This window comes from Engystomops pustulosus, chromosome 6 (genome assembly GCF_040894005.1).
Source record: "Engystomops pustulosus chromosome 6, aEngPut4.maternal, whole genome shotgun sequence".
NCBI lineage: Eukaryota > Metazoa > Chordata > Amphibia > Anura > Leptodactylidae > Engystomops > Engystomops pustulosus.
Window position 1 is genome coordinate 6,455,206 of NC_092416.1, and position 72,089 is coordinate 6,527,294.

The following is a 72,089-nucleotide window of genomic DNA, read 5'->3' on the forward strand; positions in this document are numbered from 1 at the left end:
GGGAGGTGGTATGAGACCCGTGGTGGCAGCCAAGGTAGTACGGCAGGAAACAGTCCAAACCTGAGATGACAGCAGGAAACACGGAGGAATACTGTTAACGCTGGCACACAGAGGAACACTGGTGATGATGGCACAGACAGTGGATTCCGCTGGACAGGAACCCTGGAAGACACAGCAGGTAACAGCAATGGTAGCAACACAGAGGAACACAGGAAACACAGGGAAGTCAGGAGGGCTTTCTCTTAGCAGGAAAGATGCTGAAGATCCGGCGGGGAGTGAAGGGAGGTGCCGGATATAAGGGCGAGCCGGATTAGCATGAGCCAATCAGGAGGACGCCCTATCAGTGGGAGCGCGCGGCCTAGCAGGAGTACAGCCAGGAGCGTGGAGAGGTGAGTCCAGGCCGGGGAGCGGGACAGTGGCAGCGGGGACCGCGACACATAGAGGGGCACGGGTGTGCCCGCGATCCACAGCAAGGATCGCGGGTGCATCTGTGACAAGCAAATACATGGGCTATACATGCAGATCAAGGATTCTCATTGTGGGTCATTGTATGCATAAGGTTTGTAAAATGTAGCTGCTCTATTCCATAAACAACACTCCGGTATTCACCCACTACAGGAACAGGACATTTTAAGCCTACGAGACACAAATCCATGCTGATGAGCATTCAGATAACAAAGTTGATTGATAAGTGCGAATATTTCTAATGTCCTGGCTGAGGATATGGATTTCTTATTTAAGGGGACCTGTCGACACATTTTTCACAAATACATCAAGAACCAGATTCCCATGGAACCTTATTAACTAACTGACACTATTATTTTAGCTATAAAGTGTTTCTCTCAGATCCCCAAATAATCAACTTTATAATTTTGCCTAATATCCAGCGATATCTATAGCTAGTCAGACAGGGCGTGGCCTCCTCCCCATGCCTTCTCACCATTCAGCCAGTAATGTCATGTGACCAGAGTGCTATAATTTATGGTCCTTTAGCCTCCTAAGCAAACTGTACCCCATGTATGTATCTAACCACATGAAATCACAGTAGCTGCCATGTAGGATGGAGAGAAGTAGAGGGCCATGGAGGCATGCTAAAAAAAGGGTGTCAGTTAGTTCATAGGGCTTTATGGGAACCTTCCACTAGCTATATTTGTGATAAATGTGGTAACAGGTTCCCTTTAAGTCTCTGCTTAGCTAATTTTAGGTGGTTTTCTTGGCATGTGAAGTCTGCTTAATGAAGTGTCCCCTCATAGTTGCCTCATGGGCACACCAAGGAGTAGGGTCACATACTTCTCCTTTATCATTCCTATGAAAGTAACTTTATAGGCCATTCGATGTCTGTGGGACATAACGAGGATAGGTAAGTACATAATTAACAAGGTGGCAGACTGAATTGGTGGTGGTAGAAAATTGCTCTCATGGTGTCAGTAAAACAGGACCATGGGATAAACCCTATGGAGATATTCAGGGTGGAAGGGATTTGTCAGTCAAAAAATAATTGATCCTGGTGTTCATAATATGTGATGTTAGTAAGAACTATAGGTGTAGAAGGTCCGATGGTGAATGCGTCATACAACATATAATTAAGGCCTGATGATATTTGTAACGGAAGTCCTTGGTCCTTATGTGAATATGTGGTTTCAACACTCGTCGCCCACTATGGTACGACCTCCTTTCTTGATTTTATTTGTTTTTACTAGGGTTTTCTTGATAAACATAAATTCTTTGGACCATAAATTGTGGAAATTGTTTGCTGTGTGTTATTTGTTAGACAAATATGAATGATATAAAGACCACCCTCATCTATAACCCAATTATAATCCCATTGGCAGGGGCTTGGAAAATATGAGGAAAGTGCTTAATTTTAAGTTGTGAATAGTCATCAGAGTTTAAGCAAGTCTCTCGGAGACAAAGGAGGGCAGCACAGCACTTCATTCATGACATGGATCACAGTAGACCTGCATAGGGTTACAAGAAGATTTAGAAGCTGTTGCTCCTTCTTCACTCGCTATAGTTGGATGGTATTTTCAGAGTCACATCTTCGTGCCATCCCTAATGATAAGTTTTTCAGGAAAGCCCCACCCCCATTGTATCCTGTGGGCTCTGGGGACTGTTGTTCAGCGATGAAAGGCTCTCCTGTGCATCAGGGTAACTGCCAACACGTCAAAAGCATAACAGGCAGTTACTTAGGTTTAGGCAAATGATGCACACTGTCAACAGGATCTAGATCTCTTAAGGAGGACACTGGATGTGTTCCAAAGAAGAGATCTCCGCTGGGTCTCTTCTTTGGTTCCTGTGGAGGAAAAGACCAGAAGTTGTCTGCAGCTTCTGCTTGGAAGATGTAGATGAGCACACTCAGAAGCCAGGCCGAGGAGAGTTAAGGAGGGATTACTTGAGCTAGTTGAGAGGCTAAGGAGCCAGTGTTGGCTGGAACAGAAATTTAGGCACCAGTTTGGTGGGTCTCACTAGGACTCCATAGGCCTCAGCAGACTAGAGTGGTTCTCCAGCACTGGAAGAAAACAAGCCAGATTAATGGGTCTCCAGAAGGACTGCAGGACGTGCAGGAGCTGTTGGCAGGTGTGAGGGAATAGAATCCATTTTCTTTTGTGTACCATATGTTTTACTATACAAAGATCCCTATGAATAGCACCATCCCCCCAAGGACACTGATCATCTTTCAGGGGCCATTGGAATGTGGGTATGGTCAGTAGGTTCCTTTGTCCCAAGAACCTATAAAAACTGTCTGCAACCTAAATAAATTGGAATTCTCTCAAACATGTGAAGGTCTGAGTGATTAACCGAGCAGCTTGTACTATACAATAATTTGGAACCACACATCACATCGAGAGATATGGGGATATTTCCCTGACACAGGTAACAAGAGGCTGGTATCTAGGGTATCTTTACATTTAGAGTTTCAGTCTGGCAGGAAGTAGCTTGGCCCCAGGTGTAGAAATTTGGGTCCTGCAATCCCAAAGAGAAGAAGGAAACAGTCTGGACAGATGCAGGGTGGCAGCTGGGGTCCAAGACAACAAGGATGAGCTAACTAGGCATGTGAGTCCTAGCAAAGATGACTTGTTGCTGGGAAGCTGGGACCTTGTACATTGTGCTTTCCAGGAAATATGATCATCATTGTGTCTATCAGCCAATGGTATCATTGCTGACAAGATGCTCCTCCTCCCCACCGGCAATCTGGAAATCCTAACATTTTCCAATATGAATGGATCCCACTTAGCTGGGTTTTTCCAGTCTCCAAATAGGTTCTGTATTCTATGTAAACAACTAAGTCGGAATATCCAGCGTCCCTTTAACTGATTTTAGAGACTGCCATTATTTTAAAATGCCATTTTTTCAATAGGGCAATACACTCACCGGCCACTTTATTAGGTACACCTGTCCAACTGCTCGTTAACACTTAATTTCTAATCAGCCAATCACATGGCGGCAACTCAGTGCATTTAGGCATGTAGACATGGTCAAGACAATCTCCTGCAGTTCAAACCGAGCATCAGTATGGGGAAGAAAGGTGATTTGAGTGCCTTTGAACGTGGCATGGTTGTTGGTGCCAGAAGGGCTGGTCTGAGTATTTCAGAAACTGCTGATCTACTGGGATTTCCACGCACAACCATCTCTAGAGTTTACAGAGAATGGTCCAAAAAAGAAAAAACATCCAGTGAGCGGCAGTTATGTGGGTGGAAATGCCTTGTTGATGCCAGAGGTCAGAGGAGAATGGGCAGACTGGTTCGAGCTGATAGAAAGGCAACATTGACTCAAATCGCCACCCGTTACAACCAAGGTAGGCAGAAGAGCATATCTAAATGCACAGTACGTCGAATTTTGAGGCAGATGGGCTACAGCAGCAGAAGACCACACCGGGTGCCACTCCTTTCAGCTAAGAACAGGAAACTGAGGCTACAATTTGCACAAGCTCATCGAAATTGGACAGTAGAAGATTGGAAAAACGTTGCCTGGTCTGATGAGTCTCAATTTCTGCTGCGACATTCGGATGGTAGGGTCAGAATTTGGCATCAACAAAATGAAAGCATGGATCCATCCTGCCTTGGTGGTGGCAGGCTGGTGGTGGTGGTGTCATGGTGTTGGGAATATTTTCTTGGCAGTCTTTGGGCCCCTTGGTACCAATTGAGCATCGTTGCAACGCCACAGCCTACCTGAGTATTGTTGCTGGCCATGTCCATCCCTTTATGACCACAATGTACCCTGTAACATCTGAGGGCTACTTTCAGCAGGATAATGCGCCATGTCATAAAGCTGGAATCATCTCAGACTGGTTTCTTGAACATGACAATGAGTTCACTGTACTCAAATGGCCTCCACAGTCACCAGATCTCAATCCAATAGAGCATCTTTGGGATGTGGTGGAACGGGAGATTCGCATCATGGATGTGCAGCCGACAAATCTGCGGCAACTGTGTGATGCCATCATGTCAATATGGACCAAAATCTCTGAGGAATGCTTGTTGAATCTATGCCACGAAGAATTGAGGCAGTTCTGAAGACAAAAGGGGTTCCAACCTGTTACTAGCATGGTGTACCTAATAAAGTGGCCGGTGAGTGTATATCTTTCTATATGCCAGTTTGCTATAGTGTATACACTCACCGGCCAAGAACACTCATGTTTAAGAAACCAGTCTGAAATGATTCCAGCTTTATGACATGGCGCATTATCCTGCTGAAAGTAGCCATCAGATGTTACAGGGTACATTGTGGTCATAAAGGGATGGACATGGTCAGCAACAATACTCAGGTAGGCTGTGGCATTGCAACCATGCTCAATTGGTACCAAGGGGCCCAAAGACTGCCAAGAAAATATTCCCCACACCATGACACCACCACCACCAGCCTGAACCGTTGATACAAGGCAGGATGGATCCTTGCTTTCATTTTGTTGACGCCAAATTCTGACCCTACCATCCGAATGTCGCAGCAGAAATCGAGACTCATCAGACCAGGCAACATTTTTCCAATCTTCTACTGTCCAATTTGCAAATTGTAGCCTCAGTTTCCTGTTCTTAGCTGAAAGGAGTGGCACCCGGTGTGGTCTTCTGCTGCTGTAGCCCATCTGCCTCAAAGTTCGACGTACTGTGCGTTCAGAGATGCTCTTCTGCCTACCTTGGTTGTAACGGGTGGCGATTTGAGTCACTGTTGCCTTTCTATCAGCTCGAACCAGTCTGCCCATTATCCTCTGACCTCTGGCATCAACAAGGCATTTCCGCCCACAGAACTGCCGCTCACTGGATGTTTTTTCTTTTTCGGACCATTCTCTGTAAACCCTAGAGATGGTTGTGCGTGAAAATCCCAGTAGATCAGCAGTTTCTGAAATACTCAGACCAGCCCTTCTGGCACCAACAACCATGCCACGTTCAAAGGCCACAAATCACCTTTCTTCCCCATACTGATGCTCGGGAGAACTGCAGGAGATTGTCTGGACCATGTCTACATGCCTAAATGCACTGCCGCCATGTGATTGGCTGATTAGAAATTAAGTGTTAACGAGCAGTTGGACAGGTGTACCTAATAAAGTGGCCGGTGAGTGTATATGTACATATTCATATAATTTTTTTGTTTCAGTTTAGGATGAATTACCTTGTTTTTAGAAAATCCCAGAAAATGTAAAACATTTTTCTCCTTTTTCTAGGCATCTTTTCTTTTCTCTGCTTTCACATTTTTTAGAGTGTTTGGTTGATGGCAGCTGGGGCACTGAGGTCCCTTAGGATTTCCGTGTTTTGGCACTAAAGAATAAAAGATAAACAAATGTCTGAGGTGTACATTGTGTACAAGTGGCAGAAATGTAATGAATATGACTTTCTACACCACCGCTTCCTCTCCTCTTCTCTGTTAGGTCAATGTTAAGGAGATCGCACTGGTTTGGGACGCCATCTTGACTTAAGAAATCCAAGAATAAGGGACTGTCCGCCATTTTAAGTATTAGCCAAGGGTCACGCCAGGGGTCAAGCATTGTCCAGTTCAAACTTCATTTTATGTAACTTGTTTGCTCGCCTGTCAGCTAATTCCCATTGACATTTAATGAGAAGCCAGTCTGTCCTTCATCTTTAGTTCAATATTTTGATTTTTGGTGCCAGTTTATCTCTTTCTTCTCAGGAAATTAGTATAAACAACATCTGTGTACAAGGTCCCTGAGAACTGAGCACAATTAATTAAGTTTTTGTAGAATGTATGAGAGAGCGGTTGTAGTACATTAAAACTAAGCCTATAGCATCCAAGCACCTTATCTCCTTGTCACGCCCACCAATGCTGATTTTTCAGTCTTTTTATTATGCATTTGAGATATTAAACGGGAGAAGATCTTTACATACACTAAGAGACTGACGTGTCTTGGTTTTATGTTCAAGTTTCTGGTAACAGGACAAACATGAAAGGGTTAATTCGAAAGTCACTGTTGTGAGGGAATAGAATCCATTTTCTATTGTGTTCACATACCATGTGTTTTACCATACTTAATACCATCCCCCCGAGTACACAGATCATCTTTCAGTTACATCCTGTAAAGGCTATTGGAATGCGAGCATGCTCAGTAGGGTCCTTTGTCCCAAGAGCCTATAAAAACTGCCTGCAACCTAAATAAATTGGAATTCTCTCAAACATGTGAAGGTCTGAGTGATTCACCGAGCAGCTCGTACTATACAATGATTTGGACCCACACATCACATCAAGAGATGGGGATATTTCCCTAACATGAAGTAAGGACTGTTTGAAGTCCTAGATAAAAATCTCTAACAGTCATGGGGACCCGAACCCACAAAGCTCAGTACAATCTTAGGTGAATCAAATTATAAACACTAGCCGCAGTGCCAGCCACGATCACCAGATTTACTGGCAAGGGGTTGAGCCAAACCCGGACCCTACTTTACGGTTCAGATTGCTCAACTCTAAAACTAACTATTATCCTAACGAAGAACAACAAAACCTTAAACTTCTTCTCATTGGGGTATGAAATCCACTATATAATATACTAACGAGAATAACCAACTTTTAAATATCCCATTAGGGAATCTAACCCAAGGCTCCCCTGTTTGATTTATTTACTATTAGGCTACTTTTACATGAACGTATGCCTGTTGTACTGTAGCCAGGCGGGCATACGTCCAGCACAATGAGAAGGAGGAGGGGTGACCTCTCTCTCCTCCATATATATGCATGGTGTACATACGTCCCACATATGGTCGTGTGAATTTGGCCTTAGACTCATGTGGAGAAACTAAATTTGAAGCAAGGGCCCATCTAAGGTCCTGCTGTCCCACATGACATAAAGTAGTTTCTGTACTAACAGACAAACCAGACTATGACTAGAAATTTTCACTTATCATTTTCAGGAATCCACAAGGGATTTTGTTTTTGTCTTGAATACCCAGGCTCTATATGTCACTAGTATGTATCACACATCAGGGAACATTTACTAAGGGTCCGAACACCGCATTTTCGTCGGGTTTCCCGATTTTTTTTCCGTTTTGCCCTGAATTGCACAGGGGTTTTTGCCGCACGAGATCGGATTGTGGCGCATCGGCCCCGGCTTGCATGAGACACAAATCGGGGGACGTGGACGTCGGACAACCCAACTGATTCGGACAAACCACAGAATTTAAGAACCAAATTGTGTCACAAGATCAGCACTTACATGCACCGGGAATAAGAAGGTAAACTCCGGCGGACCTCAGCCGGGGAAGCGACACATGCAGGAAACTGGACGCACGATCTTAGTGAATCGGGGCAGACCTGAATCCTCGTCGGACATTCTTGATCGTCGGCGTCAACGGGACGGGTAAATAAATGTTCCCCATTGTCTTCTTATTCTCCGTACTTGCTGTCATAGAATTTGTTGTTACAGAGGTCTTTATCACAGCACTGGAAGTTGAATGTAAGAGTAAGATTATCATTGACCTTTCCATAAGCTTTTATACCACCAGCCAATCCTCCAGTTCAACATCGAGCAAAAGATACTGGGGCACATTTACTAAGGGCCCAAATACCGCATTTTCGTTGGGTTTCCTGTTTTGCCCTGAATTGCGCAGGGGTTTTTGGCGCACGCGATCGGATTGTGGTGAATCGACGCCAGCTTGCATGTGACACAAATCGGGGGCCGTGAACGTCGGACAACCCAACTGATTCGAACAAACCACAGAATTTAAGAACCAAATTGTGTCACAAGATCAGCATTCACATGCACCGGGAAGAAGAAGGTGAACTCCAACTGACCTCAGCGGGGGAAGCGACACATGCAGGAAATTGGACGCACGATCTTAGTGAATCGCGGCAGCTCCGAATCCTCGTTGAACATCCTGGATCGGCGAAGTGAATGGGACGGGTAAGTAAATGTGCCCCACTATCTGTATCTGCACCAGATTTGATGGATTTTAAATAAACAAACTATAACTAGAGATGAGTGAATATTTCAAATTTTTGTTTCAAAAGGTTAGTCAACTTTTTCCAGCAAATTACATTTGATCTGAATATGTTAATTGTAAATCATGCTTTAAAAGCACAATTTGTAAGTCCTGAGGGGTTGTCTGTGCATTTCTATCACTCTATATGCAAAATCCAGGTCCTAGTCCTTTATGGTAGTATCAGTAGTCATTCATTCTTCTGTGGCCAATATACATGCAGCATCCATAAATCAATAGTCACAAAACCTCCAATAACCAATAGTCACACAGCTTCCAGAAGCCAATAATCACACTGCCCACAGAAGCCAATAGTCACACAGCTTCCAGAAGCCAATAATCACACTGCCCACAGAAGCCAATAGTCCTGTTGCCCCTATAAGCATTCATACTGACACAGTGAAAAGCTCTTGTTTGTTTTATTATCTGTCTTATTTTTACATATACCGTCAATAAATATGTCAATGTTTTAGGGGCGGTGACTACTGAATGACGTGCGGCAGTCACCGCCGGTCTGGTGAGCAGGGCTTTCCTCATGAATATACCGGATTGCTTTGAAAGCATAGGGCGGCACGGTGGCTGAGTGAGTAGCACTTCTGCCATGCAGCGCTGGGGTCCTGGGTTCAAATCCCACCCAAGTCAACATCTGCAAAGAGTTTGCATGTTCTCTCCGTGTTTGTGTGGGTTTCCTCCGGGTACTCCGGTTTCCTCCCACACTTCAAAAAACATACTGGTAGGTTGTTTAGATTGTGAGCCCCATGGGGACAGGGACCAATTTGACATGCTGTGCACAGCGCTGCGTAATCTGTGTGCGCTATATAAATAAAGAATTATTATTATTATTATTATAAAGCGGTCCGCCGTTTACATTGTACTCCGCCGCAGCATTTGATGGAAATGGGCCTATAGATTCAAGGACACACCCACTGCATTGGATTATGGATTATGGTTAGCAATAAATTCTATTCCCTAATATTTGACACAGAGGAGCTATTCGGGTTTGGGTTTCTTCAGGTTTTGCAATCCCAGATGGAAAGATTTAGAACTGCTGTTTATATTCTTGATATTTGTGGACCAACTTATATTTTTCCTTTTCTCCTCTTTCCTACCCCTCTTTTTCCCCTTCTTTACATCTTTGTTTTCTGTTTGACTGTATTAGGGGACAGACCAAAGAATTGTAGTTTCTGTCCCGCTTTTTTGTTGTTTGTAAGAATATATTCTATGTGATTCTTAAATGCATTATTGCTATGTTTGCCTTATGTGCCATTTCTATGCACAATGGGGGTCATTTACTAAGGGCCCGATTCGCGTTTTCCCGACGTGTTACCTGAATATTTCCGATTTGCGCCGATTTCCCCTGAATTGCCCCGGGATTTTGGCCGGCATGCACGCGGCGGAAATGGGGGGGGGCGGGGGGGGAGTGGGCGTGGCCGAACGAAAACCCGACGGATTCGGAAAAACCGCCGCATTTAAAACAAAAAATCCGTCGCGGAGCTTGCACTTACCTTCACTCAGCCAGCCTCGGTGAACTCCAGTGCGATCCGATGCTTTTCAGCGCAGCAGCACCACCTGGTGGACGGCGGAGGAACTACCTTAATAAATCCCGTCCGGACCCGAATCCAGCGCAGAGAACGCGCCGCTGGAACGCGAATGGACCGGGTAAGTAAATCTGCCCCAATATGTCTGTCTTTTTTACATTTGAAAAATAAAACAAAAAAATTTGATGTAATGATAAAAATATTAAATTATTTCGTACTGATGGTACCTATTAAAAATCATAATGTACAGAACTAAGAGCAAAATTCTAAATCTAGTTACATTTCCCCCACAATTTTAGAAAGTGCAAAAAAAAAAAATACAGAAGGACCAAATTTGATACTTCTTCAGAAATTGTAATACATCCGTCTCACTTTGCACAGTTTTCTGTTTCCTGCTTACAGGTAACTATGTTCCATCTACATCAGCAGTAGCATTGGAGAGCAGCTACTGAAATTAAAACACATCTACAGTTTTATGCAACACAAAATTGACAGCACAGGAGACAGGAAAGAAAGTGTGAAAGTCTCTTGATAAATAAAATAGAAGTTGGCACCGCCATGGGTACCACCATATCCCAGAAACTGATACCCTTGGATATTTACAAGAAATGGTCCACATCTTACAATTAAAAGCACTGATGGTTATCTTTAGTCTGGACATTTGTATGTGTTTTTAGTTTTGTCTTGGTTTGTTTTAGACATGTTTTATTTATTAGAGGATGATATATCTGGCACCTCAGTCTGTGAGTTATTTTGTTAAAAAGTCAAAATTCTTCTCCAACTCCTTTAATACTTTTGCCTATTCCTGCTTGGGACAGGGTTATTTTGTTTAACTTCATAGCACAATCTTGTCACTTCTAAAGATTTATTAGGAGCAAAACTGAAAAACTGTGGGGGATTTCATGAAATGGGGAGTCCATGGACATGGACAAACGCTGGCTTTCCACCTTTTGGTTATATTTCCTGTCTGTTATATTGGGGGTCATTTACTAAGGGCCTGATTGGCATTTTCCCGACGTGTTACCCGAATATTTCCGATCTGTGCCGATTTTCCCTGTATTGCTCCGGGATTTTGGCGCACACAATCGGATTGTGGCGCATCGGTGACGTAAATCGGGGGGTGTGGCCGAGCGAAAACCCGACGGATTCAGAAAAACCGCCGCATTTAAAACAATAAAAGTGTCGCTTGGGACGCGCTTACCTTCACTTGGTCCGGCTCGGTGAACTTGATTGCATTCAGATGCTTTTCAGCGCAGCAGCGCCACCTGAAGGACGGTGGAGGAACTACCTTAGTGAATCCCAGCCGGACCCGAATCCACCGCAGAGAAGGCGCCGCTGGATCGCGAATGGACCGGGTAAGTAAATCTGCCCCATTTTGTTATATTTCCTGTCTGTTATATTGTGTTATATTTCCAGAGTGAAATAAATGTTAAATCAATATGAAATCTGATGATTGATTCAAACAGGATATTCCGATTATTTGCCTTTAAATACACCTGAGTTGCTTTCACAGGATGGTTTTGGTTTATCATTAGTGATGACCGGAACCGTTGAAATTTGGATTTGGCTGCACTACAATTTTAAAAACCTGTTTAGGTTGAACATTGCCATTTGTGTGTTGCCATTTTGGGAAGGTTTGTCACTTCTGATCATATCATGGGGAGCAGCAATTCTCCCCAAAATGTCATTGCTGACTGGGTAGTGCTGGCGGGTGTGATTTAAATCCTCCTAGCAATTCTGGCAGCAGTATTTAAAGAATTAAAGGGAACCTGTCACCAGGAGACCCATTTTTAGCACTCCCCCAGTCCCCACAGAGCATAGGACATACACTGCCAAAGTGTTTTTGTATAAAAAATAGGTTTTACAGGAAAAAAGATCTGTTATATTGTACCTTTCATTAGCATCTGCTGTGTGACTAGGCAGCTGCCTTTTGGGAGGGTCTGGTAAGGAGCAGTTTCCCCCCCACCCTTGGGAAACATGTGACCTTTTCAAATATATGAATAACTCCCCTCACTCAGGATTGGCTGTGGAGGAGCAGGGGGCGTCGCTAAACCCAGTGATGGGTGTTTTCATCTATTTGAAAAGGACACATGGAGAAGCTGTTCCCCAAGGGTGGGGGGGGGAACTGCTCCTTTCCAGACCCTCCCATTTGGCAACTGCCTAGTCACACAGCAGATGCTAATGAAAGGTACAATATAACATATCTTTTTTTCTGCAAAAACAATTTTTAATACAAAATCACTTTGGCAGTGTATGTACTATGCTCTGTGGGGACTGGGGGAGTGCTAAAAATGGGTCTCCTGGTGACAGGTTCCCTTTAACACCCACGGTTGGTGCCAGCACTATCACTGACGTTAAGAGCAGGGGGGAGGGGGTGATTTTGAGTAAAACCCCACCCTAACTCGAGACTTTTAATGAAATTTTGGGTAGGGTCAGGGGGATTTGGACCCACAAAATTCGGTACAAACCCAAAATTTGCGGTATGGGTCCATTCCACAGTTATTATCCATCTGCATTGTGAATCACTGTCCACTAAAACTTACATTAATAACCACTATAGTACCAGTGCCATCAACATCCTTGTCTTGCCCGTACAGTCGCATGGCCCCCACCTACAGAGGATGTGCTGTGACTTCTCTAAACTCTCTACTCTCCTTCTTCTCTGCTGCTCTGGAAGATTTCTTTCTTTAGATGTGTTATGCTCTTTCTCTTTTTTGGGATGAAATACAGTTTGTACCTTGTGTTGAACTAACATGTATAATATGAGTCAAAATATATTTTCATGGTTCTACTGTACACGGGGCGGGGGGGGTGGGTGTAGAACTGGTATGATCCCTAAGAACAGGCCCAGATCCAAAGGAACCGATGGATATCATATAGAGGGATGTCATGATAAAATCCAGAAGTCTTCTTCATTCCGTTCTCCATGATGATAGAAATTTTAATTTTACTTTGTGTTTTGGGTCAAAGACAACAAGTGAATGGTTGATTTCAGTGAAATCCACTGCTGAATTTTTCTTTACAAATTCAGGGAAGGCAATTTTCGGAGTGATCTGATGAGAACAATGCACAAACCAAGCCAAGAAAAAGTAAATTGTATATAGATATAGAATGCACAAAACGGGCGTGAATGGAAAAAATTCAATTACTCGGAAAAACAATAGACAAAGATACATAGAGGGAAATAAACAGTTACCGGACTATAAGGCGCACATAAAAGCCTAGGATGTCCTTAGAAATCCAAAGTGCGCCTTATAGTCCGGTGCGCCCTATGTATGGAGGAGGGCAGCGGACCCTACTTACATAGGTCCCCGCTACCGGAGACCGGAGACAGCAGATCTCCAGGGGGAACTGCAGACCACGCGGCACGAACAACTTCTGCCGCGTCGGTCTCCAGTTCCCGCTGGAGATCTGCTGTCTCCGGTAGCGGGGATCTATGTAAGTAGGGTCCGCTGCCCTCCTCCACCAGAACGGACCCCCTTCCCCGGAGACCGCTCACCTCTTGCCGCTCTCACCTCCGCTCCGTTTTCTGCCACGCCCCCGGACCTCCACCACGCCCCCGGACCTCCGCCACGCCCCCGGCCACCCTGCGCCTTATAGCCCGATGCGCCTCATATATGGAATTTTTCCATATATAAGGCGTTTTCTACTAATGCGCCTTATAGTCCGGTGCGCTTAATGGCCCGGAACATACGGTACTTGGTCCAGGAATAGAGGATCTCCAAAGCCTCACACAAAACACATCTATTAACTGTGTCCAATGATAGACCAGATACAAAGTTTTCTTCTTTTAAACAAATATTTTCTTTACTTCAATCTCCAGAGGAATACATTATTTACAATCCGTTGCAGTAATCTTCATGACTTTATGCACAATTGGAATAATGGCTTGTCACTATACAAAAATGTTTTCATTCGCCAAAACAGCGTAATTAGGTAAATATAGTGTAGACACTCACTTGAAGTTTAGACCTCGGGCAGAGACCCATACTCACAAGACAGCTGGTAGTATGAGCCATATGATGTGACGTTTCGGGGGGGAACGCTCCCTTCCTCAGACATATTCAATTACTCCTAATAGAGTCAAAAACCACAACATGAAAAGTTTTCGGCATTGTTCCCTCATTTGTCTCCTGAATCCAAATGTGGAAGTTACGACCAAAAAGTCGTAAACTTTGGGGGAAATCTACGGCTGTTCCGGACCCGACTTTTGGAAACATTTTGAGACTTTTGTTTTAAAATTTTGCAAATTCACTAAGGAGCAAACGCCACATGTATCAATAAGGAAAAACTGAGACGGATACATCTGACCAGCAGAAAAGTTCCAAAAAACAGACAAACAAAGCAGGACTTATAATACATGCGCCCCATAGACTGTGAGGACCTTTCTATCACACTGTGATCACACTGTATAACCACTTCACTGTGGTCTGAGCTACTTGTAGTTTTATGATTAACCCCCTCATTACTGTAGTCCATGTGAAACTGTACGCTGTGTGCACCATGTTGACCATGGAGATGCAATAGTGGATTTCTAGGTCTCTCTGGGAAGCATCACTAGCAGCTTCCACATTAACAACTTGTGATGGATGCAGATAACAAAGTACCAGGAGCCTCTGCCACCCCAAAGACCAATGAGCACCCACCACTAGACAGAGCACCCGTGACTATGACAGGAGCACCGATTACTCTACTCAAGAACTTTTCAAATCTTCAAGTGCCCAGAGAAGTGTGTATAGGCCAAAAAATATTTACAAATCTTTATTAATTCTTGACACCTCACATAACAAACAATTTAAAAACACCTAAAACGTACATATGTACATATATCTTAGACCCATGTATTAAGATCACAATAGATCCCTATACAACACATCACCCAAATGGACTGTAGAAATGTTGTCCAAAAAGTCCCTATCAGAAAGATAATTGGATGGGAGTGAGAGTAAATACATCCAAAGAAGGTTAGAAAAATACATATATAATTTCCCTTCCAAACAATAAGCATATGGTGCTAAAGGAACAATCGGCACACTCAGTGAAAGATGATTTGATCAAAGGCACATATTTACCCATTCAGGCAAGATTGAAATGAGCAGAGCATGCATGGAGGGTGATGTGGGCAAAATACCCCACGCGTTTCGTCGCAAACTGCGACTTCCTCAGGGGTCCCTATTGTTTTGTCGGACTTCCGTCCGCCATATATACATATGTGGTCCCCCCAGGGTGGATATCTGACCAATAGCGTACCTTAAATAGATGCCGCACCTGTGTGGTGTTAGCAACGGAGCGCACATTATCATACGTGGCATCAGGGGCGTTGCTAGGGTGGTAAAAGATCCGGGGCACGGGCCCCAATGCATGTGTATTGCACTTTCAGTAATGCCCCCTCCTGTACATAACCCCCTCATGTGGTTGTGCCAATAACAAGGTTACTTCTGGTATATACAACTCACACAGCCCCCCAGTAAGTAATGTGCCTCATACAGCCCCCCAGTAAGTAATGTGCCTCACACAGCCCCCCAGTAAGTAATGTGCCTCACACAGCCCCCCAGTAAGTAATGTACCTCACACAGCCCCCCAGTAAGTAATGTGCCTCATACAGCCCCCCAGTAAGTAATGTGCCCACACACACAGCCCCCCCAGTAAGTAATGTGCCTCACACAGCCCCCCAGTAAGTAATGTGCCTCACACCCAGCCCCCCAGTAAGTAATGTGCCCCACACACAGCCCCACAGTAAGTAATGTCCTCACACACAGCCCCCCAGTAAGTAATGTCCTCACACACAGCCCCCCAGTAAGTAATGTGCCTCACACAGCCCCCCAGTAAGTAATGTGCCTCACACCCAGCCCCCCAGTAAGTAATGTGCCCCACACACAGCCCCCCAGTAAGTAATGTCCTCACACAGCCCCCCAGTAAGTAATGTGCTTCACACAGCCCCCCAGTAAGTAATGTGCCTCACACAGCCCCCCAGTAAGTAATGTGCCTCACACAGCCCCCCAGTAAGTAATGTGCTTCACACAGCCCCCCAGTAAGTAATGTGCCTCACACAGCCCCCCCAGTAAGTAATGTGCCTCACACAGCCCCCCAGTAAATAATGTGCCTCACACAGCCCCCCAGTAAATAATGTGCCTCACACAGCCCCCCCAGTAAATAATGTGCCTCACACAGCCCCCCCAGTAAGTAATGTGCCTCACACAGCCCCCCCAGTAAGTAATGTGCCTCACACACAGCCCCCCAGTAAGTAATGTGCCTCATACAGCCCCCCAGTAAGTAATGTGCCTCATACAGCCCCCCAGTAAGTAATGTGCCTCATACAGCCCCCCAGTAAGTAATGTGCCTCACACAGCCCCCAGTAAATAATGTGCCTCACACCCAGCCCCCCAGTAAGTAATGTGCCTCATACAGCCCCCCAGTAAGTAATGTGCCTCATACAGCCCCCCAGTAAGTAATGTGCCTCACACAGCCCCCCAGTAAGTAATGTGCCTCACACCCAGCCCCCCAGTAAGTAATGTGCCTCATACAGCCCCCCAGTAAGTAATGTGCCTCACACAGCCCCCCAGTAAGTAATGTGCCTCACACCCAGCCCCCCAGTAAGTAATGTGCCTCACACAGCCCCCCAGTAAGTAATGTGCCTCACACAGCCCCCCAGTAAGTAATGTGCCTCACACAGTCCCCCAGTAAGTAATGTGCCTCACACAGTCCCCCAGTAAGTAATGTGCCTCACACAGCCCCCCAGTAAGTAATGTGCCTCACACAGCCCCCCAGTAAGTAATGTGCCTCACACAGCCCCCCAGTAAGTAATGTGCCTCACACAGCCCCCCAGTAAGTAATGTGCCTCACACAGCCCCCCCAGTAAGTAATGTGCCTCACACAGCCCCCCAGGAAATAATGTGCCTCACACAGCCCCCCAGGAAATAATGTGCCTCACACAGCCCCCCAGGAAATAATGTGCCTCACACAGCCCCCCAGGAAATAATGTGCCTCACACAGCCCCCCAGGAAATAATGTACCTCACACAGTCCCCCCAGGAAATAATGTGCCTCACACACTCCCCAGGAAATAATGTACCTCACACAGTCCCCCCAGGAAATAATGTGCCTCACACAGCCCCCCAGGAAATAATGTGCCTCACACAGTCCCCCAGGAAATAATATGCCTCACACAGCCCCCCAGGAAATAATGTGCCTCACACAGCCCCCCCAGGAAATAATGTGCCTCACTCACACAGCCCCCAGTAAATAATGTGCCTCACACAGCCCCCCAGGAAATAATGTGCCTCACACAGCCCCCCAGGAAATAATGTGCCTCACACACAGCCTCCCAGTAAGTAATGTGCCTCACACAGCCCCCCAGGAAATAATGTGCCTCACACAGCCCCCCAGTAAATAATGTGCCTCACACACAGCCCCCCAGTAAATAATGTGCCTCACACACAGCCCCCCAGTAAATAATGTGCCTCACACACAGTCCCCCCAGTAAGTAATGTCCTCACACAGCCTCCCAGTAAGTAATGTGCCTCACACACAGCCTCCCAGTAAGTAATGTGCCTCACACACAGCCTCCCAGTAAGTAATGTGCCTCACACAGCCCCCCAGGAAATAATGTGCCTCACACAGCCCCCCAGGAAATAATGTGCCTCACACAGCCCCCCAGGAAATAATGTGCCTCACACAGCCCCCCAGTAAATCATGTGCCTCACACAGGCCCCCCAGGAAATAATGTACCTCACACAGCCCCCCAGGAAGTAATGTGCCTCACACACTCCCCAGTAAGTAATGTGCCTCACACACAGCCCCCCAGTAAATAATGTGCCTCACACACAGCCCCCCAGTAAATAATGTGCCTCACACACTCCCCAGTAAATAATGTGCCTCACACAGCCCCCCAGTAAATAATGTGCCTCACACACAGCCCCCCAGTAAATAATGTGCCTCACACAGTCCCCCCAGTAAATAATGTGCCTCACACACAGCCCCCCAGTAAATAATGTGCCTCACACACAGCCCCCCAGTAAATAATGTGCCTCACACAGTCCCCCCAGTAAGTAATGTGCCTCACACACTCCCCAGTAAGTAATGTGCCTCACACACTCCCCAGTAAATAATGTGCCTCACACAGTCCCCCAGTAAATAATGTGCCTCACACAGCCCCCCAGTAAATAATGTGCCTCACACACAGCCCCCCAGTAAATAATGTGCCTCACACAGTCCCCCCAGTAAGTAATGTGCCTCACACAGCCCCCAGTAAATAATGTGCCTCACACAGTCCCCCAGTAAATAATGTGCCTCACACACAGCCCCCCAGTAAATAATGTGCCTCACACAGCCCCCCAGTATGTAATGTGCCTCACACAGCCCCCCAGTAAATAATGTGCCTCACACAGCCCCCCAGTAAGTAATGTGCCTCACACACTCCCCAGTAAATAATGTGCCTCACACACTCCCCAGTAAATAATGTGCCTCACACAGCCCCCCAGTAAGTAATGTGCCTCACACACTCCCCAGGAAATAATGTGCCTCACACACTCCCCAGGAAATAATGTGCCTCACACACAGCCCCCCAGGAAATAATGTGCCTCACACACAGCCCCCCAGTAAATAATGTGCCTCACACAGGCCCCCCAGTAAATAATGTGCCTCACACACAGCCCCCCAGTAAATAATGTGCCTCACACAGCCCCCCAGTAAGTAATGTCCTCACACAGCCCCCCAGTAAATAATGTGCCTCACACACAGCCCCCCAGGAAATAATGTGCCTCACACAGCCCCCCAGTAAATAATGTGCCTCACACACAGCCCCCCAGTAAGTAATGTGCCTCACACAGCCCCCCCCAGTAAATAATGTGCCTCACACAGTCCCCCAGGAAATAATGTGCCTCACACAGCCCCCCAGTAAATAATGTGCCTCATACAGCCCCCCAGTAAATAATGTGCCTCACACAGCCCCCCAGTAAGTAATGTGCCTCACACACAGCCCCCCAGTAAGTAATGTGCCTCACACAGCCCCCCCCAGTAAATAATGTGCCTCACACAGCCCCCCAGTAAATAATGTGCCTCACACACAGCCCCCCAGTAAGTAATGTGCCTCACACAGCCCCCCCCAGTAAATAATGTGCCTCACACAGTCCCCCAGGAAATAATGTGCCTCACACAGCCCCCCAGTAAATAATGTGCCTCACACAGCCCCCCAGTAAGTAATGTGCCTCACACAGCCCCCCAGTAAATAATGTGCCTCACACAGCCCCCCAGTAAGTAATGTGCCTCACACACTCCCCAGGAAATAATGTGCCTCACACACTCCCCAGGAAATAATGTGCCTCACACACAGCCCCCCAGTAAATAATGTGCCTCACACACAGCCCCCCAGTAAATAATGTGCCTCACACAGCCCCCCAGTAAGTAATGTCCTCACACAGCCCCCCAGTAAATAATGTGCCTCACACACAGCCCCCCAGGAAATAATGTGCCTCACACAGCCCCCCAGTAAATAATGTGCCTCACACACAGCCCCCCAGTAAGTAATGTGCCTCACACAGCCCCCCCAGTAAATAATGTGCCTCACACAGTCCCCCAGGAAATAATGTGCCTCACACAGCCCCCCAGTAAATAATGTGCCTCACACAGCCCCCCAGTAAGTAATGTGCCTCACACAGCCCCCCAGTAAATAATGTGCCTCACACAGCCCCCCAGTACGTAATGTGCCTCACACAGCCCCCCAGTAAATAATGTGCCTCACACAGGCCCCCAGGAAATAATGTGCCTCACACAGCCCCCCAGTACGTAATGTGCCCACACAGCCCCCCAGTAAATAATGTGCCTCACACAGTCCCCCAGGAAATAATGTGCCTCACACAGTCCCCCAGGAAATAATGTGCCTCACACACAGCCCCCCAGTAAATAATGTGCCTCACACAGGCCCCCCAGTAAATAATGTGCCTCACACACAGCCCCCCAGGAAATAATGTGCCTCACACAGCCCCCCAGGAAATAATGTGCCTCACACAGCCCCCCAGGAAATAATGTGCCTCACACAGCCCCCCAGTAAATAATGTCCTCACACAGTCCCCCAGGAAATAATGTGCCTCACACACAGCCCCCCAGTAAATAATGTGCCTCACACACAGCCCCCCAGTAAGTAATGTGCCTCACACAGGCCCCCCAGGAAATAATGTGCCTCACACACAGCCCCCCAGGAAATAATGTGCCTCACACAGCCCCCCAGTAAATAATGTGCCTCACACAGTCCCCCCAGTAAATAATGTGCCTCACACAGTCCCCCCAGTAAATAATGTGCCTCACACACTCCCCAGTAAATAATGTGCCTCACACAGCCCCCCAGTAAATAATGTGCCTCACACAGTCCCCCCAGTAAATAATGTGCCTCACACAGTCCCCCCAGTAAATAATGTGCCTCACACACTCCCCAGTAAATAATGTGCCTCACACAGTCCCCCCAGTAAATAATGTGCCTCACACAGTCCCCCCAGTAAATAATGTGCCTCACACACTCCCCAGTAAATAATGTGCCTCACACACAGCCCCCCAGTAAATAATGTGCCTCACACACTCCCCAGTAAATAATGTGCCTCACACAGTCCCCCAGGAAATAATGTGCCTCACACACAGCCCCCCAGTAAATAATGTGCCCACACACTCCCCAGTAAATAATGTGCCCCACACAGACCCCCAGGAAATAATGTGCCTCACACAGCCCCCCAGTAAGTAATGTGCCCACACAGCCCCCCAGGAAATAATGTGCCTCACACAGCCCCCCAGTAAGTAATGTGCCCACACAGCCCCCCAGGAAATAATGTGCCTCACACAGCCCCCCAGTAAATAATGTGCCTCACACACAGCCCCCCAGTAAATAATGTGCCTCACACACAGCCCCCCCAGTAAATAATGTGCCTCACACACTCCCCCCAGTAAGTAATGTGCCTCACACACTCCCCAGTAAGTAATGTGCCTCACACAGTCCCCCCAGTAAGTAATGTGCCTCACACACTCCCCAGTAAGTAATGTGCCTCACACACTCCCCAGTAAGTAATGTGCCTCACACAGCCCCCCAGTAAATAATGTGCCTCACACACAGCCCCCCCAGTAAATAATGTGCCTCACACACAGCCCCCCCAGTAAATAATGTGCCTCACACACAGCCCCCCAGTAAATAATGTGCCCACACACTCCCCAGTAAATAATGTGCCTCACACAGTCCCCCAGGAAATAATGTGCCTCACACACAGCCCCCCAGGAAATAATGTGCCTCACACAGGCCCCCCAGGAAATAATGTGCCTCACACACAGCCCCCCCAGTAAATAATGTGCCTCACACACAGCCCCCCAGTAAATAATGTGCCCACACACTCCCCAGTAAATAATGTGCCTCACACAGTCCCCCAGGAAATAATGTGCCTCACACACAGCCCCCCAGGAAATAATGTGCCTCACACAGGCCCCCCAGGAAATAATGTGCCTCACACACTCCCCAGTAAGTAATGTGCCTCACACAGTCTCCCCAGTAAATAATGTGCCTCACACACTCCCCAGTAAATAATGTGCCTCACACACAGCCCCCCAGGAAATAATGTGCCTCACACACAGCCCCCCAGTAAATAATGTGCCTCACACACAGTCCCCCCAGTAAGTAATGTGCCCACACACTCCCCAGTAAATAATGTGCCTCACACAGGCCCCCCAGGAAATAATGTGCCTCACACACTCCCCAGTAAATAATGTGCCTCACACACTCCCCAGTAAATAATGTGCCTCACACACAGCCCCCCAGGAAATAATGTGCCTCACACACAGCCCCCCAGTAAATAATGTGCCTCACACACAGTCCCCCCAGTAAGTAATGTGCCCACACACTCCCCAGTAAATAATGTGCCTCACACAGCCCCCCAGGAAATAATGTGCCTCACACACAGCCCCCCAGTAAATAATGTGCCTCACACAGTCCCCCCAGTAAATAATGTGCCTCACACAGTCCCCCCAGTAAATAATGTGCCTCACACACTCCCCAGTAAATAATGTGCCTCACACACAGCCCCCCAGTAAATAATGTGCCTCACACACTCCCCAGTAAATAATGTGCCTCACACAGTCCCCCAGGAAATAATGTGCCTCACACACAGCCCCCCAGTAAATAATGTGCCCACACACTCCCCAGTAAATAATGTGCCCCACACAGACCCCCAGGAAATAATGTGCCTCACACAGCCCCCCAGTAAGTAATGTGCCCACACAGCCCCCCAGGAAATAATGTGCCTCACACAGCCCCCCAGTAAGTAATGTGCCCACACAGCCCCCCAGGAAATAATGTGCCTCACACAGCCCCCCAGTAAATAATGTGCCTCACACACAGCCCCCCAGTAAATAATGTGCCTCACACACAGCCCCCCCAGTAAATAATGTGCCTCACACACTCCCCCCAGTAAGTAATGTGCCTCACACACTCCCCAGTAAGTAATGTGCCTCACACAGTCCCCCCAGTAAGTAATGTGCCTCACACACTCCCCAGTAAGTAATGTGCCTCACACACTCCCCAGTAAGTAATGTGCCTCACACACAGCCCCCCCAGTAAATAATGTGCCTCACACACAGCCCCCCCAGTAAATAATGTGCCTCACACACAGCCCCCCAGTAAATAATGTGCCCACACACTCCCCAGTAAATAATGTGCCTCACACAGTCCCCCAGGAAATAATGTGCCTCACACACAGCCCCCCAGGAAATAATGTGCCTCACACAGGCCCCCCAGGAAATAATGTGCCTCACACACAGCCCCCCCAGTAAATAATGTGCCTCACACACAGCCCCCCAGTAAATAATGTGCCCACACACTCCCCAGTAAATAATGTGCCTCACACAGTCCCCCAGGAAATAATGTGCCTCACACACAGCCCCCCAGGAAATAATGTGCCTCACACAGGCCCCCCAGGAAATAATGTGCCTCACACACTCCCCAGTAAGTAATGTGCCTCACACAGTCTCCCCAGTAAATAATGTGCCTCACACACTCCCCAGTAAATAATGTGCCTCACACACAGCCCCCCAGGAAATAATGTGCCTCACACACAGCCCCCCAGTAAATAATGTGCCTCACACACAGTCCCCCCAGTAAGTAATGTGCCCACACACTCCCCAGTAAATAATGTGCCTCACACAGGCCCCCCAGGAAATAATGTGCCTCACACACTCCCCAGTAAATAATGTGCCTCACACACTCCCCAGTAAATAATGTGCCTCACACACAGCCCCCCAGGAAATAATGTGCCTCACACACAGCCCCCCAGTAAATAATGTGCCTCACACACAGTCCCCCCAGTAAGTAATGTGCCCACACACTCCCCAGTAAATAATGTGCCTCACACAGCCCCCCAGGAAATAATGTGCCTCACACACTCCCCAGTAAGTAATGTGCCTCACACAGTCTCCCCAGTAAATAATGTGCCTCACACACTCCCCAGTAAATAATGTGCCTCACACAGCCCCCCAGTAAGTAATGTGCCTCACACACAGCCCCCCAGTAAATAATGTGCCTCACACACTCCCCAGTAAATAATGTGCCTCACACACAGCCCCCCAGTAAATAATGTGCCTCACACACTCCCCAGTAAATAATGTGCCTCACACAGCCCCCCAGTAAATAATGTGCCTCACACACTCCCCAGTAAATAATGTGCCCACAATGTTCTCCCCCTTCCCTAGTCCCTGTCATGTTTCTCACCTCACAGATGCAGCTCTCTCTCTCTCTCTCTCTTTCTGTGCGCTGCTTTCCCCTGCAGGTCACGTGATAATGACATCATCACAGGTCCTTGAGCCTCTGGAACTCCCGGAGGTAAGGTCCTTGCAGGGGAAAGCAGCGCCTGCACTCGTTCTCATCACGATCTGAGGACACAGATCGTGATGAGAACGAGAGGGAAGGAATCTCCCGGGCAGATGATCTGCTGACCCGAGGAGATTCGGGGCACTGGCCAAAAGATCCGGGGCACGAGCCCCGGATCTTTTGACCTAGCGACGCCCCTGCGTGGCATGTGTCTAGCACGCCTCTCGCGAGAGTAGTAAGCGGTCACGTGAGTAGTCACGTGACCGGCATCAAGTCGCGCGAGACTTGAAGGCCGGCGAGATGGTACAAGTGAATGACAAGTCGCGTGAGACTTGTGAGCCGGCGAGGTAGCGCATGCGTGCAAGTCTCTGCTGACTTAGTTCTTGTAGTCCTGTTTAGTTATGCGCTAGCGCCCGTAGTTATTTGAATCTATGGGGAAGAACAAAGGTACTACAAATTGTAAGCGGTCTCTAATACATTTGCGTTACCACCCTGGGGAGGAAAATTAAAAATAAAAAAGGTTGTTACCTGGGGTCAAAAGGGTTCAACAATGTCAACATTTACAGATCATATATATATAAGACAAGTGATAATAATGCATGATCGTACCATCCAAATAAACCATAGAAACCCAGAAGTCCATTCAAGAGCTCTTCACAATAACCAATATCCAGAGATGATTGGCTTGAAAAAATCTTAAGTATCAAAAAATGTCAACTTTTTGGCCAAGTCCCAAGAAAGTTGTTCTCATATCCTATGATTCGGTTGTAGTTGAGGAGTATATCTTTTCAAATTCTTCTTAATTCTCCGTTTTTCTTATTAGTTGTCGTTAATTACTCATCTGTATTCCCTTCTGTAGGCCGTAATATACTTTTATCGTTCGGGTGCATCCCTGAAAAAATGATGAGGTTCCTATGTGGGAAGATCCCAATGTAGGTGATGGAGGGCTCCAGTCGTCTGCAGATCAAAGGTGAGTATACTCAAGATGTCATAATGAGTACAACTGACAATTCCATATGTCCGTGTTAGTGATTCTTGAAGAAAATATATAAATTTGTGATAAGAATCATGGTCAAAAATTAGTGTGTGATGTTATGATATACAAGAAATACACGAACAAAAAGATGGCATGGAGAAGCGATAAGGTGGTGAGCAGAACAGAAAAAAGGTATAATAAGAAGGAAAAAAGAAGAGGTGAAGGAAGGTGAGGAGGGGGAGGAGGGGGAGGGGAGGGACAGAGGGAAACAAGGGAGGACGAAAAAGGAGAAGGGGTGGGGAAGGGGAGGTACCCGTTAATAGGTGTGGAGATGTGAAATGGTGACAAAATTGTATGTACAGGAACCAGAAGGATTCCAAATTGCTAAATGTGTCCTGAAATAGTGCAGTAGGGGACCTTAAAGGTCCAAGACTATAAGGGGATTCAACCCCAGAAAAGTGCATGTTGTGCCAGAGTAAAGATATATGAATATTATTAAAAGGTTATAAAAATACAAATAAAAATAAATGAGTAATGCTCACCAAAAATTGGCTTCTGCAGCTCCTATCTTTGTTTGTAAAATCCTGAGAAGAGGAGATCTTCGTTGATGCCTGTAGGTGCAATACAATTAAGGTTAAAGATCCAACGCGCCTCCCTCCGCAGGAGTTCCGGAACCACATCGCCACCCCGTATATTACTGCGTATTAGATCCAACCCCACTACTCTAATTCCGTTTGTCACACCTCCATGGTAAAGTCTAAAGTGTGTTGCAACGGTGGAGAGGATCTTACCTTGATTGAAATATTTAGTAGCGTTCCGGTTACTAGAGAGGTGTTGCTGTATCCTCTTCCTTAATTCTTGTGATGTCTGACCCACATAGAATTTTTCACACGGGCAAATGAGACCATATACCACATTTTTACTCCTGCAGTTAATATAGTGATGTAAGTCAAATGATCGATGGTTAGTGGGATTGGTCACTTGTTTAGTCGATAACATCAAGGGGCAGACCGTGCATCCACCGCATGCATAGGAGCCCCTGATTCTATTCCCACGACCCAAAGTCTTTTTGTTCCGTTGAAAATGACTCCTGGTTAAGTTGTCTTTCAGGTTTTTTGCTTTCCTGGCAATTAGGGACGGCCTTTCAGGGATCCAGGCATTTAAGCGTTGTTCAGCTCTCAGGATATTCCAGTTGTTCTCTAGAACTTTCCTGATGTCTCCCCATTGATTGTTATAGGTAGTTATGACACCCAACTTAAATTCTGTAGATTTTTCACGTGGCTTCAGAAGGTTAGCACAACTATTGCGTGCAGTTCTGAGATATGCCTTGGAGATAACTCCCTTTGGGTACCCCCTATGTCTGAAGCGTTCCGTCAATTCTCTCGCATTTCTGCGGAAATCTTCATTGGTAGTGCAATTCCTCTTAATACGGGTAAACTGTCCTACTGGTATGCTGTCCTTCAGATGGCGAGGGTGAAAACTTTCATAATGTAGTAGTGCATTTGTAGATGTTTCCTTCCGGTAAAGATCTGTCTGTAAGTGATGATCGTGTATTCTTATCTTCAGGTCCAGAAAGTCGATGCTGTTCTGTGAGAAATGTGAAGTGAGATAGATATTCAATTCATTATTGTTAAGATGACCAATGAATTCCTTACACATTTCTATTGGTCCATTCCATAGGAGAAAGACATCATCAATAAATCTATACCACCCAAGCACATACTGGGTAAAAGACTCCAATGGGTACACGTGCGCGCCCTCCCACCAGCCCAAAAATAGGTTGGCGTAGGAGGTCGCGCAACGTGCACCCATTGCCGTTCCAGAGGCCTGTCTGTAGTATTTCAAATCAAAGATGAAATAGCTCTGTCTTAGAACAAACTCCAGAAGCTCCAAAATGAAGGAATCGTGTCTACGGTCCCCTGTGCAGTATTTATCAAGGAAGTAGGCTACAGCTCTGATACCATCCTGGTGCGCTATGTTAGTATAAAGCGCTTCAACATCAAGTGTTACAATCCAGGTGTTTTCAGGTATGGTCAAATCCCCGATCTTCCCAATTAGGTCAGCTGAGTCCCTGATGTAGGAATCAAGTTGAAATACCATTGGTTGGAGAAAATAATCTATATACATGCATGCTCGCTCACAGAGTCCTCCTATCCCAGATACAATTGGTCTTCCGGGGGGACGTATAAGGGATTTATGCACCTTGGGGAGCATGTAAAAAGTGGGTGTCACAGGGTTGTGTACCTTCAAAAACCGATGTTCACTTTTAGTTATTATACCATAGTTGTACGCTGCGTCTAGCAGTTGATCGAGTTTTTTCTGAAAGACCTGAGTCGGGTCGGATGGTAGGGGGGTGTAGTATGTGTTGTTATTTAACTGGCGTCTAGCCTCCTCAATATACATTTCTGTTGGCCATAATGCTACATTCCCCCCCTTGTCCGCCTCTTTAATCAGGAATTCCGGATTTTCTTTCAGAGATCTAATCGCCATCCTTTCCTTATAAGACAAGTTCTCATAGGTGTTCTTATTTAATGGTAGGGCCTCAATGTCCCGTACAACCTGGTTGTAGAACAGTTGTAACGCCGGGACTAGTCCCAGATTCGGGGTAATTTGGGAGGGTACACGGAGGGGACAGGGTTTCCTACCTGTGCATTCCTGCTGTTCATTCTCCTGTAGTAGGTCTAAGAGGTCCTTAAACGTTTGTCTGTCTTCCTCAGGAAAATTCTCGATGAGTGATGGTTGATGATATAAAACTTTAAAAGATAATTGTCTGCAGAAAAGAAAAATGTCCTTTATTAACTCAAACTTATCAAGTCTATTCATTGGGGAAAAAGTGAGTCCTTTACTGAGGACCCGAGTCTCGTCAGGACTTAAAACATGTGTCGATAAATTGATGATGCATAGATTGTTGGTATTGTTACCTGCAGTCGCAGAAGAGGTACCTAGGTTCGTTTCTTGCCCCTCTTGTATGTGGGGGACCTGGTCCCATGTATTGGCCGTCTCTTTCTGGTATTTATGGGGTCTTGGCTTGCCCCTTCTGATCTTGTTTCCATGTCGCTGCTTCCTGATAAAAAATCATCACTAGATGAATTGTTTTGTGCAGCTGATGCCTTCGGGGGGCCCCTGTATACCCTTCTGCGATTGCTTGTGTGATTCCAGTGGTAAGCCCGACTTTTGTCATAATCTGTCTTGTCCCTTGACATTTTAGTTCGTTTGCCCTGTAATACATCTCTTTCCAGTTTGTCAATGATTTCTTTCAATTCAATCTTAAAGGGTTGTACCAAAGTAGTCTGATCAAATGAGTTTAGTTTAATTTCTAGACTCTTAATCTGTTCTCGAGTTCGTGCCATCAGTTCCTTGTCATGTGTTAGCAGCATATGCATAATGATATGAGAGCACTGCGCTAGGCCCCTTTCCCAGATGAGTTTAAAATCCTCCTCAACCTCCCATGAGGGAAAAATTTGGACCCTTAGGCCTCTAGGGACAAGATTCAATTTGATGTACTCCTCCAAACTCCTAATGTTCCAATATGTTTTGGTCAGAACTTTATGCGCTTCAGTAAGCTCTTTGGTGATACTTTGGAATTCATTAGTGTTTTTGACAGTATTGGGGGTATCAAAGAGGGAGCCTATCTGGCTCGACCAGAATGACTCCCGGGTTTTGAGATCCATGGATGGTAGTATTGTCTGTAGCAAAATAGTTTAATAAAGTGTAGCGTGCAAAAGGCTTTTTAGAAAAAGGTCCCTATGGACAGGAGGGGCCTGGGAGAATGTGCTCAAATATATAGCAAGCCTGCACAGCTAATCGGGTAATACAAAAAATCTATCTAGAAACGGCCAACACACTAAAGTGTCAAACTGAACATGCAAGAAAAGCCAAGAGAAGTGTGTATAGGCCAAAAAATATTTACAAATCTTTATTAATTCTTGACACCTCACATAACAAACAATTTAAAAACACCTAAAACGTACATATGTACATATATCTTAGACCCATGTATTAAGATCACAATAGATCCCTATACAACACATCACCCAAATGGACTGTAGAAATGTTGTCCAAAAAGTCCCTATCAGAAAGATAATTGGATGGGAGTGAGAGTAAATACATCCAAAGAAGGTTAGAAAAATACATATATAATTTCCCTTCCAAACAATAAGCATATGGTGCTAAAGGAACAATCGGCACACTCAGTGAAAGATGATTTGATCAAAGGTACATATTTACCCATTCAGGCAAGATTGAAATGAGCAGAGCATGCATGGAGGGTGATGTGGGCAAAATACCCCACGTGTTTCGTCGCAAACTGCGACAGGGTGGTAACGCAAATGTATTAGAGACCGCTTACAATTTGTAGTACCTTTGTTCTTCCCCATAGATTCAAATAACTACGGGCGCTAGCGCATAACTAAACAGGACTACAAGAACTAAGTCAGCAGAGACTTGCATGCATGCGCTACCTCGCCGGCTCACAAGTCTCGCGCGACCTGTCATTTACTTGTACTACCTCGCCGGCTTACAAGTCTCGCGCGACTTGTCATTCACTTGTACCATCTCGCCGGCCTTCAAGTCTCGCGCGACTTGATGCCGGTCACGTGACTACTCACGTGACCGCTTACTACTCTCGCGAGAGGCGTGCTAGACACATGCCACGTATGATAATGTGCGCTCTGTTGCTAACACCACACAGGTGCGGCATCTATCTAAGGTACGCTATTGGTCAGATATCCACCCTGGGGGGGACCACATATGTATATATGGCGGACGGAAGTCCGACAAAACAATAGGGACCCCTGAGGAAGTCGCAGTTTGCGACGAAACGCGTGGGGTATTTTGCCCACATCACCCTCCATGCATGCTCTGCTCATTTCAATCTTGCCTGAATGGGTAAATATGTACCTTTGATCAAATCATCTTTCACTGAGTGTGCCGATTGTTCCTTTAGCACCATATGCTTATTGTTTGGAAGGGAAATTATATATGTATTTTTCTAACCTTCTTTGGATGTATTTACTCTCACTCCCATCCAATTATCTTTCTGATAGGGACTTTTTGGACAACATTTCTACAGTCCATTTGGGTGATGTGTTGTATAGGGATCTATTGTGATCTTAATACATGGGTCTAAGATATATGTACATATGTACGTTTTAGGTGTTTTTAAATTGTTTGTTATGTGAGGTGTCAAGAATTAATAAAGATTTGTAAATATTTTTTGGCCTATACACACTTCTCTTGGCTTTTCTTGCATGTTCAGTTTGACACTTTAGTGTGTTGGCCGTTTCTAGATAGATTTTTTGTATTACCCGATTAGCTGTGCAGGCTTGCTATATATTTGAAATCTTCAAGTGCCTTCACCCCCCATGTTATTTGTCATAACCATCAGAATTTCACATCAGAAACAACAATGAGCCACATGTATCACTCGTTTTTTCTGTTATTTTTGCGCCTTTTCATTCAGGCGCACCATTTTTGCGCCATTTTTGCGATTAAACGCCAAACTAGCCATGCAGCAAAAATAACCAGCTTTCCCTCATCTATCTTACCAATCCAGATGTTTTGCTGCGCCTAATAATATTCATCACTTGCAACGTTTTTATTTATGTGCAAAAAAGGGCGCAAAAACACTCCAGCCCGAAGGTGGCGTTATCTGAGAAGAAAGCACTGAGCCCCTGTGCAGAACAGCTCATTTCTAGCAGCAAAGCTCAGCCAGACACTAGAACATATAATACAGACATGAGATACATTACAGACAGGAGCTGCAGACTCTATTTACAGTTCATCACCTTCTATTTACAAAACATTCTGCAGAATCCTGAGCTCAGAGCAAGAGAGGAGAGAACTTTGCAGAAGTTTGCAGAATGTTGCAGATACTACAGACAAGTGTCCCCCATGTAATTCTGCACAGTATCACCAGTGTGTCTGAGGGGGATACTGTGCAGAATTACAGGGGTGCAGCAGGAGACCAGCACTGGGGATCCCCTCCAGGAGAAGCCCCTGCTGAGGAGGTGACTGGGTGCTGGGTGTCACACACCTGGGTGCTGCTGAGGAGGTGACTGGGTGCTGGGTGTCACACACCTGGGTGCTGCTGAGGAGGTCACTGGGTGCAGGGTGTCACACACCTGGGTGCTGCTGTGAGTGTTATCTGCATTCTGGGCTGTGGGAGAAGCAGAGAGGAGCTTGTAGCAGGATCACATGTAACTGCCTGAATCTAACATTGCGCCGAAACTGTGTTATAGTAAAGTGATTAATAAGAGGCAGGAAATTAACTTATCACAGATGGTGATAATTCTGGAAAACAGTGCGACAGTATATAGGCGCAACTACTACACTTAGGCGCACAAAAGTGATAAATGTGGCCCAATATTTCATAATCTGTTACTATTACATCACGATGAGGAATGAAAACGGGCAATCAGCACCCTAATATCCTAAAAGCCCCCCATGTGCTCCAGCCTTAGATGTGCACTATAGGGAATTTCATATGTGGATTCAGATCTTTGCTTGTACAGTTTTTGCACTTTGAAGTTTGTCTGATGATTATGGAAGAAATCAGGACACGAGGGAATCTCTTCATTATCTTTTTATTGCAAGGAAACTTTGGCTAATAATAAAAAAGAAATTTGATTACATTTTATTGCTTTAAAATGGAAACATAAACATTGAAATGATCTTCCTATTTTTTTCTCCTGGTGTACTTGGAATCATCTAGAACTTTTATCAATCTGTCTATAAATCTAAACTACAAGCAAATTTAAGAAGCTTTGTCCCTAATTAATTTCTTCTGTCTTCCCTCATGTGACTCTCCTCCTTCTCCTCCTCCTTCTCCTCCTCCTTCTCCTCCTCCTTCTCCTCTTCCTTCTCAGACTGAAGCGACTTCTACATTATAATCGCTGATGGATTCCCGGAGATCTTATTCCATGTCCTTCTTTCCATCTTTGCGAAGTTCTTCTGGATATTTGCATTCGAAAACACCCACCTGCAATACTCTGACCCCCACCAGCTTCCCCGCGTCCAGCCGGCAGTGCATGGAGGATGCGCATCCCCGGATTGTGTAATTGTTTATTGTATTATCTATTAAAGAAAAATCATATTTGTCATCAATAACTGATAATCTGCCCCCATCAATCACAAGAAAAGGTCCTGTCCTCAATATACGACGCACCAGGTACAATGCTCTGTCGCTTCTATCAATGTCTATGGGAGTTCTAATGCCAGGCCCAGCGCTCGGATATCTCTGGCACTTCTAGAGACAATGCGAGAGATTTATCCGAAGTGTCTAAGAGCAGATCCGTTGTAGTTACCCATTGGAAGCTCAGCTTCCATTTTCCCACAGCTGTTTATAAAATGAAAGCTGAGCTCTGATTAGTTTCTATGGGCAACCACCTCTGACACTTCTGATAAATCTCCACCAAGGAATGAGAGTGTTGGAGATACGTGAATGTCCAATACTCCCATAGATATTAGATGAAGATACATGTTTTGTTACTTATTGATACAGTTCCCTTCATCACTTGGGTCCATGCAGTTAGACCCCCAGTGATCAGATTATTATCCCCGATCCAGTGCCATTTATATTGTCAACCACTGTCGTACTTCCGTGACTTTGTGCATTCCTCTCAGTTGATAGGACGTCATGTAACACTTGTCAATCCCAAAACAGGCAGACAGTGCTCCCCCTCACTTCCGTCATATGCATAAGGTGGTAGAAAGTGAATGTCTCCTAAATACATTTTCACATCCCTGTCTATGGGCTCATGCACACAGCGGCGTTTCCACAGATTCGCGTATGAGTCATCTGTCCCATGCATGATTGGAATTTGCACACCGATTAACCACTGGAAGCAAAATCCTGCAGTGTGAAGTTACCTGCCATGATCTGGCCTTACAGATATAGACACCAGCTGGGATAAGGGCACAATAATCTTGCAAGGAAGGAAGTACAAGGCTGGGCTTAAAAAGGTTCATTCAAGGAAAGGTGGGGGGGGGACCAAGAGAACAGGAAGTGAGAACAGGAGGACCAGTATTAGGCCAAGATTCAGCACAGGAGCTAGGAAGTGCGAAGATTCAGCACAGGAGCTAGGAAGTGCGAAGATTCAGCACAGGAGCTAGGAAGTGCGAAGATTCAGCACAGGAGCTGTCCAGAGAGCTGCAGAGCTCAGATCGTAGAGCTGCATCCGGGAAGACCGGTCTCTGGGCTGACTGTGAATTAGCAGCTTTGTGATCTCTGTGGAGACAGAGAGGAATGGGATGTAGTAGAGTGATGCTCCATGAGAAAAGGCACCAGCATAAGTAGATGAACGTGCTTATTTATATATCAGGTCAATTTATTTTCTGTCCGAAATGACTTCCGAATGTAAAGCTTTATTGGAAATGTCCATGAGGAGCTCTGTAAAATACTGTCGCAACGTGTTAGTAGACCCATATTATAGCTTTCTGTGGAGCATGGATGGAGCTGGAGAGCAGCACATGTAGTGTGCATGGAGCCTGACAAATCTGATCTACATATTGTAAAAAAACCCTGCAGTGTGAAGTTACCTGCTCCGGGGGTCAGTTAGGGGCAGTTGTGAGTTATCGGAACAGGAGCCTGCCACCAACAAGGTCTGAATCATATGCAACAACCCCACAACGTACTACGATAAAGTTGTATTGTAAGAGCAAGTACTTAAGTTACCTGGGGGGGGGGGGATACCTGTAATAATAATAAATGTGTATTCCCAATGGATGGAGCAGTCGGACCCTCCTGCATTCGCTCTACTCATCGACCGACATTTATTAAAGCCCCTGAACCAAGTTTTTGTCAGACTTTTCACATTCTTCTTAGTGCAAACTGCTTGTATATGTATTTATAAAGTGTCCGCACATTTGTGTCGTGGCTACACTATACCCAACGGGACACCAAATTCTGCACTGAAAGGGTGGTTCTGGTGCACAATTGGACTGTCTGACACAAGTCCGACAGAATTGTGTTGCACTTCCTATTTTAAATGTGCACCAAGTTGGTCCAGTCTGTGGGAGCAGTGCAGGAGGGGCCAGATTCATGAGGAATGTGCCACACAATACATGAATCTGGCGCCCCCTGCACACTACACAGTACACTGCACATAATACACTGTTATTGCTAAGTAACTGCCTATAGAAAGGGGAAGCAGGGCACGCTATAAACCTGGCACTAAATAAGCCACGTTTTATTGTAAATGGTGGGAAAAATGAAATATCAATCCCCTTAAATTGTAGATGTTCTCTAACGTACACATTAGAAACAATAAATCAGAGGTTTAAGTCTGGATATAGTTTCGGCTCCCCCTACCCCTCCCACCATGATGTTAACGCCCATGATCGATGTTGGTTTAATGGCTGTTTTAGCTCCTATCACTCAGTGATGGTCAGTGTAAGATTCCAGAGTGTGAGCGGAGACTCTCTGAGCAGACACTTCATGATCCCTCTGTGCTGTGAGATGCTGTGTGCTGACAATGTGCTTAGATTATCAGGGTACAGGGTTTATATACACTTTCATTTAGCTTCTTGTACTAGTATCTGACACATAGGAAGAGAGAAAGAGAGAGAGACAGATCAGAGATGATGAGATCCATGAGATGCATATAACATTCTCAGCTCTGCTATCACAGCAATTATAAACTGTCAGAACTTATGTGCCCCACTCCCTCTTCCCTGGATAAAGACCTTGGGGCACATTTACTAGGGGTCCAAATTGCTTTTTTCCGCTGGGTTTTCTGAATTTTACCATTTTGCGCCGAATTGCCCTGGATTTTTGGCACACGCGATCAGATTGTGTCGCATCGGCGCCGGTTTGCCGTTGACAGAAAACGGGAGGTGTGGCCATCGGAAAACCCGATGGATTTGGAAAAATTGCGCTATTTAAAAAAATAGCACACTTACATGCACCCGGAATAGGATGGTGAACTCCGGCGGACCTCGGCGCAGCAGCGACACCTGGTGGACATCGGACTCACAACCTCAGTGAGTCGCTGGAAGACCCAAATCCTCGTCGGAGAACGCGCCGCTGGATCGCGACAGGTAAGTAAATGTGCCCCCTTATGTTTCAAACATCGGTTTAAGATGATTTACCTGGTTTCTCGAAAATGCCAGAAAATGTAAAACATTTGTCTCCCTTGTTTAGGCATCTTACTTTCTCTTTACTTTCACATTTCTTTAAAATGTTTGGTTGCAGGCAGCTCGGGCACAGAGGTCCCTTAGGTTTACTGGGTTTTGGCACTAAAGAATAAGAGAAAAACAAAATACATTAAGATGAGGAAAAACACAATTTAGCAGAAATGTTTTATATTATATATTGTATATCAGTTATTTATTTCCATCATTACTAATGTCAATCATTTACTCTCAGTTTAACATCAGTGTTAAACTCTCCGCCTCCTTGACTTTATACAACCAATTTACATCTCGCTTCAATGTTGCGATATGTAACTAATGACAATATTTTACAGAGCTCCTTATGGACATTTTTTTAATAAATCTTTACATTAGAAAGTAACTTTGGACAGAAAATAAATTGACCTGATATATAAAAAAGCACTTTCGTCCACTTAGGCTGGTGCCTTTTCTCATAGGGCATCACTCTAATACATCCCATTCCTCTCTGTCTCCACATAGAACACAAAGCTGCTTAATCACAGTCAGGACCTGAGCCCAGAGATCGGACTTCCCGGTTGCAGCTCTATGATCTGTGCTCTGCAGCTCTCTGGACAGCTCCTGTGCTGAACCTTGGCTAAATTCCTGGTCCTCCAGTTCTCACTTCCTGTTCTCCTGGTTTTTCCACCCGTTTCCTTGAATGAACCAGCCTTTTTTTTAGCCCAGCCTTCTACTTCCTTCCTTGCAAGATTATTGTGCCCTTATCATAGCTGGTGTCTATATCTGTAAGGTCGGATCTATAATCTAGATGTGTGTCCTTCTAACTGCGATACCTGCTTGCACCTCTGATACTGCTAAGCTCATGTACTGCCCTCAGGGGGGGGGGGGTGTCTCTGGAAATTCTAGGGGACTGACAGAGCTCTGTCAAGTAAAAGTAAATGGTGAGTTTGCAATTTGCAGTACTGAGCCACCAAGATACTACTGTATAGGTGACTTCTAAATTGGGTATACTAACTGCTATACTAATGGAGAATAAAATGACCTTAAAGTTCTGCTAAGGGGGCATTAAATACCATATGTACTATAATAACATAGAACAACCAAGTTTTAAGTTTCCAGTTAGGGAATCTAATCTCAGGCTATTGCTTTACAGGTTACTACACTAATGATGCAAAACCTAAATTTAAAGCTTTCGCTGACATCGGATGAGTACTGATCTCCCACTAACAGTCAGGTAAACTCAATGTTAAACTGATAAACTGACTAAACTAATGTAAGAGTTTGTCACAAATCATATTCAAAAATCCCCAAGGGTATTTGGCATTGTGTAGAATACCCAGGCTCTATACGTAATGGCCCGGTGGACAGGTCAATACTAAATAGTTTTCTTCAGTTATCCTTCTAGTTAATCCTTCAGGAGTCTACCTCAGTAACACCGGGATGCCCCAATCTGCTTTCCACCTAATGCCACAACATGGTATTACAACTGCAATACCCTATGTTTGTGACTAAGAGAGTTAATATGTAATGTTGATATTAAATCCTTCTTGGCTCCTACTAGGCATCCCCTAACCACTAGACCATGGCTGAGATACATTCCTAAAATCTGGATTCACAGCCAACCATCTTGACAGAAAAAAACATCTTGATATTTATTAAACAGGAAAAATAGCCCCCGGTGATAAGTATTCGGCCCCCGGTGATAAGTATTCAGCCCCCGGTGATAAGTATTCAGCCCCTGGTGATAAGTATTCAGCCCCTGGTGATAAATATTCAGCCCCTGGTGATGAGTATTCAGCCCTTGGTGATAAGTATTCAGTCCCTGGTGATAAGTATTCAGCCCCTGGTGATAAGTATTCAGCCCCTGGTGATAAGTATTCAGCCCCTGGTGATGAGTATTCATCCCCTGGTGATAAGTATTCAGCCCCCAGTGATTAGTATTCAGCCCCGGTGATAAGTATTCAGCTCCTGGTGATAAGTATTCAGCCCCTGGTCATAAATATTCAGCCCCCGGTGATAAGTATTCAGCCCGCGGTGATAAGTATTCGGCCCCGGTGATAAGTATTCAGCCCCTGGTGATAAGTATTCAGCCCCCGGTGATAAGTATTCAGCCCCCGGTGATAAGTATTCAGCCCCTGGTGATAAGTATTCAGCCCCTGGTGATGAGTATTCATCCCCTGGTGATAAGTATTCAGCCCCCGCTGATAAGTATTCAGCCCCTGGTGATAAGTATTCAGCCCCCAGTGATTAGTATTCAGCCCCTGGTGATAAGTATTCAGCCCCCGGTGATAAGTATTCAGCCCCTGGTGATAAGTATTCAGCCCCAGTGATAAGTATTCAGCCCCTAGTGATAAGTATTCAGCCCCCGGTGATAAGTTTTCATTCCCTGGTGATAAGTATTCAGCCCCTGGTGATAAGTATTCAGCCCCTGGTGATAAGTATTCAGCCCCGGTGATAAGTATTCAGCCCCTGGTGGTAAGTATTCATCCCCCGGTGATAAGTATTCAGCCTCCGGTGATAAGTATTCAGCCTCCGGTGATAAGTATTCAGCCCCCGGTGATAAGTATTCAGCCTCCGGTGATAAGTATTCAGCCTCCGGTGGTAAGTATTCAGCCCCTGGTGATAAGTATTCAGCCTCCGGTGATAAGTATTCAGCCTCCGCTGATAAGTATTTATCCTCCGGTGATAAGTATTCAGCCCCTGGTGATAAGTATTCATCCCCCGGTGATAAGTATTCAGCCTCCGGTGATAAGTATTCATCCTCCGGTGATAAGTTTTCAGCCCCCGGTGATAAGAATTTAGCCCTCGGTGATAAGTATTCAGCCCCCAGTGATAAGTATTCAGCACTCGGTGATAAGTATTCAGCCCCTGGTGATAAGTATTCAGCCCCGGTGATAAGTATTCAGCCCCTGGTGGTAAGTATTCATCCCCCGGTGATAAGTATTCAACCTCCGGTGATAAGTATTCAGCCTCCGGTGATAAGTATTCAGCCCCTGGTGGTAAGTATTCATCCCCCGGTGATAAGTATTCAGCCTCCGGTGATAAGTATTCATCCTCCGGTGATAAGTATTCAGCCTTCGGTGATAAGTATTCATCCTACGATGATAAGTATTCAGCCCCCAGTGATAAGTATTCAGCCTCCGGTGATAAGAAATTAGCCCTCGGTGATAAGTATTCAGCCCCCAGTGATAAGTATTCAGCCCCCAGTGATAAGTATTCAGCCCCTGGTGATAAGTATTCAGCCCCCGGTGATAAGTATTCAGCCTCCGGTGATAAGTATTCAGCCTCCGGTGATAAGTATTCAGCCCCCAGTGATAAGTATTCAGCCCCCGGTGATAAGTATTCAGCCCCTGGTGATAAGTATTCAGCCCCCGGTGATAAGTATTCAGCCCCTGGTGATAAGTATTCAGCCCCCGGTGATAAGTATTCAGCACTCGGTGATAAGTATTCAGCCCCTGGTGATAAGTATTTGGCCCCTGGTGATAAGTATTCAGCCTCCGGTGATAAGTATTCAGCCCCCGGTGATAAGTATTCAGCCCCTGGTGATAAGTATTCAGCCCCTGGTGATAAGTATTCAGCCCCCGGTGATAAGTATTCATCCTCCGGTGATAAGTATTCAGCCCTCGGTGATAAGTATTCATCCTCCGGTGATAAGTATTCAGCACTCGGTGATAAGTATTCAGCCCCTAGTGATAAGTATTTGGCCCATCTGCTCATTTTTGAGTAGAAGCAGGTTTGGAGCTGGTGCAGTAAGGAGTCTTTTTGGGAAGATGCTTCAAGTTCCCCACCCCTGGATTTGGAGAGACTTTTCCTTGCAGATCCTCTCCAGGTTGGATGGTAAATGTTGGTGAAGGCCATTTTTAGGTCTCTCCAGAGAAGCTCTATTGGGTTTAGGTCCAGGTTCTGGCTGGGCCAGTCAAGTATCGTCACAGAGATATTGGAAGCTTCGGCCCAGTCTGAGGTCCAGAGCTCTGGAATAGGTTTCCTCCAGGATATCTCTGTACTATTCCACATTCATCTTTCCTTCCATTACACCCAATGGTCCTGTCCCCCCATAGCCTGATGCTGTCACCTTCCTCCCTTGTGTCACTGCTGGGATTATATATGGCAGGTAATGAGCGGTGCCTAGTTTTCTCCACTGCCTAGAATGATTGTTCAGTGTTGCTGGTGGCCAGGTTAAAAAAGAGTTATTGTTGTCCAAAACTTCTTCCGTTCAAGGGTTATGGAGGCCACTGTGCTCTTTGGATCCTTGAGCGCTGTAGAATTCTTTCGTAACCTTGGCCAGATCAGTGCCCTGCCACAAATCTGTCTCTGAGCTCCCTGGGCAGTTCCTTAGACCTCATGATTCTCATTTGCTCTGAAACGGTCTGTGACCTATGATGTCTTATGTAGACTGTTGTGATCCTTTCACTATCAGGTCTAATCAGTTTAAATAAGCACATCTTGTCTCCAATGTGGGAGTAGAACCATCTAACGGAGGATCAGTATGAAATGGACACCATGTGATTTAAGTATGAGTGTCACAGCAAAGGGTCTGATTACTTATGACCATGTGATATTTCAGATTTTCTTGTTTAATAAATTAGCAAAAATATCTTAATTTCTGTTTATTTTCTGTCTGGGGGGCAGAGGGCAGAGGGCACATTTGAATGGGCATGTTCTTACCAATTGGCTGCAATGAAACAAAGAGTGAAAAATGTGAAGGGTCTAAATACTTTCCGTACTCCATGTATTACCTTTATGTCACACATTGCCCTTTCTGTACTTACTCTCATAGAATTTCTTGTTGCAGAGGTTCGTGTCACAGCACTGGATGTTGTATGTAAGAGTGAGATTATCGTGTACCTTGGCATAAGTTTTTGTATTACAACGCAAGGCTCCAGAGCAACCTTTAAACATCGAGCGGGAGATTCCATCTGCAAAAGAAAGATTTGATGGATTACAAAAGGGTGTAAGAGGGGACCTATGTGTCACCAAGTTAAATCGAGTACGACATCTCTACCATATGTCCCATGTGTCCCTCGGTGCCAAGAGAGAATGGGAGGATATCTCCACTGATGGATCCCAGATAAATGCACTGGGGTGTATTATGCCACTGGCTTTGATAGATACCAACTTGTGGAATAGTCCTGTTCTCCTTGACCTCTCCTAAGTGCCTACCAGGGACAATTTGTGGGTTTGGGGGGGTCTTCTTCATGGGATCATTTGAGAAGTGGATGTGCTTTGCTCATTCCAGCAGCTACAGGATGCTTAGGAGCTACCAAAATCCTTCCACCTGCCCCACATCCTGCTATGTCCTACTATAAATTCTCAGTTTCCAGGTGACCAATTGAGTGGCCACCGAGTATATTTGACTACAGATAGGGTCAGGGCTGTTGGCCCTTTAATACATCTCTCTGGAATTTTTTTTTTAAATTGCAAAGTAATAACAAGAAGAATAAACGGAAAAAAAATAAAATCCACCATTTCACGGCATTGCACACCTACAAATAATGATAAATGAGTTGCCCAGGTGACATTTGCAAGAAAGACTTAAAAACACATTTGCAATTAGATTAAAAAATTACCAAAATACAACAATGTGATTATTTTGCTCAAAATAATAACCAATATAGACCGAATTTCAAATGATAAATTTGTCCCAATAAGTTGCTCTTCATTTTCCAGATTTATGTGCTGAGTGTTCTCGGACCTCAGGCTCCTTTCTGCTGCCTTTTAGGGGATACCGGGTGCAGGTCCATAAGTTCTTCTTTGATAAGAAGTTACATGAGGAGGGTAACAAAATGCTGGGTTGGTATTAGACGCACTAAATGTAATTAGTTGGTCCGACCCAAATTTCTTTTTTGTTGAATGTTTATCTGTGCATCTAATACCAACCTGGCCTTTTGTTACCCTTGTCATTTCCCTATCCACAAGGATCCAGTACCGGATCCCGGGAAGACGCAGCAACCCACCCAACCTGCAGAATACTGGACCTTTGTTATCTGTCTGATGCATAAGACACAAGGGGGCACATTCACTAAGGGTCGGAAAAATTGCACTATTTAAAAAAAAAAGTGTCACTTGACACGCACTTACCTGCACCAGGAAGAGGATGGTGAACTCCGGCGGACCTCGCAGCGACACCTAGTGGATATCGGACGCACAACCTTAGTGAATCCTGGCAAGCTCTGAATCCTCGTCGGAGAATGCGACGCTGGATCGCGACAGGACTGGGTTAGTAAATGTGCCCCAAGGTGTCTTAAGGTGAGCAAATATCATTGAAACTATTTAACTCTTTTACACTACCAGACGGCACTAGGGGCACCGCTCGTGTTTTTCTATTTTTCTTTGATAAAAATGGCATGGTGTACCCTGCCTCCTCCTGATGGATCCGGTACTATTCCAATCTGCCGCAGACGATTTACTATTGAGACAGCAAAACAGTGTTGTGGATGACTGCCTATGCTCCAACCCTTTGTGCTTGGGTCAAAACAGTCAATGCTGCTCTTCCCTTTGAGGAAAAAATATGTAACCATAATGGAACAGAAATTACATGTAGCAGGGGATAGGTCAGTGGTGGCGAACCTATGGCACGGGTGCCAGAGGTGGCACTCAGAGCCCTTTCTGTGGGCACTCAGGCCATCACCCCAGGACAGAGTTCACCAAACAGGACCAAATATATCAAGTCTTCTTACAGTCCTAGGCAACTTAAGAGATGCTGCTACAGCCACCATTCTTCCTGTACAGTGAGACCCTGGAGAGAGGCTACAATAATAGTCTGAATTTTCCCTCCTTCTTTCAACTGTATTGGTGGCCTCGAGCGGCCGATACAATTGAAAAAAGTGGAAGAACAGGTAGCAATAAGTTACTGCTTAAAATGCCATGTTGGCACTTCATGGTAAATAAGTGGATTTTGGTTGTAGTTTGGGCACTCGGTCTCTAAAAGGTTCGCCATCACTGGGATAGGTGAGTCGATTCGCCATTCACCGCTGCTCCTCAATTTGGGTTGAAATTTGGGTTTAGTGGGTAGCTGGGCAGTTGCACTGCCAACAATGGACTGGCAAAGTACTTAAAATAAAAACGTAAAAAATAAACACAAAGAAAATTGTTAAAAAAGGAGAATTATACATTCCCTATTCTTCTTTCCTCTAGTCCGAGCAAAAGCTTATAACCGAATAGGCCACATTTACTTACCTGTCCGGACGAGTTCACCGAAAGTGCATTGTCCTTGTTTAATGCCCTGTGCGGGGAGTCACTAAGATATTGCCCCCGATATCCTGCATGTGTCGCTTCCCCGCTCAGGTCCCTGGAGTTCTCCTTCTTCATCCTGGTGTATGTAAGTGCATTGTCCGTGTATAATGTGCTGTGCGAGGAGTCACTAAGATCCTGCTCCTGATATCCTGCATGTGTCACTTCCCCGCTCAGGTCCCCGGAGTTCTCCTTCTTCATCCTGGTGTATGTAAGTACATTGTCCGTGTATAATGCGCTGTGCGGGGAGTCACTAAGATCCTGCTCCTCATATCCTGCATATTTCGCTTCCCCGCTTAGGTCCCCGGAGTTCACCTTCTTCTTCCTGTTGCATGTAAGTGCATTGTCCGTGTTTAATGCCCTGTGCGGGGAGTCACTAAGATACTGCCCCCGATATCCTGCATGTGTCGATTCCCCGTTCAAGTCCCCCGAGTTCTCCTTCTTCATCCTGATGTATGTAAGTGCATTGTCCGTGAATAATGCGCCATGCGGGGAGTCACTAAGATCCTGTGCCCGATATCCTGCATGTGTCGCTTCCCCGCTCAGGTCCCTGCAGTTCACCTACTTCTTCTTGGTGCATGTAAGTGCATTGTCCATGTATAATGCGCTGTGCGGGGAGTCACTAAGATCGTGCACCCGATATCCTGCATGTGTCGCTTCCCTGCTCAGGTCCCAGGAGTTCACCTTCTTCCTGGTGCATGTAAGTGCATTGTCCGTGTATAATGCGCTGTGCGGAGAGTCACTAAGATCCTGCGCCCGATATCCTGCATGTGTTGCTTCCCCGCTCAGGTCCCTGGCGTTCACCCTCTTCTTCCTGGTGCATGTAAGTGCTTGATTTTGCGACACAATTTAAATGTTAACTCCTGCGCTCAGTCCGAATCAGTCAGATCGTCCGATGGCCCGCCCCCCCCCATTTCCGGTGCATGAAAGCAGCGCAGCTGTTCCAAAATCCGATCGTCTGCGACATAATCCCTGTTAAATACCTGTCACAGTCATGCAAAACCCTAAAACGTCGGAAAATATGACGAAATTGCGGCCGCGGATCCTTAGTAAATAACCACCAATGGGTTGACACCCCCACTACTGGTAGGTCAGATAACAGGAATGAATAAATTAGCCATTTGAGCACACTAAGCCCCTCCTTTCATGTTATATTAGCAAGACAAAAGCAATATTATTAGAGATGAGCGAACATACTCGTCCGAGCTTGATGCTCGTTCGAGCATTAGCGTACTCGAAACTGCTCGTTGCTCGGACGAGTATTTCGCCAGCTCGAGAAAATGGCATCTCCCGCCGTTTTGCTTTTTGGCGGCCAGAAACAGAGCCAATCACAAGCCAGGAGACTCTGCACTCCACCCAGCATGACGTGGTACCCTTACACGTCGATAGCAGTGGTTGGCTGGCCAGATCAGGTGACCCTGGCATAGACTAGCCCCTGCCCGCGCTGCTCGCGTCATTCTCTGTCTGGATGCCGCTAGGGAGAGAGCTGCTGCTGGTCAGGGAAAGCTTTAGGGTGTTCTATTAGAATAGTGTTAGGCAGGAGTGATTCTACAAGAACCCAACAGCCCTTCTTAGGGCTACAATAACACTTTATTTTCCTTTTTTTTGGTTTGCTTGTGGCTGGGCTTGCTGGCATTAGTAGTGCAGCTAGTACCATATTGTGAGTAATTTGCAGGGAGACTTGTGTTTAGCTCTTAGTGACACACATATCCACCTCAAACACCGAAGTGGGACAATTTATTAGGGGTTTGATTTGAATTACGCCGAGTCTGCTGATTTATTTTTTTTAACGTTTATTTCTTTTTATAACTTAAAGCCCGTGGCGAGGGCTAGATTTTCAGAAGTCTGGAGGTTCTTTAAAGAAACACCGGATGACCGACGGACTGTGGTGTGCAACCTTTGCCAAACCAGGATCAGCAGGGGTTCCACCACTACTAGCTTAACTACCACCAGTATGCGCAGGCATATGAATGCTAAACACCCCACTCAATGGCACCAAGCCCGTTCACCTCCGGCCGGGCACACCACTGCTCCTTCCCCTGTGTCATCTGCTAGTCAGACCCCTGCCAAGGACCACAGCCCAAACACCTCCCGTGCGAAAACCCCATCTTCGCCTACACGATCCTCCACAGCATCCACCAGCGTTCAACTCTCCATACCCCAGACGCTGGAGCGCAAAAGGAAGTATAGCGCAACCCACCCACACGCCCAAGCCCTCAACGTCCACATCTCCAAGTTGCTTAGCCTGGAGATGCTGCCCTATAGGCTGGTAGAGACCAAGGCCTTTCGAAACCTCATGGCGGCGGCCGCCCCTCTGTATTCGGTCCCCAGCCGCCACTACTTTTCCCGATGTGCCGTCCCTGCCCTGCACAAGCACGTGTCAGAGAACATCATCCATGCCCTGACCAATGCCGTTTCTGACAAGGTCCACCTGACCACGGACACGTGGACGAGTGCTGCCGGGCAGGGCCACTATGTATCACTGACGGAACATTGGGTTAACTTGGTGGAGGCTGGGACCGAGTCTGACCCTGGGGCTGGTCATATACTGCCGACGCCGAGGATTGCGGGGCCTACCTCGGTCCAGGTCTCAAAGGCCTACTATGCCTCTTCCTCCTCCTACCCCTCCTCCACCTCCTCCTCGGAATTACCATCCGTGGGCATGGCGCCATTAGTCGGTAGCTCTAGGCACAGCAGCAGTGCCGTCGCTAAGTGACAGCAGGCGGTGCTCAAACTGCTGAGCCTAGGCGAAAAAGGCACACCGCCCAAGAGCTATTACAGGGCATCACGGCGCAGACTGATCTGTGGCTGGCACCGCTGAACCTGAAGCCAGGCATGGTTGTGTGTGACAACGGCCGTAACCTGGTGGCGGCTCTGCAACTCGGCAGACTGACACATGTGCCATGCCTGGCCCATGTGTTAAATCTCATAGTTCAGCGTTTCCTCAAAACATACCCCAATCTGTCTGATTTGCTCACGAAGGTGCGCCGCATCTGTGCGCATTTCAGGAAGTCCAGCACAGATGCTGCCACTCTCAGGGCAGCGCAGCGCCGCCTCCAACTGCCCGCTGACCGACTGTTGTGCGACGTGCCCACGAGGTGGAATTCAACATTATTCATGTTATCCAGAGTTTACCAGCAGCGCCGAGCCATTGTAGACTGCCAGATGTCAACTTCCACCAGAACTGGTAGTCAGGTCAGTCAGCTTCCTCAAGTCTACAATGAGAAGTGGACGTGGATGTCTGATATCTGTCAGGTGCTGAGTAACTTTGAGGAGTCAACACAGATGGTCAGTGGCAATGCCGCCATCATCAGCCTCACCATCCCGCTGCTTGGTCTGTTGAAAAACTCTCTGGTCAGCATGAAGTCGGAAGCTTTGCACTCGTCACAAGAGACGGGGGAAGAAGATTCCCTTGTTGATAGCCAAAGCACCTTCAGGTCTGTTTCTCAGCGCATATCGGAGGAGGTGGAGGAGGATGAGGAGGAAGAGGAGGAGAATGTTGGCGAGACAGAAGAGGGGACCATTGTTCAGTCCTTCACTGTTCAGCGTGTATGGGCAGAAGAAGAGAAGTTGGAGGAGTTGGTAGAGGAGGAAATGGAGAGTCAGACCAGTGAGGGGAGTGAATTCTTGCGCGTTGGTACTCTGGCGCATATGGCAGATTTCATGCTAGGCTGCCTATCCCGTGACCCTCGCGTTCAAAGAATTTATTCCAACACCGATTACTGGGTATTCACTCTCCTGGACCCACGGTACAAGCAAAATCTTTCCACTCTCATACCTGCAGAGGAAAGGAGTGTGAGAATGCATGAATACCAGCAGGCCCTGGTGCACAAGCTGAAACAGTATTTCCCTTCTGACAGCGCTAGCGGCAGAGGGCGTACTTCTGCGGGACAAGTAGCGAGGGAGAGTAGGCGAGCAGGCAGCTTGTCCAGCACTGGCAGGGGTACGCTTTACAAGGCCTTTGCCAGCTTTATGTCACCCCAGCAAGACACTGTCACCTGTCCCCAGTCTCGGCAGAGTAGGGCTGATCTTTACAGAAAGATGGTGAGGGAGTACGTAGCTGACCATACCATCGTCCTAAATGATCACACAGCTCCCTACAACTACTGGGTTTCAAAGCTGGACATGTGGAACGAACTGGCGCTGTACGCCTTGGAGATTTTTGCCTGCCCTGCCGCTAGCGTGTTGTCCGAGCGGGTTTTCAGTGCAGCTGGTGGCATCATCACCGATAAGCGTACACGCCTGTCGACTGACAGCGCTGACAGGCTGACGCTTATCAAGATGAATAAAGCCTGGATTTCTCCGGATTTTCATTCTCCACCAGATGAAAGAAGCTCAACCTGAATAATGCACTCCTCCTCCTCATTGTCCTCCTTCTCCTCCTCTTTGTACACTAAAGCAGAGGAAACTGGCTATTTTTTGCCAGGGCCAACTGGCTCTAGCTATAGCACTCTATGTATTTAATTTTTCTGGAGGGCCACCTACCCGGTCCACTGTTTTAAGCAATTTTTGGGAGTGCCACATACAGGCACTCAATCTATTTAATTTTTCTGGAGGACCACCTACCTGCTCCTCTGGTTTGAAAACTTTTTTGGACTGCCACATGCAGGCACTCAATTTATTTAATTTTTCTGGAGGACCACCTACCTGCTCCTCTGGTTTGAAAACTTTTTTGGACTGCCACATACAGGCACTATCCAAATTAAATTGTCTCCATAGCAGCCTCCACATGTCGTCTTATTAGCTGGCTCCACACGTTGTCTCCATTGCTACCTCCACACGTCATCGCCATAGCTGCCTCCAAAAGTCGTCCATATAGCTGCCTCCATACATGGTCTCCTTATCAAATGAACTGTGTCAGGCAGAATTTTGGGTTGTTTTCATGGCTTCCACATCAAACTTGTTAACTTTGTCGCCCCCCTGCTGTGTAATCCACAAAATATACTGGCAAACTTTTATCATTTACCAATATTATTTCAGCGCTTCTTGCGCATCTGTTTACATTCCCCTCACCCGCCATAACCCAAACTTATAAGAACGCTACTACACTTGATCTTATACAAAAGGTTCTTAGAAGTGCTGTTTGGGTAGTAGCCTAGAGACAGGGGCTTGGATTGGCGAAAGCTCGCCTGGCAGCGGAGCGCCAGCTCCATCTCAAGATCCAACTAACATAGTTTTAACTGCAGCACCTTTAATCTACTACTAGTTCACTGCCTCCATACATGGCCCCCTTATCAAACGAGCTGTGTCAGGCAGAATTTTGGGTTGCTTTCGTGGCTTCCACATCAAACTTGTTAACTTTGTCGCCACCCTGCTGTGTAATCCACAAAATATACTGGCAAACTTTTATCATTTACCGATATTATTTCAGCGCTTCTTGCGCATCTGTTTACATTCCCCTCACCCGCCATATCCCAAACTTATAAGAACGCTACTACACTTGATCTTATACAAGAGGTTCTTAGAAGTGCTGTTTGGGGAGTAGCCTAGAGACAGGGGTTGGATTGGCTAAAGCTCGCCTGGCAGCGGAGCGCCAGCTCCATCCCAAGATCCAACTAACATAGTTTTAACTGCAGCACCTTTAATCTACTACTAGTTCACTGCCTCCATACATGGTCCCCTTATCAAACGAGCTGTGTCAGGCAGAATTTTCAGGTGTTTCACCAGATACATAGTGGAACTCGGCCCATCTGTCGCCGCCATGCTGGCGACCTGAAGTTGCAATCATAGCAACGCAATATGGATGCCCCATACTGTCGCTCTTAATCATGGAACCATTTCCGAAAAACAATTAAAAATAGAACCACTATGCTATTCCATTATTCCTAGGTGAAATATTCAAACGACTCCGCCTGCTTTGAAAATTATAATTTTTTCAAAGTAAACGCTTCTGGCCCCCAGGCCCATTTTGGGTGGGGAGGAGCCGAGAGACAGGGGCTTGGACAGGCGAAAGCTCACCTGGCACTGGACCGCCAGCTCCATCCCAAGATTAGGCAGCCTCAGAGGCATCCATGCATGCTGCCCCTGCTGTTTCCTGTCCATTTCGCCTCCACGATCCTCCACAGCGTCCACCAATGTCACCATGTGCAACTTTCAACTCTCTATACCCCAGACGCTGGAGCACGAGAGGATATGCAGCACATCATCCCCTTATCAAACGAGCTGTGTCAGGCAGAATTTTCAGGTGTTTCACCAGATACATAGTGGAACTCGGCCCATCTGTCACCAATCTGTTTCAATCATAGAAGCAATATGAATGCCCCATACTGTCGCTCTTAATCATGGAAGTCGTCTCCATGGCTGCCTCCCCATGTCGTCCCTTTATCAAACGAGCTGTGTCAGGCGCTTTTTTCGGGTGTTTCACCAGATACGTTATGAAACTTGGTCACTATGTCGCCACCATGCTGTGTTATCGACTAAATATACCGTCAACCTTTTGTTCACATAGGAAATCATTTCAGCGCTTCTTGCACACCTCCTTTGGTGAAACCTGAGTCCATTGGATGTTTTAGATGCTATCTAGCCTCATTCGGTCACTCTGTCATGGCCATGCTGTTGCCCATAATTTTGGCATAATGGTGCGATTAAGCAGCCTCAGAGGCATCCATGCATGCTGCCCCTGCTGTTTCCTGTCCATTTCCGTGGTGTTTCCATCCTTTTCTGAGGTTCCCAGGTGTTTGGCCAAGCTTCCCTGTGCAGAGCCTTGGTCCCCTTGAAAAATGCTCGAGTCTCCCATTGACTTCAATGGGGCTCGTTATTCGAGATGAGCACTCGAGCATCGGGAAAAGTTTGTCTCGAATAACGAGTACCCGAGCATTTTAGTGCTCGCTCCTCTCTAATTATTATATAAAGGAGAGAGGGAGCAGCATAAGGCTATATTCACACAACTGTTTTCTTAGATGTCTAAATGTCCATTGCAAGTTTTTTTTTGCATCTTAAAAGGCGCCCCATTGACTTTAATGATAAACACTGCTGTAAATCTGGTCACCGTATTTCTCACCGCAGTGCAATCTGGGCGCCAGCACACAACATAAAAAAATAGATTGGGGCAGATTTACCTACACGGTCCATTTGCAGTTCCCCCGACGTCCACCAGGTTGCGCTGCTGCGCTGAAGAGCATTGGAACGCACTCAAGTTCACCGGCCTATTCCTAGTGAAAGTAAGTGCAAGCTCCGCGCCACTTTTTTTTTTTTTAAATGCGCCGGTTTTTCCGAATCCGTCGGTTTTTTAGTTCGGCCACGCCCCCCGATTTCTGTCGCGTGCATCAAATGCGATGCGCCACAATCCGATCGCGTGCGCCCCCATTATGTCTTATTTTTTGCAGTGTTTGAGGTACGGTTTCTCCAAAGAAGTCTATGGAAGTACAAACAAATTCTATAGTCGGCCCTGTTTAGATGTGGGTGCCAGCCGACTATTTGCAGATACCACCATTTAGTAGATATTCCTTAAAAGCGTCAGCATTTAGCAAGTTTTAGCAATATGGTCTCCAGACTCTCCAGAATTCCCAAGAAGCTGCTCCGTTAATGCGCTTCAGTGGAAATATTCTGCTCACTGTCCCAGATGCTTCCAATTTAACTGGAAGACCTTGATTTGACCTAAAAGTTCTAACCTGCAACGTCAACGTCAAAAAAGTAATGAAAAAAAAGTCCCCCAGGCAAACGTCACTTTGAGACTTAAAACTTTTTCTTTACAATAAAGTGTGTTGAAAGGTCTTTTCGAGGTGTTCGATTCCTCGGCCCGGGTGACCAGTCTATAAATGAAAAAAAGAAGTGAGCGCCTGAGAACCTGCCTAAGGGATCCTCGTGTTAGGTAGATAATTAGCAGGTTACTTGTACGACACAAAAATCGCAGATGGGCCAACTATGTAGCTCCTTAGGGCAATGCCAGAAGTGGATCACCCCCAAGTATGAGACCATTTGGGAAGTCAGTTATAGTGTAAATGGGGTGGATAGAAGAATCCGAGCAGAGTACATAGAGTGAATAGCGAAGGGAAGAGTGATAGATAATTGTCCGTACGGGCAGAACGAGGTCTGCAAGACTGATAGGGGGAGTTTATCACACGCGCCCTCAGTCACTTTCAGTTTGCCTGGTAACCTCCTTGTTGCCCTCTACAGGGATAAGGGCGCTTAGTTGATGAACCCAGCGATCCCCTGATGAGCCCAATAGGGGGAAATAAGCTTTTGTCAGATTTGGGATTCATACCTCATCTGTGACATACATTCAAGACACGGAGTTGGAACTTATACCCTATCTGTGACATTTCTAGGACGCAAAAGGACTAAAACCTGACTATACCTGCTGAATAGGTCTACAACAGGGCCAGATTATTGCAGGTCTGGACTGTGGTTAAATATGCTTTAAGGGTGTGATAGACTTATGTCCAAATCAGGGCTATTGTAAAGTCAATGGGGGTCATTTACTAAGGGCCCGATTCGCGTTTTCCCGGCGTGTTACCCGAATATTTCCAATTTGCGCCGATTTCCCCTGAATTGCCCCGGATTTTTGGCGCCCGCGATCGGATTGTGGTGCATCGGCGCCGGCATGCGCGCGACGGAAATCGGGGGGCGTGGCCGAACGAAAACCCGACGTATTCGGAAAAACCGCCGCATTTAAAAACGGGAAATGTGTAGCTTGGGACGCGCTTACCTTCACTTGGTCCGGCTCGGTGAATTTCAGGGCATTCGGATGCTTTTCAGCGCAGCAGCGCCACCTGGTGGACGGCGGAGGAACTACCTTCATAAATCCCGTCCGGACCCGAATCCAGCGCACAGAACACGCCGCTGGATCGCGAATGGGCCGGGTAAGTAAATCTGCCCCAATAAGTCAATAAGACTCACACCCGTACGAACCATTATCTATCACTCTTCCCTTCGATGATCACTCTATGTACTCCACTCGGATTCTTCTATCCTCCTCATTTATACAATAACTAACTTCCCCATACTTTGGGGCGATCCACTTCTGGCATTTCCCTAAGGAGCTACATAGTTGGCCCATCTGAGATTTTTGAGTCGTACAAGCTACCTGCTAGGTAAGTCCACGATATAATTATCTACACGAGGATACTTTAGGCAGGTTCTCATGCGCTCACTTATCTTTTTCATTTATAGACTGGTCACCTGGGCCGAGGAATCGAACACGTCAAAAAGTCTTCGCAAAACACGTTATTGTTGTAAATAAAAAAGCAAGAATATATCCTATAATTACTGGTCACACTTTTTCTTATACACTCCTAAGTGATTCTTGGGGCTACCTCAGTAGATACTCTGAGAAATCCCCCAATTTTTAGTTCTTTGCATGTTAAAACTTTTTCTTATTTGAAAGAAAAGAACAGAAAGTTTTTTCTCATATTCCAGCTTGTTCAACTGATATCTACAGAGGTAAATTCTATGCAGATGAACCTGACGTTTCCCTGGTGAAAAGACAAGAAAGTCTCCAGGTTGATAGAAGACCTCATGTGTTATTCTTCGTACCAGTGAGTAATGGAGAGCGTAGCATCATTCCTCTGGATAACTCAAGATTTATATCAAATAAAAAGAAAAACTTGTATGTCAGATGTATCAGTCCAATGGGAAGTCATAAAAATATCATGTCATGTGACCAGAGTGACATCATTGCAGGTCCTTTAGTTCCCGTTAAGGTATTGTCATAATACAAGGTAGCACTTTCACAGCTACTATGTATGATCCTGCATATCAAATACTGTTCACATGTAGAGTTACACTTCTCATCCTTACTTTTATCTTATTTCCTCTGACACTCTCCACTCTTAGATCTGAGCTCCCTTATTAGTTCCAGATTCATATATCTGCTGACTGCGGATTAGGATCTTTTCAAGACTGTATGGTCAGCAAATAATTAACATCATACAAAAAATAGTGTGTCTTTGTTATCAGGATGGTAGAGATATTGGGGCAGATTCACTTACCCGGTCCGTTCGCGATCCAGCGGCGCGTTCTCTGCGGTGGATTCGGGTCTGGCTGGGATTTATCAAGGTAGTTCCTCCGACGTCCACCAGGTGGCGCTGCTGCGCTGGAGAGCATCGGAACGCACTCAAATACACCGGCCTATCCTGGATGAAGGTGAGTGCAAGCTCAGCGACACTTCCGTTTTTTTAAATGCGGCAGTTTTTCCGAATCCGTTGGGTTTTCATTCGGCCACGCCCCCCGATTTCCGTCGCGTGCATGCCTGCACCGATGCGCCAAAATCCGATCACGTGCGCCAAAATCCCGGTGCATTACAGGGAATATCGGCGCAAATCGGAAATATTTGGGTAACACGTCGGGAAAACGCGAATCGGGCCCTTAGTAAATGACCCCCCGTATTTTTTATAATATAAAAAAATAGCATAAAAAAAATTCTACTGGAAAATAAAAATGGTAAGACTTGTCTATTACACGGGGCCTGTAACTGAGGGCAGCTCTTAACGATCATATGGGAACTAATTGGTGGGCACAACTATGGGCAGGATTTAGCAACCATTTAGATTCACATTGCAATTTCAAAAAATTTTAAAAATTTACAGGAATGTTAAGAAATTGATACTCACTGTAGACAAATTCTTCTGAAATGATTACACATTGGTCTCCCTTCATACAGGTTATTATTTCTTGCTTACAGGTAACGTTATTCCTCCCATGACAGTAGTAGCAGTCCAGAGCAGCAGCTGGAATTAAAACACATCTACAGTGATATTCCATATAAAATCAGCAGAACATTGATAATGAGATCTGCCAGAGACAGACAGGGCTATAATAAAACTGAAAATACAAGTAAACACAATAAATGAGTTTCCAAATGAGCAAATTACAGTGTCATCAATCTAGGAACCGCCATGGGTCCCAACACATCCCAGAGACTAAAACTCCTTAATATTTAGCAGGAATGGTCAATCAGGAAGCTCTCATTAAAGGGCACCTACCACCACGAATCTACCTATAAAGGTAGATTGGGTGGTAGGTGGATGTATGGGACGTGAGGATAGCCCTTTTTAGAGCTAATCCTCACGTCCCCGCTAGCGTAGCATAAACTTTATTGCCCTAATATGTTAATTTAATTAAGCGGCTACCGGGGCGTGGAGTAGCCGGACACGAGGCTACACGGCGCGGCTACTCCACGCCCCAGTAGCTGCTTTCCCCCGCCTACCCTGTGATCTTCGGCGCGCAGCTCCTGGCAGCTGCGCGCCCTCGTCCGAGAAGCCGGAGTTCTGCGCATGCGCAGTAACTCCGGCCAAGATGCGCGATCTCGGGAACGAGGCCGGAGTTACTGCGCATGCGCAGAACTCCGGCTTCTCGGACGAGGGCGCGCAGCTGCCAGGAGCTGCGCGCCGAAGATCACAGGGTTGGCGGGGGAAAGCAGCTACTGGGGCGTGGAGTAGCCGCGCCGTGTAGCCTCGTGTCCGGCTACTCCACGCCCCGGTAGCCGCTTAATTAAATTAACATATTAGGGCAATAAAGTTTATGCTACGCTAGCGGGGACGTGAGGATTAGCTCTAAAAAGGGCTATCCTCACGTCCCATACATCCACCTACCACCCGATCTACCTTTATAGGTAGATTTGTGGTGGTAGGTTCCCTTTAACATCAGCATCCTCCCAATAAAAATGTATTTGACTACAAAGTATCTAAAGATGACTTTAACTAAATCAAGACTTTGGTTGTTACCCATAGCAGGACCAGATGGATTTGACTAGAAGAAGATCCATCATTGGGCACTGGACTGGTTCTTTTCTCTGGCTATGGTCCGGTAACGTTACACATTAGGGGTTTACTAACATAATAATATGTGTGGGGAATGACATCAACTGGTCAGTTACATAAACCACATGATACGGGATACATGGAACAAGTGATAAAACTACAGGAAATAACTGGATATCAAATATGTGATCAGGACCCAGACTCTGTTTTCGTTATAGGTCAAGGATCCCGACTACCACATTGAATACATGACGTGAGCAATGGCATGAAAAAAAACATTTCTGTTTACCTCATACAATAAATTGAATAAATATGTATAATTTACAGGCAGTCCCCGGGTTACATACAAGATAGGGTCCGTAAGTTTGTTCTTAAGTTGAATTTGTATGTAAGTCGAAACTGTATATTTTATAATTGTAGATCCAGACAAAATTATTTTTTGCCCCAGTGACAATTGGAGTTTCCAAATTTTTTGCTGTTATAGGACCAAGGATTATCAATAAAGCTTCATTACAGACACCTTACAGCTGATCATTGTAGCCTGGGACTATAGTAACATCCAGGGAGGTCACCAGAGGTCACAGTGAGCAGTGGGGTCTGTCTTTAACTAGGGGTCATCTGTAAGTCGGTTGTCCTTAAGTAGGGGACCACCTGTACAATCCTTTCCAATTGCATCCTAATACACTTTTCATGATCTAAGAGACTGAATCTGAGTCACAAATGAGACTCCCAGAAGATACTCACCATTGGAGAGTAAGAAGGAAACAATGAAGACTCTTATTATTCCAGGTTTCATCTCTGCGGTGGCCGGAGATATTGGATGATCTTGTACTTCTGAGAAATTCTTAATGAGTAACGTTATGGTGGAGGATCGTCATATACATAGTGTCTATGGCTTGGGGGGGTGGAGGAGATGAGGCCATGTGATCTGTTGACCCAGCAGGTAATTTTCTTATATTTGCTTTAAGTTTGTGCTTTGGGTCAGAAACAACAAGTGAACGGTCCAGAGTTTCTGTGCTAATTGGAGGCTGCGCTGAGGGTATTTGTTCAGCCTTGGAGCCAAATTCTTCTGTTATTATCAGACAGGCATCGCAGACTCCCTGAAGGGAAGGTGAACAACTGTTTGGCCAGGGGATGTAGGCTCCTCGTGCCTTCACATTGGATGTTTAATGAAAATACTGAGGTGTAACTGAAGAAGACACTTTCTAATTGAATTCAAAGGGATCAAAAAGATCCAGAAAAATTAACAATTTCAATAAATACAAAAAACTTTTCTAGTACTTTGGAGATAATTCTTTACAGGTAACGACTGCATGAAGTCTGCAACCCATTGGTATCATGAAATCTGGAGTCCATGGACATCACCAAATGTTGTCCTTCCTCCAATGTGTTGTATTCCCCGACTGTCACTGCATTTGTCTTCAGCTGTTCCTTATTTGTGAGTCTTTCAACCTTAAAGGGCATCTACCACCAGGGTGAAAGACTGTATGCAAATGAGCCTGAGAGGCCCTAGGCTCTATTAACACCTATGGAGCCTGGAGCCCCTCAGGCTCATTTGCATACAGTCTTTCGTTCTGGTGGTAGATGTCCTTTAAAGGAAAAATACCACTTAAAAACCTCCTTATAAGCTAAGCCCACTCATATTTATCTGTAATGATATATTTGTGCCTCCTGCATCCGATTCAACAATTCCTGAACAGCAGTGACATCACCCAGGTTTTGAGCTTGACCCCTCACACAGCTCCATACAATGAAGTATGAAATAATACACATTGGGGCAGATTTACTTACCCGGCCCATTCGCGATCCAGCGGCGCGTTCTCTGCACAGGATTCGGGTCCGGCCGGGATTTATGGAGGTAGTTCCTCCGCCGTCCACCAGGTGGCGCTGCTGCGCTGAAAATCATCTCAATGCGCCGGAATGCACCACCTCGGACCAGGTGAAGGTAAGCGCTTCCTAAGCAACACTTTTTCGGTTTTTAAATGCGGCGGTTTTTCCGAATACGTCGGGTTTTCGTTCGGCCACGCCCCCCGATTCCCGTCGCGCGCAAGCCGGCGCCGATGCGCCACAATCTGATCGCGTGCTCCAAAATCCCGGGGCAATTCAGGTACAATCGGCGCAAATCGGAAATATTCGGGTAACACGTCGGGAAAACGCGAATCGGGCCCTTAGTAAATTACCCCCAATGTTTTAATTTTTGAAAATGTATTAAAACACAATAAAACCTGTATAAATTTGATATTACTGTGATCATACCAAACCAAAGAATAAAGTTGATGTATAATTTGGAGTGCAAAGTGAAAGTCGTAAAAACTGAGCCCAAATGAAAATAATGCGCATTTTTTTTTTTTTACATATTTTACCACACTTGGAATTTTTTTCCAGCTCCCCAGTACACGGCATGGAATAATAAAAAATGTCACTGAAAAGTCAAATTTGTTATGCAGAAAATAAAACCTCATACAGCTTTATGCATGGAAAATTCGAAAAGAGCAAAAAATGAACAAAAAAAGGTACAAAATGAAGGGGTTAGGTTAAGAAAAACTCAACAATTTTGGTGAATAATTGTTCAAATTGCTCATATGTCGGATGAAGTTGAAGGTAAAGGCTCCGGTGGTTGGATTCACAGTACATCAAGAATCCTCTCCTACGACTTGTGTACATTATATGAGATACAATTGTTACATTTTTGGTTTTATAAACCCCTTTCTTACACATATATGAAATATAAATGATACTCCCTTCTGGAGTCTGAGACTCTGAGAAGATACTCACCACTGAAGAGTAACAAGGAAAGAAGGAAGACACTTATTATAACAGGAATTTTCAGGTCATTGCAGGTGGACAATCAATTTCAGTAAAGGGTTCCATGACTCAGTTGGTAATTTCCATATTTTTTAGTTTGTGCTTTGGGTTAAAGACAACAAGTGAACGCTCCAGAGTTTCCACGCCAAATCTAATCTGCACTGAGAATATTTGATCAGCCTCATAGCAATGTGGTTCTATGTACAAGTAATGCAGACATCTCGTAGGGAGGGTGAATTATATTCTCTCTGTTTGGAGCATGTGGACTGTGGTTGTGAGCTGTAGTCTTGGCTTCCATTTTTTTTTAAATGGACTGAATGACTAGCTGTAGACCCCAAAGGCTTGAGATGTCCTTGTTCTTGCCTTGCACGTTGTTCATACATATGGTTCCAATACCCTGCAGCTCTTCCAGTCTGTCTTGGATGGGTACAATGTAGACAGTCTTTTTATTCTTTAGTTATTGTCAGGATCAGTGGTAGTGGACCCACTGTACCACGGTGGACGATGACGTAAGCCAACATCTGGGACCAGCGTCTAAGTGGCACCCGGTTTTCACCAGAGCCCGTTGCAAAGAGGGTTGGACTTGCTGCTGCGTGGTACCACCAGGTCGTTCCACAGATGCAACTTTGTCCACGGTGGTGGCCAAGGCGAAGTGCAGAATCATTAGGCAGATGCGTGGCCAGGGACAGGCAAGAGGTCGAAACAAGCTTTCTCTGAGGCACAAAGATCCGTCAGAGTGTTTGGAAAGAGGCTGGGTTAAAAAGAATTCTGGGTGAGGGAAGCGCCAATTAACGGCATGCTGGCCCTTTAAATCTTGTGAAGCCGGAGAGCACAGACACCCCAGGATGGTGGTACACGTGCCCGCGACGACTGGTAAGTGGAAGTGCTGCAGGGCGGGGGAACAAGGGGGGACAAGGGTAAGCCCGCGACCCGAGACAAGGGTCGCAAGACCACCCGTGACAGTTATAAAGTAAGAAATTCCTGTATGCATAGTGAAGAAGCCCATGAAGAGCAGGGTCCAATGAGGGGGAGCAATGAATTGTGAATATCAAGGAAAGAATGTTTATATGGACAAAGTACAAAACCTATAGAAGCTTATATGGGCCTACAAACTTCTCCCCGAATAACTAGACATAAAACTGGATATTTATTGAACCTCTGAAGGTGAAACCATGTTCCTTATAACGACAGATGGTGAGCCTCAACATTACAAAGATAAGGACTAAGAAAAAGGAAGAACTAGAAAACACAGAAGATGCGTATGAGTGACAAGAAAGATAATCCCTGGCAGAGAAATCCAGCCCCAAGAAAGTTTTTGTAAAAGCTGAGAAAACCACTCAAGGCTTTAACAGAAATGAGTACAATACTGGAAGGCCTAGTGCGCACAGTCATACAATCTTACATGCTAATTTAAATGCTTTAGGCATAGCCACAAGTGTCATTTGTATTGAAATGCAGTACACACCAGCTCTTATCAGCCATAGTGCATGCGCTGTGATGTCCCGAGGAGCGACAGTCTTAAATGCAGCATGCATGCGCCAAGGCTGAAAAGAGCCGACCCGTGCACCCCACATTAATATAGATGCCACTGGTGGTTTGCCCCCTGAGATCATCCCCCGGGTACTGGACCCAGACAGGACTATTTACTTCCGACCAACTTTGGCCGGAACTGAATTGAATTGGGTTCACTCATCCCTAATAACTATTTTTTTTTCAGACAGTTATACCAGATCTACACTTGCTGACTTTTTGATGTTTTACCGGCTTTGTGCAGCCTCTTATATTGTTTTATGAAAATATCAGCAGATGTTTGTCTACGCTGGATGTTTTATACTTTATGCACATTTTGTCCATTTTCTCCAGATACTTTCACGGTTCTTTACGTTTCCCTTGCGCTATGGACGTCTCATGGTGGTATCTTCATTTTTTTCAGTGCGTCCTTTGGATGTTGTTTGTGTAACAATGACACATCTACAGCACCAGATTATATGATATTATTTTATACGATAATATTTTACATGATATTGTCTTACTGTTGTGTCTCATCATTATATATTTTTGATATGCACCTTCTGTATAATTTTACATTGTCTGAGATAGGTCCGATGTCACACTGACTATTATTGGATTTCTAGACACTTTATTTTCAATAAATTATCCGTAAATTGCTTTATATTAACCGAGTGCCGGATCTTCTTTAGAGTAGTAAAAGTATCATTTGGTCTGGTGAATAGAGATGCAATGGGGAAACATGGATTTCTCTTTCTTATCGGAGGAAACTTCCACCATGTGGTTGTCTCAAGGACCTGTCATCATAACTGCTTGGACATTAAGGATGATATATCTGCCATGACCCCATGACTGTTCAAGAGCCTCCGTCATTACCAAGTCTACGGCCCAATGAAGGACCTAATGTAGGCACAGCACCTGCTGATTATGAGAGGACAAATATTTATCCTACTTTTGTCCGGCAAACATCTAAAAATGCCTTCACCCCTATAGTTTGTAGCATAACCATCAGAATTGCACATCAGAAAACAACAATAATCATCAGCTGTTACTATTACACCACAATTAGCAATCACAGCTGATTGGAGGTGACCACGGGCAATCCGCACCCTAATACGTTGGCCACTCTTCAACATAAGTTACTCATGTGCCTTTAAAACTCTAACCCCTTAAAGCCCCGGCCCTTTTTTCGTTTTTGGATTTTAATTTTTCACTCTCCACCTTCAAAAATCTATAATTTTTTTCCATCTAAAGAGCTGACTGAGGGATGGTTTTCTGCGCAACAAATTGCACTTCATAGTGACGGTATTCAATAGTCTATGTCATGTACTGGGAAGCAGGAAAAAAATTCTGAATCCAGTGAAAATGATGAAAAAATGCATTTGCACCGTTTTCTTGAGGGCTTGGATTTTACGGATTTCACTGTATACCAAAAATTACCAATGAATGTTTACTTTATTCTTTGGGTCAGTATGATCATGGAGATACCATATTTGTATAGGTTTTATAATGCTGTCATACATTTACAAAAATTAAAACCTCCTGTACAAAAAAAAAAAATCTTCATTTTGCCATCTTTGGGTGCTAATAACTTTTTTATACTTTGGTGTACAGAACTGTGGATAGCACTTTCATCTGTCTTCTGTACTAACACACTGACACATATAGAGAGAGATGAGACAGATCAGACATACATGATGCCTATTACACATAGGCTGACAGACTTTTACACTGTTACACTGTGAGCTCTGCTACATCTCACAGATCTGTGCCTGTCTCCCCCTTCCCTTAGATAACTTATCTCCTAGTAGCTTGTAGTTTGCAGCCTCTCTCTCTCTCTCTGCTCATTATGTGCTGGCAGGAAGTGATCAGTGAGATCCTCTGAGCTCTGTGTAGGGGGCGTGGCTACAGGCTCAGAGCAGAGAGAGACAGAAATCTCATCTGCCTGCTGGAAATACAAATCCAAGATGGTGGCCTGACCCTAAGTCAGAAGTTATTGGGTTGTGTCTAGGGGCAACTTCACACCAGGACCAGTATGTTTGGTAATAACAGTGAATTAGAGAATGCGTTATTTTGTTATCCTGAGTACATGTAAGAAACTTGTCTTCATGGGAAAACCCTTTTAATTATGTGATTACAGATATTTGATTCTACAAAATTGACACTTTGACAGTTTATCTTTGTGTACACGAAGTGAGGAAAACAATTATCTTATAATAATCCTTTTATTGCAAGGAAATCTCAAAATCGTATTATTAATTTTGGATTAGAAGCAGAAAGACAAGTGATGCAATTTCATTGATTTCATTTTAGGCATCAGGGGGCGGAGTGAGCTTCAGGTGAGTGACACAAAGACAACTAGTAGCTATATAAGAAGTTACATGATACAATTCTGACTGTCTATAATCTACACTAGGGGGAGCTCATGAGCTAACTGCACACTATCTATCTTTAAATTTGAGTAAGTGACTATACAAGAAGCTCTTGTGCTCCCTCTTGTGGTTGTCAATTTTAGAGGGATTTAAGCTGCATATAAAACACATTATTCAGGCTGCTAAACGGATATTTATAGATCTTCATCATCATTTCTGTACTGATGATTTTATTCCATCTTCTTCTTTTCATCAATCAGAGCTTCTTCTGGATATCTGCACTCATAATATTTGCTTAGGTGAACTCTCAATCCGACCATCCTAAATATATTGAGCTTGCACTCTGCAGGAGACATGCATCCTCGGATTGTGTAATTGGACAACTCTCCATCTATTAAAGAAATCTGATTTGTCATCAATTCTCTCAACACCTTAACAATCACAAGAACATAATTTCCTTTACAGAGGCGACAGGGCTTTTTTACTGTGAGAACTGTCAATCTGTGGAATAGCCCGGCTCCGGCTCTGGTCACAGCAGGGACAGCAGAGAGCTTCAAGAAGGGTCTAAATGCCTTTTTACACCTAAATAACATTGATGGTTATGTTATATAGATTTTTTTTCCCATAAATCTCTTCCTCATCCAATTCCTTCCGTGGCTGAACTTGATGAACATGTGTCTTTTTTCAACCATATAAACTATGAAACTATGAATTGACAGAGCATCTGGTAAAGCATCATACAACTCTGTCCAATCTCTATGGGAGTGCTGGTAATACCCAAGCCAGGTGCTTGTAGATGATGGGGCACATTTACTAATGTACCGTCGGGTTTCCGTCGGGTTTACAGAATTTTTTCGTTTTGGCCTGAATTGCCCCGGGTTTTTGGCGCACACGATCGGATTGTGGTGCATCGGCGCTAGCTTTAATGCGACACAAATCGGGGGCATGGCCGTCAGACAACCCGATTGATTCGGACAAACCGCAGAATTTAAAAATTAAATTGTGTCGCAAGATCAGCGCTCACATGCACCGGGAGAAGAAGGTGATCTCCGGCGGATCTCAGCGGTTGGAAGTGACACATGCAGGAGATTGGACGCACAATCTTAGTGAATCCTCATCAGACATTCCGGATCGGCGGCGTCAACGGGACGGGTAAGTATGTGTGCCCCGATGTGTGAGAGGGTCGGAGATAAGTTGATTGGTCCAATGCAATATATTTAGAATGGAGCAGCAGGATGCATGGTTGATCTGTCAAATAGTGACCACAGTCCCCCGATCCATTGGTTCCCAGTGGTCAAACTCTTACTGATCAATATATTATCCCAACTCCAGTGGCTTTTAGCAAATTTCGGAGCTTGCTGTTATCCTCTCACTTGATAGGAAGTCATGTAATTCTAGCCTATCCCAGAAGAGGAAGAAACTGCTTCCCGATCCCCGTGGTCATGTGATAATGTAAATGAAAGTGTAAGGGAGTCCTCTATGTTCTACACTCCAATGTTCTGTCAATCACTTCGTACATGGAAGGTGGGGGAAGCCTCTCACATTCCTGTCGCCTGCGGAGGCTTTATATATTTGTGCATTTATCAGACTATACATATTCTGTGTCTATGCATCGAAATATGTTCAAGTGCAATCGGGTGAATTACCTGGTTTCTCGATTGTCCCAGAATACGAGAAGCATTCATCAGTTTTTTCTGGGCATTGCACCTTCTTTTTAGTTTCAGATTTTTCTACAATCCCCTGGGCAAGGAAACTCGGACACATATACCCCGTGGGCTTTTTAGGTATCGGCTCTAATGAATAATAGAATAACAAAATATCTTAGGGTTACATTGTGACGAGGCATGTAGGAATGTTTATTTCCATCAGTACTAGTGTCAAGTACTAAGTTTTTTTTTCTTTCGTGGTCCAGTGGTCCAGGTATCATCTAAAAAATGAACTTAGTGAGATGTAAATAGGTTGTATAAAGTCAAGGAGCTCTGAACGCCTCCTCCTCAGATTGTCATCATGCATCAGACGTCAGGAGATCTTGTTAGTGATATCTCTGGATATAGATATCAGAGGCAGGGCCAAATTAAGGTTGGTGGAGGCCCCTGGGGGCAAAATCTAGTGGGAGCCCATTGAATGTAGTCCAGACAGGGAATAAGCATATACAGTCCCCCAGCAATAACTATATACAGCCCCCCAAAATTACCTATATACAATACCACAGCATTAACTATATACAGTCCCTTTTAACAACTATATACTGTATGTCCCCCTATAACTATATATAGCCCCCTTTAATAACTACCGTATTTTTCGGACTATAAGACACTTCTTATTATAGGACGCACCCCAGATTTAGGGTTCCAAAAAAAGGAAAAATATATTTTACACCAATTAAAATATCCCTGTTGGTCGCACTAAAGCACAGCACATACAGACATACATTTACACACACAGCCCAGCCACACACACACATACTTCCCCCATTCCCCTTCTTCATACCTATCCCAGCGCAGCAATGCAGTATCAGACTTGTGGTGATGTAAGAAGCGTGTGATACGTCACATGATTCTGACATCACTGCAGGTCCTGTACCTGTAGGCAGAGGGAGAGAGCTGTACAGAGGCTCCTCTCTGGGAGATCAGGTGCAGCTCTATATCAGGGCACCACCCAATCTCCATTACAGCGGTCAGGAGGGTCTGGTAGTGCTGGATCCTCCTGACCTTCATTCTATAAGACGCAGGGACTTCTTATAGTGTGTCTTATAGTCCAAAAAATACGGTATATACAGCACCCTATAATAACTATATATAGCCCCCTTATAATAACTATATACAGCCCACTATAATAACTAACTATATAGAGACTCCTATTATAACTATATAGACCCCCTAATAATAACTATATACAATCCTAGGTAAAATAATAAAATTGTACTCGCCTTCCAATGTTCCCCCGAAGCATGCCATAAACTGTATTCGGGGCAAGTGCTTTTTTGTATGGCCTGGGTAGCCTGGACCCAAATATACTGTGGGCGATTTGGGCGGTTGCATGACATTTGGTGGGGGCCCCTTTAAGGGCGCCCCCCTATGATCCGGCCCTGATCAAGGGACTTTCTGTGGAAGAGAAAGCTTAACTTCAGTGTTAAAATCTCCGCCTCCTTGACTCTATACAACTTATTTGCATCTCACTTCAAAGTTGATTTTCTGGATGATGCCACCGTCCTCGGTCATGAAAGAAACGACATCTGGAAGGTTTTCAGCTGCTTGGCAACATACTGACACGGGTTTATTAGATGCATTTCTGCTGACAGGTTCCCTTTAAACTTTTCTCATTAGGCTTATTATTCATAGAATAACCAGACTGTATATGACACCTCTACGTCCCGCATCGTCCCCTCATGTGTTGTACTTACTCTCAAAGAATTGGACGTTACAGAGGTCTGTATCGCAGCACCTAATTTTGTAAGTAAGAGTGAGGTCATCGTTCACCTTTCCATGAATTCTTTGATTGCAGGGCAAACCTCTGGAGCAGCCTTTGTACACGGAAAAGAACGTTTTATCTGCAAAATAAGATTTGATGGATGAACATTTTTTGAATAATTGATATAATAATTATGATTACACCAATAGATATTGAATTGCATATTGCACCGACCATTGATCTGATGGTATCTTTAAAAAAATGTTAGAAAGTAAGAAAAGTGCAGAATTGGTACCTACTGTATTTATATTCCTCGGAGATTATCACACACTTGTCTCCCTTTGTACAGTTCACTATTTCTTGCTGACAGGTAACACTGTTCCTTCCAGAACACATGTAGCATTCGCGATTAGCAGCTGAAAGTAGAAACACATCTACAGTCATTTTTCACATCAAGTCGACATCACATGACATATATAAGCAAAAAAACAAGAAAACCGAAAAAGAAAACGTTAAAATAGTAGAATTTTAGGTTCTCTGATGAAGGAAATACAGGGGGTCATTTACAAAGGGCCCGATTCGCGTTTTCCTGACGTGTTACCCAAATATTTCCGATTTGCGCCGATTTCCCCTGAATTGCCCCGGGATTTTGGCACACGCGATCGGATTGTGGCGCATCGGCGCTGGCATGCACAAGAAGGAAATCGGGGGGCGTGGCCAAATGAAAACCCAACGGATTTGGAAAAACCAACGCATTTTTTAAAAAAAGGGTTGCGGAGCTTGCACTTACCTTCACTCAGCCGGCTCGGTGTATTCCAGTGCGTTCCGGGGAACTTCAGCGCAGCAGTGCCACCTGGTGGACGTCGGAGGAACTACCTTAATGAAACCCGGCTGGACGCGAATCCACCACAGAGAACGCACCGCTGGATCGTGAATGGGCCGGGTAAGTAAATCTGCCCCACAATGTCATAGATCATGGTACCGCCATGGGTACCTTACACATCCCCGATACTTCTACATATAAGCCAGCAATGGTCCACATCTTACAATCCTAAACCCTCACCCTCCTTACAAAAAAAATATCAGAAATTGAGAAGTAAATTCAGGTCTTTGAGTCAGTTTGTATAAAGACTTTGGTCTACTGAAAGTAGGACCTGAAGCTTCCTAGTAGAAGATGATCCCTCAGATGGCAGTTAAACTGGACACTGGACAAGTCCAATCCTCAAGCTATAATTCAGTAACAACATTGGGGATTTACATAAATAAAAGTATATATATATAATTTGTTGTATTCTAGCATATTGTTTATGATCTCGGTGATATGGCAAACAAATGAGACTCTTGGGAGAAGATACTCACCGATGGATAGAAAGAAGGGAAGGAGCAGAAGGAAACTTATTATCACAGGTTTCATTTCTGTTGTGGCCGGATATCTTGGACGATCTTGTACTTCTGAGAATTTTTTGGTCTTAATAAGCCCATGGTTGAGATTTTCCATAACTATATATCATTTATGACAGGGGATGGGCTGGAGGAGAAGACATTGGTATCTGTTGACACAGCTGGAGGTTTTTTTTTATATTTGTTTTTAGTTTGTGCTTTGGGTCAAAAACAACAAGTGACTGGTCCAGAGTTTCCATGCCTGATGGTGGTGGCACGGAGATTATTTCATGAGCCTCTGAGCACAATTCTACTTGTTTATGTACTGACAATACAAACTGCTCGTGGGGAGGGTGATTCATATTTTGGCCAGTAAAACTCAATTTGGACCCACCATGGTTTTACAATGACTGTGAACTGAAACAATAGGGATGTATCTAAAATATAAACTTTCAAATTCAGCCCCTATGTGCACCGCAACACCATAGTACATAGATGTGTGGTAGGATCTGTAAGGAAAGACCTCACAGGCCAAGTCCTCCCCGTACAGAGCTGTATATCAGAGCTGCCCCCTGCCTCTCACTACCCAGATTGGTGTTGCCATAAATCGGGGCAGTTGATTTTTAGGTTCCACGGATGAACCCAGCTGTGGCACCTAAAAATATTGAAGAGAAGTACCAATAGCTTGGAATGCCAATCAGTATTGCTGTATATGTTATAAGACTATCAGACTTGAGTTAAATTAACCTGATTTGATGGTAAAAAGATAAATTTAAATAAATTAAAAATAAAACATAATAAAAATTTCCCTAAAATACTCAAAAAAAGAGTAAACAAATAAAATAGTAGAATGTAGAATGTTGGGTCAAAATATAAATATATATAAAGGGGTAACAGCCATAGCAGCTCCTCCCGCAGTGGGACCCAACCTGACACCTGACACACATGTGTGTATATTAGTGATGTGTATATGCTATGTGTGTGTGTATATGTGGTGTTTGTATACTGTTTATATGTGTGTTCTTGCTGTGTGTAAGTGATGTGTTAATACTGTATACATGTGTTAATCCCGTATACATGTGTATAATACTGTATGTGTGTATATTTGTGATTTGTATATGCTATATGTATCTATATATAGTGTGTGTATACTGTTTATATGTGTGTGTATATGTGGTATGTGTATGCTGCTGGTATGTGCTTTCTTGCTGTATGTGAGTACACAATGTGTTAATACTGTATACATGTGTGCCTATATTATATGTGTATGAGTCATGCATACTATATGTGTGTGCTTAAGATGTGTAAATTCTATGTGTGTATTTAATGTGTATATACTGTATGTATAAGTGTGTGTCAAGGGTGTCCCTGCGATCCATGTCTCAGATCGCAGGCACACCCATGCCCCTCTCCGAGGTGCTCGCCCCCTGTCTCGCACTCACCTCTCCACGCTCCTGCTCACATCCTGAGCTAGGCCCGCGCGCGTCCCCGCTCACTTTGGCGCGTGTGTGTCGGCTCTCAAAGATTTAAAGGGCCAATGCATCTTTGAGCCATGTGCCATAGAGAAATCTTCCTAGCTATTTCTGTTCCTGATCCTCTTCCTGCTCCACTTGACCTCTTGTTGTTGACCCCAGACCTGACCGTTGACCTAGCATTTTTGCAGCCTGCCTTGATTACCTGCCTGTCCCTGACCTCGAGTCTGGATTGTGTTTCTGTACTTTGACCTTGGCTGCCCCTGCGGGCTAGTCCCACCTGTGGAATGACCTAGTGGCACCCTGCTGCAGCAGGACCATCCTGCTTTGCGACGGGTTCTGGTGAAGACCAGGTGCCACTTAGATTCCGGTCCCAGGTGTCGGCTAGTGTCATCTCCTGTGGTGGTCCAGGAGGTTCACTGACCCCGAGCCTTTGCAGTGTGTAAATGTATATATGTATATATGAATGTGTATATGAATGCACAGTAGTTTTTTTTAAAGGGAAAGGGAGTCCCATGCAGAATTGCACTTTGGAGTCCAGACTCTCCTAGTTACGCCCCTGCCTGCGGAGGGGTGGGCCAGATACTTGGTGGTTGAGCCGAACACAGACGCAAACTTACTATCATTATGCCAAATCTTTTCTTATCATACTAAAGAGCTTTATAACAGCTTTGGGGCTAATTTCATAGTAAACTATTCAAAATGGGAAGCTTTAAATATTTGGGCACCTTCAGTAACAACGAAAATCTAAAACTCACTTTATTAGGGATCCAAGTCACCCACAAGCCCTTTCTCCTCTAGTTTTTATGACACAAGATTCTCTTGCCGTTCCATATGTCTTTTTTAGTTTTATTATGATTTAGTTTATTAGCAGACAAAATGAATGAGTAATAACTATGGAGGTAGGTAGACTAAGCTTTGTGTAGAGTACGGGCAGAGTAATGGCATCATGAAATCAATAACTTATTTGAATATACAAAGAGGAAATGATTATAGTCCAATGTGCCATAAGAGACAGATATAACAGGACCATGTTATCTACAACATGGGGGTCAAATACAAGGTCTGTGGGTCAAATCTGGCCCATGGCCTTGTGTTATCTCGCCCGGCTTGTCTCCCTTCTCCTGTATTTGCTCTTCAGGAGTGCAGCATAAGCGCAAGGCAACTCAAATACTTACCTTTCATCACTACCCTGAAGCAGCTGTCCTCTTCTTTGCTCCACTGTGAGTCCACTGTACACGCCGCCTATGGGGGAGCGAGGAAAAGTAAGTAAATGGTGTTTTTTCACAACAGTGGCAGAGGGAAGAGCACATGGAGCACTGTGGCTACTGGGGGTAATGGGGAGAGCACTATAGGAGCATAGAGTCTACTGGGGGCATTAGGAGAACACTGTGGCTACTGGGGGGAATGGGGAGAGCACTATAGGAGCATAGAGGCTACTGGGGGCATTAGGAGAACACTGTGGCTACTGGGGATATTAGGAGAACACTGTGGCTACTGCGGGCATTGGGGAGCACTGTAGGAGCATAGAGGCTACTGGGGGCATTAGCAGAACACTGTGGCAACTCGGGATATTAGGAGAACAATGTGGCTACTGCGGGTATTGAGGAGAGCACTGTGAACACTGGGGGTATTGGGGAGAGAACTTTGACTACTGGGGGCATTGGGGGAGCACTGTGGCTACTTGGCGTAGTGTTGGAGAAAAGTGGCTACTGGGGGAACAGGGGGAGCTCTAGGAGCAATGTGGTTATTGTGGGCACTGGGTGAGCTCTGTGGCAATAGATGGCATTCAGAGCACAGTGACTGGTGGGGGGGGGGGGGCATTGGGGAAGCACTGTGGCTGGTGGGGGCATTGATGGAGCACTGTGGGAGCCATATTTCATATTAATGCACAGGATAAATTTGTCTCCATAAACTACTTGTTACAGGATATTGTCCTGCAGGATTTATGTTACCCACAATCAGAAAGTTGAGTAAATGGTGTTAAAACAAAACACCCCTTACCCATAGATCTCGCCAAACAGTCATCGGCCCTTTTTAATATTGTGTTGGAGGATAGTGTTAACAGTATTTTTTCTAATATATTTCTAACATATTATTGCTGAGTGTGGCAGATTATTGAATAATGGGGCACACTCTACATTAACCAAGTGCCCCCCTTTATGTGCCAATTGTGCATAAACTCAGTACTCCATGGTTCGTCTCTGCACCACTCTGACGTCGGCTTCTTCTATTTACAGTATTTTCCTAATCCTTTTTTATCTTCTGATATTTTTTTATATCTATGGTAAAAAAAATAAAACTATTATGACAACAATTTGAGGCTCTATTAACTTCTATGGATCCCAGAGCCTTTCAGGGTCAATTGCATAATTTTAAAAGCTGTGTTTTTGTAAAACCAAGGCATAGGAAAGAGAAAAGAATAGCAGATTCTGCAAGAGGGGGCGCACACCATTATGTCAGCGCTTGATTTACAATCCTTCATCCTGGTGGTAGATGTCCTTTAAAATCCAGATGTGTGAAAAAGTCGTAATTTTGGTGCAAATCAAGGTTAAAAAGTCACAACCTCCAGTCCTGACCAAGTGTAGGAAAAACTCTGAAGAAGAGTTTGTGCAAAGACATTTGTGCGACTTTGGTGTGACTTTTTTTATAAATAGTCGCAAAAACCCTATAGATACAGCTACCAGATATATCAAGCTCAAAAATAAATAAAAAAAAGTCGAAAAGTCAGAAAAACAAGAAAAGACTCGCTAAAAGATGTCGCTATGCCCTGTAGTTATTCCCCTGTATACACACATTCCAGACAGAATTATATTACGAATAGAGATGAGCGAACATGCTCGTCCGAGCTTGATGCTCGGTCGAGCATTAGGGTACTCGAAACTGCTCGTTACTCGGACGAATACTTCGCCCGCTCGAGAAAATGGCAGCTCCCGCCGTTTTGCTTTTTGGCGGCCAGAAACAGAGCCAATCACAAGCCAGGAGACTCTGCACTCCACCCAGCATGACGTGGTACCCTTACACGTCGATAGCAGTGGTTGGCTGGCCAGATCAGGTGACCCTGGGATAGACTAGCCGCTGGCCGCGCTGCTCGGATCATTCTGTCTCTGGATGCCGCTAGGGAGAGAGCTGCTGCTGCTCAGGGAAAGCGTTAGGGTGTTCTATTAGCTTACTGTTAGGCAGGAGTGATTCTCAAAGAACCCAACAGCCCTTCTTAGGGCTACAATAACGTTCTACTTTTTTTATTTTAATTTGCATCTTTTACCATTTTGTGAGGAATTAGCAGGGGGACTTGCTACCGTTGTGTTTAGCTCTTAGTGGCGCACATATCCATAGCAAAGACCGAAGTGGGAAAATTCAGTAGGGGTTGGATTTCTATTAGGCAATAACTCAGTGTCATCTCATCTGGCATAGTACTGTGCTTCCTTTGATACTTGGCTAGAAAATAGCCATAGGAGAATACAAACAGCTTCTTGAAGCCTACAGTAGCGTTCTATATATTTGATTTCTGGTTGATCTGCTGGTGGCTGTAGTTTCTGCAGTGCATGTACTTGCCAATTCTGAGCAATTTGTAGTGAGACTTGCGACCGCTGTGTTCTGCGCTTAGTGGCGCACATATCCATAGCAAAGGCTGAAGTGGCAAAATTCAGTAGGGGTTGGATTTCTATTAGGCAATAACTCAGTGTCATCTCATCTGGCATAGTACTGTGCTTCCTTTGATACTTGGCTAGAAAATAGCCATAGGAGAATACAAACAGCTTCTTGAAGCCTACAGTAGCGTTCTATATATTTGATTTCTGGTTGATCTGCTGGTGGCTGTAGTTTCTGCAGTGCATGTACTTGCCAATTCTGAGCAATTTGTAGTGAGACTTGCGACCGCTGTGTTCTGCGCTTAGTGGCGCACATATCCATAGCAAAGGCCGAAGTGGCAAAATTCAGTAGGGGTTGGATTTCTATTAGGCAATAACTCAGTGTCATCTCATCTGGCATAGTACTGTGCTTCCTTTGATACTTGGCTAGAAAATAGCCATAGGAGAATACAAACAGCTTCTTGAAGCCTACAGTAGCGTTCTATATATTTGATTTCTGGTTGATCTGCTGGTGGCTGTAGTTTCTGCAGTGCATGTACTTGCCAATTCTGAGCAATTTGTAGTGAGACTTGCGACCGCTGTGTTCTGCGCTTAGTGGCGCACATATCCATAGCAAAGGCTGAAGTGGCAAAATTCAGTAGGGGTTGGATTTCTATTAGGCAATAACTCAGTGTCATCTCATCTGGCATAGTAGTGTGCTTCCTTTGATACTTGGCTAGAAAATAGCCATAGGAGAATACAAACAGCTTCTTGAAGCCTACAGTAGCGTTCTATATATTTGATTTCTGGTTGATCTGCTGGTGGCTGTAGTTTCTGCAGTGCATGTACTTGCCAATTCTGAGCAATTTGTAGTGGGACTTGCGACCGCTGTGTTCTGCGCTTAGTGGCGCACATATCCATAGCAAAGGCCGAAGTGGCAAAATTCAGTAGGGGTTGGATTTCTATTAGGCAATAACTCAGTGTCATCTCATCCGGCATAGTACTGTGCTTCCTTTGATACTTGGCTAGAAAATAGCCATAGGAGAATACAAACAGCTTCTTGATCTTGAAGCCTACAGTAGCGTTCTATATATTTGATTTCTGGTTGATCTGCTGGTGGCTGTAGTTTCTGCAGTGCATGTACTTGCCAATTCTGAGCAATTTGTAGTGGGACTTGCGACCGCTGTGTTCTGCGCTTAGTGGCGCACATATCCATAGCAAAGGCCGAAGTGGCAAAATTCAGTAGGGGTTGGATTTCTATTAGGCAATAACTCAGTGTCATCTCATCCGGCATAGTACTGTGCTTCCTTTGATACTTGGCTAGAAAATAGCCATAGGAGAATACAAACAGCTTCTTGATCTTGAAGCCTACAGTAGCGTTCTATATATTTGATTTCTGGTTGATCTGCTGGTGGCTGTAGTTTCTGCAGTGCATGTACTTGCCAATTCTGAGCAATTTGTAGTGGGACTTGCGACCGCTGTGTTTTGCGCTTAGTGGCGCACATATCCATAGCAAAGGCCGAAGTGGCAAAATTCAGTAGGGGTTGGATTTCTATTAGGCAATAACTCAGTGTCATCTCATCTGGCATAGTACTGTGCTTCCTTTGATACTTGGCTAGAAAATAGCCATAGCAATAGGATAGCATTGTTTGGTTTTAAAAACTCAAAAAAAAACAAAAAACACAAAAAAAAAAAAAAAACACAAAAAAAAACAAAAAAAAGTAAAAAAAAAAATAAAGTTATAACTCTCATTTTAAAAATGTTTAACCCG

The 72,089-nt window shown here is 45.2% G+C and overlaps 2 protein-coding genes and 1 long non-coding RNA gene across 4 annotated transcripts; 1 reads left to right on the forward strand and 2 right to left on the reverse strand.

The window, feature by feature from the left end:
* The first annotated feature begins 24,083 nt into the window (after positions 1 to 24,083).
* Positions 24,084 to 31,853, forward strand: LOC140065314 (uncharacterized). 2 transcript variants are annotated; one of them, XR_011847883.1, is made up of 3 exons: positions 24,084 to 24,232; positions 24,645 to 24,755; positions 31,628 to 31,853. It is a non-coding gene; the product is annotated as an uncharacterized lncRNA (long non-coding RNA). The 2 variants fall into 2 exon arrangements; XR_011847882.1 differs by having other exon boundaries at positions 24,085 to 24,244.
* Positions 31,361 to 54,633, reverse strand: LOC140065313 (phospholipase A2 inhibitor gamma subunit B-like). The gene is made up of 5 exons (XM_072112909.1): positions 54,545 to 54,633; positions 52,652 to 52,768; positions 39,641 to 39,787; positions 34,851 to 34,997; positions 31,361 to 31,835 (listed from the first exon to the last, which is right to left on the reverse strand). The coding sequence occupies exons 1-5, from the start codon at positions 54,594 to 54,596 to the stop codon at positions 31,675 to 31,677; spliced, it is 624 nt and encodes a 207-aa protein (XP_071969010.1). The 5' UTR covers positions 54,597 to 54,633; the 3' UTR covers positions 31,361 to 31,674.
* Positions 54,634 to 60,294: 5,661 nt separating this feature from the next.
* Positions 60,295 to 65,588, reverse strand: LOC140065312 (phospholipase A2 inhibitor 1-like). Its single transcript, XM_072112908.1, has 5 exons — positions 65,257 to 65,588; positions 64,197 to 64,313; positions 63,890 to 64,036; positions 62,133 to 62,279; positions 60,295 to 60,877 (listed from the first exon to the last, which is right to left on the reverse strand). Exons 1-5 carry the CDS (start codon positions 65,393 to 65,395, stop codon positions 60,717 to 60,719), a joined length of 711 nt encoding a protein of 236 aa, XP_071969009.1. The 5' UTR covers positions 65,396 to 65,588; the 3' UTR covers positions 60,295 to 60,716.
* Positions 65,589 to 72,089: the final 6,501 nt, after the last annotated feature.

What these genes read in the sequence shown, in the direction of transcription:
- LOC140065313 (XM_072112909.1), bottom strand. Translation starts at nt 54,596, where the DNA reads ATGAAACCTGGAATAATAAGAGTCTTCATTGTTTCCTTCTTACTCTCC. An exon ending in TTCAGAAGAATTTGTCTACA is followed by an intron (nt 39,788 to 52,651) that starts GTGAGTATCAAT and finishes TTTCTTTTGCAG; the next exon opens with ATGGAATCTCCCGCTCGATG. An exon ending in CAACAAGAAATTCTATGAGA is followed by an intron (nt 34,998 to 39,640) that starts GTAAGTACAGAA and finishes CTTATTCTTTAG; the next exon opens with TGCCAAAACCCAGTAAACCT.
- LOC140065312 (XM_072112908.1), bottom strand. Translation starts at nt 65,395, where the DNA reads ATGGAAAATCTCAACCATGGGCTTATTAAGACCAAAAAATTCTCAGAA. An exon ending in CTCCGAGGAATATAAATACA is followed by an intron (nt 64,037 to 64,196) that starts GTAGGTACCAAT and finishes CTTATTTTGCAG; the next exon opens with ATAAAACGTTCTTTTCCGTG. An exon ending in TAACGTCCAATTCTTTGAGA is followed by an intron (nt 62,280 to 63,889) that starts GTAAGTACAACA and finishes ATTATTCATTAG; the next exon opens with AGCCGATACCTAAAAAGCCC.